Source organism: Medicago sativa, chromosome 8 (assembly GCF_051527215.1).
Source record: "Medicago sativa cultivar Bolivia chromosome 8, Bolivia_mono, whole genome shotgun sequence".
NCBI lineage: Eukaryota > Viridiplantae > Streptophyta > Magnoliopsida > Fabales > Fabaceae > Medicago > Medicago sativa.
The window spans coordinates 15,655,877-15,727,965 of record NC_140756.1 but is presented as its reverse complement, the minus strand read 5'-3'; the positions used below and the strand labels follow the sequence as shown (position 1 = coordinate 15,727,965).

At 32.1% G+C, this 72,089-nt stretch overlaps 4 protein-coding genes and 1 long non-coding RNA gene across 5 annotated transcripts; 4 read left to right on the top strand and 1 right to left on the bottom strand.

Moving 5' to 3' along the window:
* Positions 1–15,837: 15,837 nt before the first annotated feature.
* LOC146897313 (uncharacterized) lies at positions 15,838–17,214 on the bottom strand. The gene is made up of 2 exons (XR_015023038.1): positions 16,161–17,214; positions 15,838–15,967 (listed from the first exon to the last, which is right to left on the bottom strand). It is a non-coding gene; the product is annotated as an uncharacterized LOC146897313 (long non-coding RNA).
* Positions 17,215–27,679: 10,465 nt separating this feature from the next.
* LOC146897312 (SNAP25 homologous protein SNAP33-like) lies at positions 27,680–29,781 on the top strand. The gene is made up of 5 exons (XM_085736404.1): positions 27,680–27,919; positions 28,115–28,208; positions 29,045–29,175; positions 29,431–29,528; positions 29,682–29,781. Exons 1-5 carry the CDS (start codon positions 27,680–27,682, stop codon positions 29,779–29,781), a joined length of 663 nt encoding a protein of 220 aa, XP_085592530.1.
* Positions 29,782–43,807: 14,026 nt separating this feature from the next.
* LOC146897311 (potassium transporter 5-like) lies at positions 43,808–49,520 on the top strand. Its single transcript, XM_085732781.1, has 9 exons — positions 43,808–44,017; positions 44,975–45,197; positions 45,352–45,588; positions 46,000–46,041; positions 46,168–46,428; positions 46,603–46,655; positions 47,276–47,390; positions 47,508–47,762; positions 48,356–49,520. Exons 1-9 carry the CDS (start codon positions 43,856–43,858, stop codon positions 49,306–49,308), a joined length of 2,301 nt encoding a protein of 766 aa, XP_085588907.1. The 5' UTR covers positions 43,808–43,855; the 3' UTR covers positions 49,309–49,520.
* A 6,861-nt stretch (positions 49,521–56,381) lies between these two features.
* Positions 56,382–65,098, top strand: SEC22 (Synaptobrevin family protein). Its single transcript, XM_085732026.1, has 6 exons — positions 56,382–56,521; positions 57,076–57,329; positions 58,017–58,177; positions 58,270–58,416; positions 61,562–61,638; positions 64,527–65,098. Exons 2-6 carry the CDS (start codon positions 57,142–57,144, stop codon positions 64,608–64,610), a joined length of 657 nt encoding a protein of 218 aa, XP_085588152.1. The 5' UTR covers positions 56,382–56,521; positions 57,076–57,141; the 3' UTR covers positions 64,611–65,098.
* Positions 65,099–67,002: 1,904 nt separating this feature from the next.
* LOC146897309 (uncharacterized) lies at positions 67,003–71,098 on the top strand. Its single transcript, XM_085734869.1, has 9 exons — positions 67,003–67,342; positions 67,423–67,535; positions 68,466–68,580; positions 68,658–68,719; positions 69,107–69,158; positions 69,351–69,462; positions 69,909–70,007; positions 70,095–70,222; positions 70,340–71,098. Exons 1-9 carry the CDS (start codon positions 67,170–67,172, stop codon positions 70,902–70,904), a joined length of 1,419 nt encoding a protein of 472 aa, XP_085590995.1. The 5' UTR covers positions 67,003–67,169; the 3' UTR covers positions 70,905–71,098.
* The last annotated feature ends 991 nt before the right edge of the window (positions 71,099–72,089 follow it).

The following is a 72,089-nucleotide window of genomic DNA, read 5'->3' as shown; positions in this document are numbered from 1 at the left end:
CTCTTTTGTGTATTATGACTCTTTACTATGTAATTGGAACTGTGATTTTTCTTTATAATTATCTTTATAAGTTTTAACAACAATCTGCTAGGTAAATAACATTACATGTGAATCTTGACCAAATTATCCCTATTGCTGTAGCATGAACCGTGAAGCTTGATCATGTGCGTGGTGTGCCCACATTGTGAGGGTCTTTGCGGATATTCCTAGTTACTATTCCAATAGTATCAAGACCTCGGAGGAGGACGTGAAAGATGAATGGAAATGGAAAATCATAGAGTTTGTGTTGGGTATCAGAATAGCAATATTCGCAACTAAAATAAAGTTGAAACTGTTTAATGTATTATTGTGTATATTTCTCTCTATGCAGAATGCATTATGAATACATAGTAGACTGTGATTTATATAGCAGTGGTTACTATTCTATTTATAGGTTCAAGAGAAACTTATTCTCTTCCATACAATTCCTACGGTAAAAACTCTACCACCATTTATTTAGTAAAAGCCTTTTATGGTGTTGACCATTTCCATAACTTACATGTGACTTTACATCTTCACAATCTCCCACTTAAAGTCACTTTTGTGAACTTTCGATCATGCCGTAGGAGGATCGACACCATGTAAATTTGTCAGTATTGATTGACTTTGTCATAACATCTGCTAAATTGTCTTTGGTGTGAATTTTCTGCATATCAACACTCCCTTTTTCTACCACTTCTCGAACAAAATGGTATTGAACATCTATGTGTTTTGTTCTCGAATTAAAGACTGGATTCCTTGCAATGTGCAATGCACTCTGACTGTCACAATACACAACAATTTGTTGTTGACTGTGCCCGAGTTCTTCCATTAGTCTTTGTATCCAAATAGCTTCCTTGCAAGCTTGCGTAGCTGCCATATATTCATCTTCTGTAGTAGATAGAGCTACAACAGATTGTAATTTTGACAACCAACTCACTGCTCCTCCTGCAAGTGTGAACACATAACCAGTAGTAGATCTTCTTTTATCAAGATCACCTGCAAAATCTGAATCAACATAACCTTTGACAATAAATTCCAATCCTCTGAAACATAATGAAACATCTAAGGTTCCTTTTATATATCTCAGGATTCTTTTAACAGCATCCCAGTGCTCTTTACCAGGATCTGCCATAAATCGACTAACCGCTCCCACTGCTTGTGCAATGTCTGGTCTTGTACATATCATGGCATACATAAGGCTTCCCACCGCTGATGCATAGGGTACTCGAGACATTTCCATCCTCTCCGCTTCATTGCTAGGATTCATACTTGAGGATAATTTATAATTGATAGGAAGTGGGGTAGATATTGGCTTACAGTCTTGCATGTTGAAGCGCCGCAAAACTTTTCGTAAATAATTTCTTTGAGAAAGCCAAATATTCCTATCTTTTCTATCTCGGTGAATTTGCATCCCTAAAATCTTGTTTGCTGGCCCCAAGTCCTTCATATCGAACTCCCTAGCCAATTGTGCCTTTAATTCTTGGACTTGATCTTTGTTGGGTCCTACCACCAACATGTCATCCACATACAACAACAAAATGATAAAATCATTATTACCAAACCTATTGTAGTATGTACAATGGTCTGAATTAAGTCTGTTGTATCCAAGGCTAACTATGAAAGAATCAAATCTCTTGTACCAACATCTAGGCGCCTGTTTTAGACCGTACAGAGATTTGGTCAACCTACAAACCAAGTTTTCCTTTCTGTGTTCTTCAAAACCTTCTGGTTGGAGCATATATATTTCTTCTTCAAGCTCTCCATGAAGAAAAGCAGTTTTTACATCTAATTGTTCAAGATGTAAATCAAACGCAGCACACATATCCAAAACTATTCTGATGGTAGTGAGTCTAACAACTGGGGAGAATATTTCATTGAAATCTATACCTTCTTTCTGAGCATACCCTTTAACCACCAATCTTGCACGATATCGTTCTACTTGATCATTACTATCTCGTTTGATCTTGTATACCCATTTGTTCCCGATGGCTTTCCGACCCTTGGAAAGTTGAACAAGTTCCCAAGTTTTGTTTCTATGTAAGGCTTCCATTTCTTCATGCATTGTTGCCATCCACAGAGAAACATCTGAGCTTCTTTCAGCCTCCTGAAAGGTTGATGGTTCCCCTTCTTCTGTTAAAAGACAATATGCATCATGAGTTGTCATTACATAGTCTGAATGCCAGGCTGGTGTTATAATCTGACGTGATGATCGTCGAATGTTTGTATTGTTGGACTCATCTGGTGCTTGTTCATCTGGTTCTACTTCAGAATAATCATCTTCTTTAGACTTCATTTCTATCTCCACTGCAGTCGTTTCTTTGGCAGTGTTGTCATGTTTCTGATAACTTTGCAATTCATTTTCTGCAAAGACTACATCTCTGCTAACAACAAGATTGTGAGCAGTGGGATCCCACAAGCGATACCTCTTCACGTTGTCAGCATAACCCAAGAATATACATTTTCTAGACTTTGGATCTAGTTTTGTTCTTTCTTGGGAGTTGTACATTGCGTACACAGTACATCCGAACACATGTAAGGAAGAATAATCAGGTGGCTTTCCGTTCCAAATCTCCATTGGTGTTTTCAAACCAATTGCAGTTGATGGAGATCGATTGATCACGTAACAGGCAGTTTTCACAGCTTCTGCCCAGAAAGACTTAGCCACTCCTGCTGTTCTCAACATGGCTCTTGTTCTATCTAGGAGAGTTATATTCATTCGCTCTGCTACACCATTCTGTTGAGGCGTATGTGGAACTGTGAATTGTCTTGTAATACCCTCATATTTGCAGAATGTTAGAAAGTCCCCATCTACATATTCTCCTCCATTGTCTGTTCTTAAGTACTTTATTCTTTTACCAGTTTCAAGTTCCACTTGTGCTTTAAATTCCTTGAATACTGTAAACACATTTGACTTCTTCTTGATTGGGTACACCCATAATCTCCTAGAGTGGTCATCAATAAATGACACAAAATATTTTGCTCCTCCCATGGATATTTGTGGTGACTCCCACACATCAGAATGTATCAAGTCAAGTATGTATTTGCTTCTAGTAGTTACTCTGGAAAACTTCAATCTATGTTGCTTGCTTGTCACACAGTGCTCACAGAAAGACAAATTCACTGTCTTGAGCCCGGGTAGAAGATTTTTTTCCGCAAGAGCTTTCAAACCACGTTCTGACATATGGCCTAGTTTGTAATGCCACATCATTGTCATTTCTTCTTGGCTCGCTACAGCAGTCAATGCATTAGCATCTTGCAATGTATCCCCCACAAGCATGTATAGATTATTTGTGAGCTTCTCTGCTTTCATCACCATGAGGTTTCCCTTTACTACTTTTAAGTTTCCACCTTCAGTGTGGATCTTGCACCCGAGGTCATCCAATTGCCCAATAGACAATAAATTCTTCTTCAAGTCCTTTACGTGACGTACCCCTTGTATTTTGCGAATAGTACCATCATGTGTCTTTATTTTGATAGTACCAATCCCAAGAACTTCTAAAGTGTGATCATTGCCCATGAATACAGATCCTTCCGAGATAGGTTCATAGGTGCAGAACCAATCCTTGCGTGGAGTCATATGCCATGTGGCGCCTGAATCCACTATCCAACCATCATTGAGCGCATTTCCACCTTTAGAACTAATTGCTGCTCCGCTATACAAGATTTCTCCATCATCTGAGGTACTTGCAACACAACCTTGAGAGGTTGACGCTTCTGATGTCTTCTCTCCATTCCTTCTGTTGTTCCAACACTCCCTCTTATAATGCCCTCTCATACCACAACTGTAGCATTTGAAATTCTTCCTTCTCTGAGATTTTGATCTACCACGATCTTGACTCCCACTAGATCCTCGCTCCGTTGATCTGCCTCTCGCCATCACTAAAGCCTCTGCTTGCTTTTCTATCCTTTCTTCCTTATTCTTGCGTCTAGATTCTTCTTCAATAATTGCACCAGCAACATCATCAAAATGAAGAGAGTCAGCAATATTGTTATTTGTAATATTGATGATGAGTTGATCATATGAATCAGGTAAACTCTGAAGTAGAAGTTATGCACGTTCATTTTCAGCTATTGTGAAATCTGAGGCTGTGAGCTGAGCAAATAGTGTATTCATGGTATTTATGTGATTTGTTATTGATATGGATTCATTCATTCGGAGAGTGTAGAGCCTCCTTTTTAAGAAAATTCTTGTGTGAAGTGACTTGACCTCGTACAATTTAACAAGAGCATCCCAGATCTCCTTTGCAGACTTTTTCTCTGCGATACTTGACAATACCGAATCTGCCATTGCTAAGTGCAAATTGGCAACAGCGTTGTCATCCATCTCTTTCCACTTTTGATCAGTGATATCTGCAGGTCTACCATCAATTGCATCTAGGCAATTGTCTTTTCTTAGAACCGCCCTTATCTTTAATTTCCACAGTGAGAAATTACTCCCATTAAACTTCTCAATCTTAAATTTTGTTGCCATGGTTTTGAACCGGAATACACTATTTCACCGTGAATAGTATAGTATACGTAAGCAATATTGTATGTATTACCGTATACTTGAACAAATCTAGTACACGTTAACAATCATTACAAAAGTATACAACCACACGTGAGAATAGTAACCGTGAACAATAATCGCAGCGGATTAGTGATAACGAACCAAGTGCTCTGATACCACTGTTGGGTATCAGAATAGCAATATTCGCAACTAAAATAAAGTTGAAACTGTTTAATGTATTATTGTGTATATTTCTCTCTATGCAGATTGCATTATGAATACATAGTAGACTGTGATTTATATAGCAGTGGTTACTATTCTATTTATAGGTTCAAGAGAAACTTATTCTCTTCCATACAATTCCTACGGTAAAAACTCTACCACCATTTATTTAGTAAAAGCCTTTTATGGTGTTGACCATTTCCATAACTTACATGTGACTTTACATCTTCACAGTTTGTGTAACACCCTCCTTTTTATTTAATTATTTTTATTAAGTTAGAGTTTATTTATGTGATTTATTTAAATATGTTATATGTTGGTATTTACTAGTATAATATATATGTTATTTGGTGTAGAAATATATTTGTTAAATTGGTGTAGAGATATATTTAATTTAGAAATAAAATAAGATTCAAAAAATAAAATAAATATACGAGGTGTTAGTATTTTATTATGTGACATTATTCTATTATTTATTAGAACATGAGAATTATTAGTGTAAGTAGAATTGGAGGTTAGAATAGAAAGAAGAATAAGCTATTGGGCCTAAATAGATTTAGGAAGAGTGATTAGTATTATAAATAAGGTAGCTTAGGTTAGAAATAGTTTTTTTTTTACGTTAAACCGCTTTTTGGAGAAAGAGGAGAAAGAGGAGAACTCAGAGAGAGAACCCTAGGAACGAAGAACGCTGCTTTTGATTTCAGAAAAAACAATCTAAGGTAAGGGTGAGACTATCTTTCACTAATATTAGGTCTGTGAATATTATATTGCATCTAACATGTTTTAGGATGAGTTGTGAGATTATGAGAAATTAGGGTTGTATAATAATATGGGTAGTGATGGGTGTTGTTTCTATAATAATTTGTTGCTGCAATTATATGTTTGATTTTAGTTTCTGAGTTGTGATGTGTTCATGTTTGATTTATTGATAATATTTGTTTTGAATGAGTCCTAATCTTTATTTAAGGCTTTTGGTTTATTTACCCAATTTTTATGAACTACTGTATTCATAAACAATTTGGCTTTTGTTTATTTTATTTTATAAAATGAGGTAAACCCGTTTTCAACCTATGTATATACACACAAGAAGCATTCGATATTAAGTTTTGTCTTAATGCTCTAGTTTTTCCACACGTGAAGCCGGTAACTTCTGTTTTCTTGATTTTGTGCTTTTGCAAATTAACATGTTGATGATGAATTCCATTTTGGTAAAGCCAAGAACGTCCTTTTTAATTTGTTTGGTTATTATAATATGAGCAGCAATTTAGTCCTTCTATTATTTTGTATAGGTAGCAAATTATAGTTGAAAGTCGTATTACTGTTCTTCGAATCATACCTTGCATCAATTATTTTAATGGTTCTTTTTTTGGGTTGTTCACTATATATGCAATTATTTACGGTCCTAGCTATTGATATTAAAATTAAGAAAAATGAGTGTCCATAAATCTACATGTACAGTGAAGAATTGAAATTATGTTAGTTACAATCATATACTATAGATTCAGGGTGATTTTTATAGAGACCATTGTTACAATGAAAATTATTTCTATTATTTTTAAGATGTGTGATTTAAAGATGTGCTATATAAAGATGTGCTATTTTAAGATGTGTGCTTTTAAGATGTGATATTTGACATTGTGTAATTGATGAGTTATTTATCGAAGAATAATAGATGAATTATTTTAAGATGTAAGTGTCGGTCTAAGTCAAGAAGTTATAAGATGTTCATGAAGTTGTCTAAGTTGTTGCATTTAGAGTTGTGTCGTTGCATAGTCAGTGATGGGGGCTTAATGCCTGACAGGTCCCTTATGACCTTAGCGATGGGGGCTTAATGCCCGACAGGTCCAAATATGACCTTAGCGATGGGGGCTTAATGCCCGACAGGTCCAAATATGACCTTAGCGAAGGGGGCTTAATGCCCTGGTGGTACCACATGCATGTTGAAGATGTCTAAGATGATTTAAGATGATTCGAGAAGTAGAAGTTGCATAGTCGAGTCGAAGTTGTTAAGATGTTAAGATGTCAAGTTGTTAAGATGTCAAGTTGATAAGTTATTAATGAAGTGCTATGATGAATGAAGACGAATGATTATATTTGATGTTAGATGTTGATGCTTATAAATAATGTTTGATGAAATGTGGTGACGTTTGTGATTAATATCGATGCTATGTGATGATTGTTGGTGACTATTATTTGATGTTATATGATGATGTTAAGATTAGTAAGTGATGATATATGAAGTTGTTTATAATTAGTATTATGATAGTTTTATGACCGATATAAGAAGATTAATGATATTAGTTAAAGAAGTTAAGTTGTTAGATATAATTAATGAATTATATGATGTATATGTTGTTTAATGTAGTTTATGAGTTACCTGCTTAATATTATTGTTTGAGAAATCTCACCCCTTCTGCGTATATGTTGCCTCGACCGTGGGTAATGTGCAGGTAATAAAGACTAGCTGTGTTCGTGAGTAGACACCTCACATCGTGTCTAGGATGCTCTGATACGTAACGGGATGGGGATTTTAATATTATTTTCTGTTCCTTTACGTATTGCTTTTGAAGTTTAAGAATTATTTTTGAACTAAGATTTATGAGACTTTTATGATGAGGCCTTCATGCCAAAGACTATTTTTAGAATTGATAAATTCCGCTACAAAGTATTAATTAATTGTTGATTGAATTTTGAAGGATAGATATTAATTTATTCCATTTATGATTTTTAAGAAATGTGACATTCCGTTTTGTGATGAAAAACTCTGATAATTGTTATGAAATTTTTACGTTGGGAAAACGGGGTGTTACAATTGGTATCAGAGCAGGTCGGTCCGTCCGGCCAAGTAGATGAGTCGTGTGTCGTGTCGTCATGTTTTCTAGTTAGTAGTTATGTTTTATTATGCGATCATGTTTAACTGACTAACTTAGATGTTTTTTTTTTTTTTTTTTTGTGTTTTGTTTGAAGAAGCAATAACTAAATTTATTTTCTCTTATGCTTTGAATTTCGAGGACGAAATTCTTTAAAGTTGGGGAGAGTTGTAACACCCTCCTTTTTATTTAATTATTTTTATTAAGTTAGAGTTTATTTATGTGATTTATTTAAATATGTTATATGTTGGTATTTACTAGTATAATATATATGTTATTTGGTGTAGAAATATATTTGTTAAATTGGTGTAGAGATATATTTAATTTAGAAATAAAATAAGATTCAAAAAATAAAATAAATATACGAGGTGTTAGTATTTTATTATGTGACATTATTCTATTATTTATTAGAACATGAGAATTATTAGTGTAAGTAGAATTGGAGGTTAGAATAGAAAGAAGAATAAGCTATTGGGCCTAAATAGATTTAGGAAGAGTGATTAGTATTATAAATAAGGTAGCTTAGGTTAGAAATAGTTTTTTTTTTACGTTAAACCGCTTTTTGGAGAAAGAGGAGAAAGAGGAGAACTCAGAGAGAGAACCCTAGGAACGAAGAACGCTGCTTTTGATTTCAGAAAAAACAATCTAAGGTAAGGGTGAGACTATCTTTCACTAATATTAGGTCTGTGAATATTATATTGCATCTAACATGTTTTAGGATGAGTTGTGAGATTATGAGAAATTAGGGTTGTATAATAATATGGGTAGTGATGGGTGTTGTTTCTATAATAATTTGTTGCTGCAATTATATGTTTGATTTTAGTTTCTGAGTTGTGATGTGTTCATGTTTGATTTATTGATAATATTTGTTTTGAATGAGTCCTAATCTTTATTTAAGGCTTTTGGTTTATTTACCCAATTTTTATGAACTACTGTATTCATAAACAATTTGGCTTTTGTTTATTTTATTTTATAAAATGAGGTAAACCCGTTTTCAACCTATGTATATACACACAAGAAGCATTCGATATTAAGTTTTGTCTTAATGCTCTAGTTTTTCCACACGTGAAGCCGGTAACTTCTGTTTTCTTGATTTTGTGCTTTTGCAAATTAACATGTTGATGATGAATTCCATTTTGGTAAAGCCAAGAACGTCCTTTTTAATTTGTTTGGTTATTATAATATGAGCAGCAATTTAGTCCTTCTATTATTTTGTATAGGTAGCAAATTATAGTTGAAAGTCGTATTACTGTTCTTCGAATCATACCTTGCATCAATTATTTTAATGGTTCTTTTTTTGGGTTGTTCACTATATATGCAATTATTTACGGTCCTAGCTATTGATATTAAAATTAAGAAAAATGAGTGTCCATAAATCTACATGTACAGTGAAGAATTGAAATTATGTTAGTTACAATCATATACTATAGATTCAGGGTGATTTTTATAGAGACCATTGTTACAATGAAAATTATTTCTATTATTTTTAAGATGTGTGATTTAAAGATGTGCTATATAAAGATGTGCTATTTTAAGATGTGTGCTTTTAAGATGTGATATTTGACATTGTGTAATTGATGAGTTATTTATCGAAGAATAATAGATGAATTATTTTAAGATGTAAGTGTCGGTCTAAGTCAAGAAGTTATAAGATGTTCATGAAGTTGTCTAAGTTGTTGCATTTAGAGTTGTGTCGTTGCATAGTCAGTGATGGGGGCTTAATGCCTGACAGGTCCCTTATGACCTTAGCGATGGGGGCTTAATGCCCGACAGGTCCAAATATGACCTTAGCGATGGGGGCTTAATGCCCGACAGGTCCAAATATGACCTTAGCGAAGGGGGCTTAATGCCCTGGTGGTACCACATGCATGTTGAAGATGTCTAAGATGATTTAAGATGATTCGAGAAGTAGAAGTTGCATAGTCGAGTCGAAGTTGTTAAGATGTTAAGATGTCAAGTTGTTAAGATGTCAAGTTGATAAGTTATTAATGAAGTGCTATGATGAATGAAGACGAATGATTATATTTGATGTTAGATGTTGATGCTTATAAATAATGTTTGATGAAATGTGGTGACGTTTGTGATTAATATCGATGCTATGTGATGATTGTTGGTGACTATTATTTGATGTTATATGATGATGTTAAGATTAGTAAGTGATGATATATGAAGTTGTTTATAATTAGTATTATGATAGTTTTATGACCGATATAAGAAGATTAATGATATTAGTTAAAGAAGTTAAGTTGTTAGATATAATTAATGAATTATATGATGTATATGTTGTTTAATGTAGTTTATGAGTTACCTGCTTAATATTATTGTTTGAGAAATCTCACCCCTTCTGCGTATATGTTGCCTCGACCGTGGGTAATGTGCAGGTAATAAAGACTAGCTGTGTTCGTGAGTAGACACCTCACATCGTGTCTAGGATGCTCTGATACGTAACGGGATGGGGATTTTAATATTATTTTCTGTTCCTTTACGTATTGCTTTTGAAGTTTAAGAATTATTTTTGAACTAAGATTTATGAGACTTTTATGATGAGGCCTTCATGCCAAAGACTATTTTTAGAATTGATAAATTCCGCTACAAAGTATTAATTAATTGTTGATTGAATTTTGAAGGATAGATATTAATTTATTCCATTTATGATTTTTAAGAAATGTGACATTCCGTTTTGTGATGAAAAACTCTGATAATTGTTATGAAATTTTTACGTTGGGAAAACGGGGTGTTACAGTTTGTACCACCAACAGTGACATTAGAAGTCCAGAGCTACATGCATATCATGTACAGAATAAGCATGTTGGATATGTAACAAGACTTTCTCTAATAATCACGTAAATTGTTTTTATGGAATCACTGATATTAAAATATTTAACAGTTTGTATATAAAATAAAAAGGAACTAAGCCTAACATTCATTAGTACTAAATAAAAGATAAAATGTCCCACATCGAAAGCATGATGTTATTCTATACCTGCAGCTAATAGCGTAGTCACACTTTCTTTCAAAGCAAACTAGTCCCACATCAAAAACTTTGTTAAATATACAGAGTAAGTTGGTTATATAAGAACACCACATGACTTTAAAGTTTGATAAACAACTAGCACGTCAGGGAGCTGAGAACTTATAAGGGGGCTTGAGATCCTGAGAGTAAACAAATTAGGTAATACATACCTTTATTTTTTTCAAATTTGGGATGCAACCTCACTTATAACTTCTCAAACGCCCAATTTTGTTTACTCTATCTCTTTCTCTTCGAGTCACTGACTCTCTAAAAAGCACAACCCTTTACAATGACATTAAAACCTAGGTGGGCTATGGTCCACTTCATCCAAAAAAAAAAGATTAATTTGTTGAGTGAATAGGTAAAAAAATTTTGAAATTGTAACTTTCGTCAACACTCAACTTTTAAGAAACTTCAAAAACTTCTCTAAAATTGTTAAACATTAGTCAATTATCCCCTTCTGTCTATTTTGGCAGTTAAACCATGTAACGTGACAGTTAACTAGACACGTGACATCTCTATGTGGACAGAAACGTTATGCCATGTCATAGACTCGGGGTAATTGACCATTTTGTTTGCTTTTTTCTGTTTTGTTTAAAACATGTGTGATTATAAAAATAGGCAAATAACCCCCCTCAAATTTAAAACTTATTTGCTAATTGAATTAAATCTTATGCACAAATAAACTTGTAAAAGATTTTTAATTAAAGTTAGAATGAGAATGAAATCAGATAATATCTGCAAGTAAATGACAGCTCTCAATTTGACAATCAAATAGAGTATAACTGGACTTGTGTTAGTAATCAGCTTATAAGGATGCATATATTTTTCCTGTGTATAGGGTAACTTAGATGCCGATTCAATGCCTAAAGTAGAGCACTAATTAGTTTGACAGTAAACATTGATCTAGTATGTTGAAATTAATCTTCAAACAATAAGATCTCAAATAGAGTCTTCAAAATCTAGGCATAAAGAACACACCCAAGTCAGATAATGTCAACACTCAACACAGCAAAATCATAATGTCATTGATAGCATATTGAATTTAAAACTTTTGCAAACTGGGGTTTCTTTTTGCGTATTTGATTGCCTATTGGAAACAGTGCAATTCCAATAAATATAATAAACTAAGCAAACAATTTGATATTATACTAATTCAATGTTGAACAAGGGAAGGGCCGGCCCCAAGGTTTACAGTGACTCCTATCAGAAATAATAGGATTGAATAGATGTAGATTAGCTTCATAGGAGAAGTATGATTGACAGGAAGAAACATAGGGAAAACCCTTAGAATTCATTATGAGTTGTATTGAAAAAGATTAATGAATGAGTACATGGTTGGTCCTTTTATAGACCTCAATTACCCTAACTACTTGTAACTAACTATAGTTCTCTATAACTAACATTTAACCAACTCTAACTACCTTAACTAACTCTAGTTATCTCAACAACTCCCAATTTGAAATTAGGTTCAAAACATTCAATCACTTAACACAAAGTAATTAACCAAATCACTAATTATCATATATCAAATTGTAAATTGTGGAAATTAAAGAGAAAGGAAGAGAAAACATCAGGGTTTATAGTGACCCCCAATCGTCCTCGCTATGGGGTACAAGTATAAGAAATTATAAGGTCTTCCACTATTATGTTGTTGAAATTACAGAGTCAATCACAAAGATTCCATCAATTTACGAATCCAATTGATTCTAAATCTTCTATGCTAAGTAATCACTCCAAAGCCTCCAATGATTCTAAATCTTCTATGCTAAGTAGATTTAAACACTATGTATTTGAAGAGTGAATTGTAGATCAGTAGATTCAATGATTCTTAAGTTTTTAACTGTTAAGTACTATAAGTGATTCGTGACGTGCCTCGGTCAATGATTCTATCCATGGAGTTTTTGGATGAGCAATTTGGTCTGTGGTGCTAATGAATAATTGAAGAGTGTGATGAAAACTACAACTCCAGAAGAAACTGATTTGAAGCATGCCAAGTTCATGCAATAGCTGCAAAAACTATTTGAGAAGGCAGAGCTTATCAAATTGATTAAGCAAGTTGGATACGTAACAAGACTTTCCCTAATAATCATGTAAATTGTTTTTTTTAAGGAATAACTGATATTAAAAAATTTAACAGTTAGTATAAAATAAAAAGGAACTAATCCCAACATCCATTAGTACTAAATAAAAGATAAAATGTCCCACACTTGGAAGCATGTTATTCTATACCTGCAGGTAATAGCGTAGTCTTACTTTCTTTTAAAGCAAACTAGTCCCACATCGAAAACTTTGTTAAATATATGGAGAGTATGTTAGTTATATAAGACCAGCACATGACTGTAAATATGGAGAAACAACTAACACATACATGTATTTAGGTATGGGGTTGAGAACTTATGTTTGGGTTTTACGTCATCCAATTTGAGAGTAAACAAATAAGGTAATACCTTCCTTTGTTTCAAAGTTGTTGATGTAACCTTAGACATAACTTCTGAAATGCCCAATTTTGTTTTCTTCCAAGTCATTTATGACCTAGCTGGCCACGGTCCACCTCATCCCAAAAAAAAGTTTTATTTTTTTATAGTAAAATGAAAAAAATACTAAAATAACATTGCCTTTTAAAAAAAATTAAAAAAAATCAACTTTGTAGACGCAAAGAGTTTTTGGAATAGGTTTGGCTCACATTTGATACTATACAACTCCATATATAGGCTTAATTGCACTTTTGGCCCCTTATCTTTCCAAAACTTGCGGTTACAGCCCCCTAACTAATTTAAATACAAAACAGCCCCCTAAGTATTGAATCTTTGGCAGTTTTGGCCCCCCAAGGCCAAAAAAAAATTTTAAAAAATGACACGTGGCACCTCATTTAGGGTGCCACGTCAGCGTTGGGGGCCAAAACTGCCAAAGAATCAATACTTAGGGGGCTGTTTTGTATTTAAATTAGTTAGGGGGCTGTAACCGCAAGTTTTGGAAAGATAGGGGGCCAAAAGTGCAATTAAGCCTATATATAATTATAAATTTTTTGTAAGTACAACTCATGATGTAATATGTAAAAGTTGAGGTTCAAATCTTATATTCCTCACTTTTTCACATATGTGTGAGTCTAGTCAATAAGAAGAAGAAGTGACCACTTCCTCTCTATGTCCAAAAACTTGTGAACACATACATTTTCAACAAGTCTCCAACCTACATGCTGCAGTAATGGGATCTTGATAATAATTATGGGATCTTGATAAAAAAAAAAAAAAGTGACCTCTCTATATGTCACATTTTTTCCTCTTCTGAGTATTTTAAAGAAAACTATTTTAATTTTTTTGACGATCAACTTTGTACGTATTATTCTTTCAAAGAAAAATAAACTTGGTACGTAATATAACAGAAATGATATTTGTACAGTCATTTTGTGACAACGTTTAAACAACCCCCTCTCTCTTAATCACATTATGTTCTTACTTTTTTCTCTTCATTTTCCTCTACTTATTGTGTTTGACCAATAAAAAAATATAAGAAAAAAATTATTACAAAAATTATCACCAAATGGTTGTACAAATATTATTATTCCATAACAAAAAAAAACTTTATACTTAATGTTTATTACAACGTAAATTTTGTGTTTTATATATAATAGTTTATTTTGGTGGTCCACCTAAACTATTTTTTCTGACTCCGCCGCTGGTTCTTTAGATGAAGAAAAGTATTCCCCCTATTCTCTTAGTTTGTTTAGTTGTAGATTTCTCCTGTTTACATTTGCAGATACTTAGGGTAAGGGTTTGTGGTTGTTCTTGGCCGAGTTAAGCATCGGTGAGCAAATAAAGTTGTGATTCGCAATGCTGCGGTTATTAACAAAATTAGGTAAGTGCTACCTTGCTGATGTTTATAAACCAAATATATACTTAGAACTAATGCTTATAAAGTAATCATTAGTGATAATATATAGACCTTGGTTAGGGAAGAATTTTTGGTTGCTGGGGATGCAGGATTTTGATAATAATTAGAAATGTGAGCTACACAATTATTTATGATATAGACCTACAAGAACTAGTCCTTGCACCCGTGCTGCCACACGGGTCATACAAATTGCATATGTGTAAATCCTAAAAGCAAATTTTAATAGTAAGTATCAAACCTTGAAAGTACATCTTAGTGATCACACCTCTCTCTGTTGTTATGGATAAAATATGAAAATAAAACTGTATTAGTCTAAGAAAATAATGTGTTCTCTATGTATAATCTTATATGCTGTATGTGTGGGATATATGAACTTCTTTTTGAGAAAACATATCAACCAATTTACGGACCTTCCTTAAAAAAAACCAATTTATGGACCGAAAATGTATACCCAAACACAAAAAATAAGGAAAGGAAAGTAAAAGGAGAACCACATCACCTTAACAAAGCACAAAAGCATAAATGATCATGGTAGCAGAGTTGGGCAATCATGCATATATAAGATAAGTTGGGGCAAGATTTTATTGAAAAAATTAAAACGTTCATTTTTAGAGTTTCCAATCTAATGAATGGAACTTTTTTTGGATATCATAATCATTTTAATCTTCTTATCATGTTAGGACTGACTTTTCCTAAATTTTCTGACAATTTGATTAGTGTATACGTTTTTTTATTTATTTTATGTGGACATATGGATTTAATTATTTAATAATTGTAGCATACATATTTTTCTTTGAGGTATATAGTACTAACTGTCAAGTAAGTCTTTGTTTTCTCCTTTCATTTTGTGTGACATGCAAAATGGGAAGTTCCTTTTTTTTTTCAATAGTGGAGGAAACTATTCAATTTGATAATTAATTAATTCTTTAATTCTTCAAAGATAATTGGAAAGTCAAGTTGTTAATTAATAGTGTAAATTTTTTTTAGATGTACAAATTCAAAGATATATAAATATATAGAAGATAGAGAGATAGATGTGTAACTTGGATCATATCCTTTAACCTTCTCTATATATTGTTTTTAGAGGCACTATTCTTTATTCATCTCAATTTTATCTATCTTTATCTTAATTACACATACACAATGTTTATCTCTATCATTATACGTGGAGTAATATGTTTATTATTATTTTTATACGAAAAAATGGTAGACACTTGTCTTCACCTTTATAAAAAAACAGTATTATTTATAAATACACCCCTTATTTATATTACCAATTTGTATTAATTAATAGTCAAAAAATAAAGAGTAAAAAAGAGAAGAAAAACTATAACACCAAATTGAAGAGGAATCATCCAATAGTTTCATGGAGAAAGTGACAATAAACAACCATTTTTAATAAGCTTCTTCCTCACCATCAATGATGCAACAAAATAAAAAATAGAAGCATCATTTATCCTAATTCACAAAAAAAATCAAAAATCCACATACACATTAAGGAATAAAAAAATATATAAAAGAAAGTTCGAAAAATAGACTAATAAACATTTGAAGCTTAACTATTTGATCAATCTAAGAGTAACTTGACTCCCTATCAATTATCATATCATAGAAACCAGTTAATAATCAAGAGATAAGAGAAAAATTGTACCTACACTAATGAATAAATCGTCATATAATTAATACCAAGAAATATTGAAAAATGGATTCAAATCCAAATCCAACACCAAAACTCACTGGTTTCTAGCTTTCATCTTTTGCAGCGAATCAAGACTACTACCACCACATAGTATTATTAGAATTGTGAATATTGTTATTTCCTTTCATATTTGAAGCTCTATGTCTCCTCATGTAGCCACCTAAAGCTTGTCCTATTGCAAACTCCAATCCACAAATAGAACACTCTTGTTTTAGACTTTGATAATCAAAAGATGAAGAGTAAAAGTGAGTGGAAAAACAACAATACAAAATTGAAGATAAACTATCCAATTGTTACTTGAAAGTGATGATGAACAAAACCCAAAATATGATGCACAAAATCACATATTTATACACAATGTTTTCAATGTAGAAACTAAAAATATTGAGATCATATTAGTGGTTGTATATATAATGAGTGAGTGTATGGTCATAATTAAAAAATGAGTTACGGAATAAAAAAAAAGCAGTTCAAAGGTTGTGATAGAAATGAATCCATCCATCCATAATCCATAATAAACATGTAAAGAATGTGTGAAGGAGGTATAACGTAAAATGAAACAAAAAGCATAACGTCAAATTAAAAGTTAATTGTGCCTTGTATTACTTGACCTTGTGTATTCTTTTTAATTGTTGATATCAACTGATAATAACATCATGCTCAATATATTACTCCAAGTCTAGACACTCACCGATAGTCTTTTCCTCCCTCTCTGCTTCCAATATTTCATTGAAAGGCATAAAATCGAAATGATTTAAAGGAATGGTACTTGCATCAATTTTAAAGAACTTTGTCCTGTCTATAAGGTTTAGCTTGAACTTATGTTGGGTAACCTGATACTTAGGATCATTTTTAGTCACCAAAACATTCTCAATGTCGTATGCAGATCCCTTTTCCACGTTTGACCTTATCTTTGGCACCAAATGTTTTTTAGCAGATGCTTGTATCTTTCCAAGCTGTTTTTTTAAATTAAACAAAGGTGAAATATAACACAACCTGAGCCAAATATAATTTTCAAAATATAAGACCACATTATATAATTTCAAAAACCAACCTTGTCATCAAGCAATAGCATGTGAATAGAGTTATCCTCATTTGGGTTGTTGAACTCAGACACGGTCCAAACATGGACGACACGAACTCGAAGTTTGATGTTGATCTTTCCAGCAACAATGGCGGCAACAGGAGTGATGAATGGAGCCATGGTGATATCAAGCACACGAAGGAAGAGTTTCACCTAGAACTTTGATTTCAATGTTTAGTGAATAATAGAGTGATGATCCATGGTCCATATATACACCAGAATTTGTGGTATCTCATTAAAATCCCACTATCAGTTTTTTTTTCCAGTTTTGGGCGCAGCCTTGCCATGAATGAGAAACGGTTTTCATACAAAATTGATATTCCATCAAAATTGAGAGTGAAAAGTCTCCATAATTAGATATAACAGCACTTACATCAACTGATATTCCATCAAAATTGAGAGTGAAAAGTTCCAATAATTAGAATTAGCAATAGTTATAGCAATTGATATTCCATCAAAATAACTGCCAAGTCCATTGATATCTTTTCAATCAATCATATTCCAACTCACACAAAATAACATGATTACCCAACTTTTATAAATAACATTAAAATTAATTTTTTTGTTAAACACCAAAAATAAACTTTCATGAACAAAAATTCACTTTTATTAAACTTTCAAAATCCACTTTTATATCATATGGGAGAAATAATTATTTTAATTAAAAACCAACATTCTTTAACAGAAGACAATATATAATGCTAGGGCAAATGGTCCCAGCCCTATCCATCATACATGCACAATATATTAAGATTTTTTTGTTAAACACCAAAAATAAACTTTCATCAACTAAAATCCACTTTTATTAAACTTTCAAAATCCATTTTAATTAAAAACCAACATTTTTTAAGAGAAGACAATTTCCACATATACCAACCGACCCTCATTTTTGTTTTCATTTGCTAAATAACTATATACTTTACAGTAGTAATGTTTTTTTGGTGTAGACTCTATAGTAATAATGTGCCAAAATTTTCCTAGATATCGATTATTAAAATTCATAGGCCTTGGTAGTAATAGTTTATCTTCCATGAATTCAAGAATCCATAAGGTTAACAATACCAGCTTTTATTATATGTATGCCAATTGATATACTGTCCAAACTTTAAAATGTTATATAAAGCTTTTTCACAAAGTGCACTATAAACAAAAGTGCTTATGTTATGGGTGAATTTTAGTAACACAACCTTTGGCACTGTTAACAAAACATTATTGATGTAGGAAACTAAAATATAATTAAACATCTTTTTCTATTTACACATGCAGAAACTAAAAATATGTTTTGAATGAATTTAAGCTTCCAAAATTGCTGATGCCAAATGATATTAATTCATTGTTGGTTTGTTCATGATATGCTATTCATTCATTTCAATCATAATGTATTAGTGGAAGCGATATTATAACACCAAAATAGCTACTGGTCAAGTGGTTAAAGTGCTTGGATGGAGGCTATGGGAGGCTATGGGTTGTGAGTTCAACTCGTAGAGACTTTTTTCAGAAAGATTTTTTAAACCTCTCAAAAAAGGCAAGATTAGGTTTAGGTTTAGGGTTTCACATTGAGCATGCATTGTGAACCTTAGTATTATATATTAAGATTAGTATATTACTAGGTGTTCCTACTAATGGGGAAGTAAGGCATGATAATAGGAAAAATCAAAGTCTAATGGTCAAAGCAACCTGACATGTAGTTTATAAATCATGAATTAAAGCACATGACAAAAGGACCAATTTATGTTAACTTTTGAAATAAAATAAAACCATAAAATTACAACAATCAGCACCACTCATCACTACACTTAATGTGTGATAATGATGCAGCAGATTTGAAGAATAGATCATTGAAATCATATGCCTGTAACCGGACAGCCTCCATCTCGCAACCTAGTACCCGGACAGTCTCCATGATACATAAGACTCATATTGTGACTTCTCTTACAACTTACTTTTGCTTCTTTGCGTCTTAATCTTAAAAATAAACTTGTGGCAACAATATAATATAAATTAGTATAAATTAGTATCAATATAAATTAGTATGATGCATAAGACTCACATCTCTAAATTAGTATGATACATAAACATGTGACTTCACTTTACCATATCAACCGGTTTAGTCTAGTTTCCAATCAAACAAACACTTTTGCATGAGAAGATCAATGACTAAAGAGTAATCATGTTGGTTGTAACTTACATTGAAACCAAGCTAAATGGGTAGAAATTGAAAAGAAAAAAAACAGCCAAAATTTCAGCTATCCTTCGCAATAATAAACCTACTTGCAAAATATTTGAAACACAGTATGTAACCCAAAGATACTATCTATAATCTGTCACTTCTCTTTGTAAACCCATACATTAATATCCTTGCTACAGTTAGATCATCATAGGAAGACAAATTTCTCTAAAAAAATCAGAGTAATTATAATAGTATGTGTGCTTTTAGGCAGTCATAACCGCAGTTTATCATCTGATAGTCTATGTTCAACAATCTTTCCTTCATTCAAGCAACAATATAAGTAATAAAACAAATTCAAAAGGAAGAAAAAATAGCATTAAAGAAATATAGGACCGACTCCATAAAATTATTATAAAGATGTTTTTCATCTTTTTCTTCCTTTAGTTTGGGTTCATCATGTATGATATCAAGATCATACACCAAAAAAGAGAGAAAGCTAATTATATCAGAGAAGCTAATCTTACATCTAAGTTGAATCCAAAAGTATAGAATTTAATAAAGATGATACACCAAAAACTAATTAAATACCTAGATGTTAAACCAAGCCCTTCAAATACCTTCCATGCCTGTTGATTGGTTGATTAAAAGAGAGAAGCAAGTGGAGTTTCATGGCAGAAGGAAACCCGTTTTATTATGAGGGGAAGAAAAAGGAAGAATATGAAGATTAAAAGGTAGAGATGCTGTAAGATTGGAACAACCGCTTAACCATTTTTTCATTTCCAAAATTTAGTAGTATATTACCTTTATGGAAAATAGCATAAATAAATGCAATACAAAGTATCTCAACTCAAGTATTACATTTTTGATGCAGCTCATAAAATGAGGACGGTGCACCATTTTTTTTATTGGAATTCAAATTGGCAAAGACTTTGGAGGGAAATATTTTAGGGTTAACAATTTTAGTAATTAATGCATCACAATTAGAGGGAAAATTCTAGGTTTAGGTGTTGCATGACCTAATAAGCTTTAAGAATAAGTGATGATATAAAATACTTAATATTAATGAATGAGAAAAATTGAGGCCTAAGTTGTATTACTTGAAAAAACATATCGTCCAATAATTTAAGCAAAACTATGTGTTAAAGTTCAAATACTATAGTATATAAGATAAACTATATATTTATGATAATGATTATCTCTATTGACCATAATAATGAATTAATGATCACATTGAAAACTTATTAAGATAAATTTACACATTTCACTTTCAATATTCCTTTGCTACAGATAACAATTGGCCTTCACAATTTGTTACAGACCGCACAAACAAGAAACTTTAATTTGAAACATGCAATTGAAAGTTGTGTGTACAAATTGAAAGGTTTATGTGTACAAAGGATCATGTCATTTTCATTATCAGTGAAAGTAAACTCTCCATTTGTTTTGTGAACGTAGCTCTCTCTTCTTTAATGTCAAACAATTTTCTCAACTTCATCTTTGAGTTTATCATAACCACTAAAGAGAAATGAAGTTCCATAGGTTAAAAATTGAGTGAATCACCGATTTAGTCCTTGAATTTTAAATTTCTCAACCATGTTAATCATGACAGACAATTTCATAAACTACACTAATCAATCCAAAATAGTAACTAATTAATATGATAAAAAATTTTGAAATAAACTACATTAATCAAAGGACTTTGCTTTAGGGCTATCTCCAGCATCATAGTAACAAGTTATTATCCAAGTACCAACATAAAAGAAGATTAGTAGGAAGAGATTAGCCCCTTAAATAGATCTCAACATCTGAAAATAAGTTTCCATTTAAGGGGTTAATATAATTACACAAAAAAGTAAATGGAAAGTACAACTTTATAGAGACTTCACAAACGGTGCCTACAAAAAAAGTTATACTTCAAAAAGTTGTACTTTCCATTTGTTTTTTGTGTAATTATATTATATTAACCTAAAAAAGAAGCAACAAAAATATCAAATTAGTGGTGTGAATATTAAGGAATGAAATTGATAAATAATCAAATTTAAAAAACAAGAATTGAATCACCAAAGTGACGCAGCAGAGTTACATTTTAGAGGACGTGAAATTTTTTAACTCAACGCAAAAACATAAAAGCATAAGCTTTGATTTAAATATATTATAAATCATTATTCAATCAAATTGAAGGGAAATGGAAAATCGTGATAGAGTTAGTGCCACCAACAGTGACATTTGATGTCCAGAGCTACAGGCATATCATGTACAGAAACAAAGTTCCGTATTTTCACATTAAAATATGACCAATTAATTCTGTTGTAAGGTGAGTGTTACTAAAAACACATAAATGTAGTAGTGAAAGATTTGAATACATAAAGAGTTTCAACAATCATTAAAAACTAGAAACACAGAATAGGTGCAACTAGAACATCAAAACAATGTTGATCAATCTCAGTCCACTGCATTTGTTTATTCCATAAAAAAATGTTATTCTATACCTGCAGCTAATTAATAGGGTAGTCACACTTTCTTTCAAAGCAAACTAGTCTCACATCGAAAACTTTGTTAAATATATAGAGAGTAAGTTAGCTATATAAGACCAGCACATGACTTTAAAGTTTGAGAAACAACTAACACATAGTACATGTACTAAGGTATGGGGCTGAGAACTTATGTCCAGGGTTAATCTCTACAAATTTGAGAGTAAACAAATTAGGTAATGTCTTCCTTTGTTTCAAACTTGTGTGGATGGTAGCCTTGGATTTAACTTCTGAAATGCCCAATTTTGTTTTCTTCTAGAGTCATTCAGTCACTGACTTATGACATTATTACCTAGTTGGACCACGGTCCACCTCATCCAAAAAAAAAAAGGTTTGTTTTTTATAGTAAAAAAAATACTAAAATAGCATTGCCTTTTAAAAATAAGGAAAATGCTAACAAGTGCCCTTAGGGCATTGTTTAAGCATTCAAAAGTAGTAACTTTTGCATTGGAAATTGTGTAGTTAAGACTTTTATACTTGTTTGACTTGTATTTTCAAGACAATATTTCCTTTTGTGGGTTCTTTAAACAATGCTCTTAGGACACTTGTTAGCAAGACCCTAAAAATAAGGGTCTTGTTAACGAGTGCCCCCGGGGCACTCTTTAAGCATCCTAAAATTAGTAATTATTCTTTTGAAAAGTTAACTGTTACAATTTCCAATACATTCAGTATACAACTTTTCATTAAAAACTTGCTATTTAAAGTGCTTAAAGAGTGCCCCGGAGCACTCTTTAACATTTCCCTAAAAATAATTACGTGTTAAAAGTTACATTTTTTCCTCTTCTCTAGTATTTCAAATCATTGAGTATTTCAAAGAGATTTTTTTTTTTAAATTTTTTATGATCAACTTTGAAATAGGTTTCCGCCAAAAACTTAATTATCACATTTGATATTATACAACTCCATATATATAATACTGTATTAAAATACAATTATAAATTTTAATAAATTAGTTGGTAGCTAAAAAGATGTGATATACAAAAATTGGGGTTTAAGCTTTAGATTCATCACTTCTCCACACATGTGTGAGTTTAGCCACTAAACGACTTTAAAAAAAAGAAATAAAAAAAAGAAGAAGTAACCACTTACTATATGTCCCAATACTTGTTAACACATACATTTTCAACAAGTCTCCAACCTACATGCTGCAGCAATGGGATCTTGATAAAAATAAAAAGTGACCTCTCTATATGTCACATTTTTTCCTCTTCTGAGTATTTTAAAAAAGTAATCATTAGTGATAATATAGACCTTGGTTAGCGAAGAATTTTCGGTTGATGGGGATGCAGGATTGTGATAATTAGGGGTGTAAGTGGTTCGGACAAAACCAACGAAACCGAAAGTCCAAACCGAACCAAACCGAAAAAATATCCGACCTTGCTTGGTTTGGTTTGAAACCAATCTGATCCAATCAAAACCGATCTAGTTTGGTTTGGTTCATGGTTTTTTATTTCGAGATCCGTGAAACTGATGAACCAATCCGATGATAACCATACTCCTTATTTTACTAATATTATCTTACCTTACACAAATTTATGGTTAGGCTCAAAGTTAAAGTCCAACATAAAATACTTCTTAATCCATTCACTTTCTCTCATCATCATCTTCATCTCATCAGTCAAACTCTTTCATTTCTACTAAAAAGGAAACCCTAGCCGTCAACCACACCAAACTCATTGTTCATCACCACCGGCCACCGCTGAGATCGTTCATCTCTTAGTTAGTTTTATCATGTTTATGTCATTGATTTATACTAATTATATTTCATTGTTTTCTATGTTCATTTTCTATGTCATTGATTTATACACGCTATATGTCATTGTTTAGTGAAGATTAGAAAAAGCCATTCAAAAAAGAAAGCATTGCGATTTGCGATTATCTTAGAACTAGAAAAATGAAATAAAACTAAAAAGAACACCATAAAATTTTGATCGCGTGTGATGTGTATCGATAAAAATTGAAATAAAATTATAAAATATATATGCCACTTTTTATTTGCATGCATAACTTTTTATTTGTTGGTTCAAAAATAATTTTATAAGTTTTAGAGATTTAAAAATATTAGAGATTAACTAGTCAATTCCAAACTTATTTTAATTTTGATCTGTTTTGCTTCAATTGGTTAGTGTTCTTACTAAGTTTATTAGTTATAAAAAGTTGTTTGAAAAATAGAGAACATGAAAAAACAAAATATGAAATACAATTATACAAAGTTCTATGAAATATTTTGTGAGAATATGAATTTTTTAAATTGTATTTTTAAACAAACCGATCAACCGAACCAATCCAAACCAAACCAAACCGATTAATTTGGTTCGGTTTCTTTTTTGAAAAACAGTGAAAACCGAACCAATCCAAACCGATGAAGGTTTCATCGGTTCGGACATTTTTTTGAGTGAAAACCAATCCAAACCGAACCGTTAGACCCCCAGTGATAATAATTAGAAATGTGAGATACATTATTATTTATGATATAAGACCTACTAGTATTAGTAGTATATTATGATATGATATAAAATACTTAATATTAAGAATGAAAAATATTGAGGCCTAAGCTGTCTTACTTGAAAAAACATATCGTCCAATAATTTAAGCAAAACTATGTGTTAGAGTTCAAATAGTATATAAGATTTTTTTTTGAGCAAAAAATAGTATATAAGATAAACTATATATTTATGATAATCATTATCTCCATTGACCATAATAATGATCACATGGAAAACTTATTAAGATAAATTTACTCGTTTCACTTTCAATATTCCTTTGCTACAGATAACAATTGCCCTTCACAATTTGTTACATACCACACAAACAAGAAACTTTAATTGAACATGATCAAGGTCGAAGTTTTTGAACAAGTGACTTTTGAGTTCAGAGACAATATCAAGCAGTGATGGATCCTACTTATGATGGCATTGCAAGAGAGAGTTTTTGAATGGCCTAATTCAAAAGCTGAAACCATTCTTATCGTGTCACAATTTTTCCATCGTTGAACGTCTAAATGCACTTTGTGCATTGACGATGCGTAAAGGAATATAATGCTCTTGCCCAATTATAATTATATCATTGTTGAGTTATTTTAGCATCAACCAGAACCTTTGTTGTCTTCTAGTTTTCCGTTTCTTACACTTTTGATTTGTAATTTTTGATCAATATTGTTAAATGGTGACATTATGTCCACGTGAGCTTAACTTAATTGGTAAGGACAATGCATAATATATGCAAGGTCTGGGGTTTGAATCTCGGACACCACAAAAAAAAAAAAAAAAATTAGCGACATTATAACATTGCAAAATTTGAACAAATCGTTATATTTTCAAATATTTATCGCATTAAGAAAATATATAGTTTTTTTGTTACTACATTAATTTTTTAATTTATTTCCAAAATTTACTTTAAGAAATTTTTTCATTTAAAAGTATACTTTTCACCTTTGTTTTCACTTATATCTAACTATTAAATAATCATCTTTGTACCCAAAAAAAAATCATCTCATTTTATTTTCTTCTACGTTTTATCCTCTATCTATTTTCACTCATCCACCTGGAGAATAAGGGACAACACTTTTTATTTTTATTTTTTTATCTATGAATACAAATCATGAATTTATGAGTGGTGTACTTGTAATTGGACCGGTCAAAAGGATAAAATCAAGCCTAATATATTGTTATTATCTCATCACACATTGAATTAAAATATAATTTGATACAATCATCCTATCATGACCATCTATCATACCCTAAAATAGTTTTAGAATCTATTTGGTGGTCATATAGGATATAGAGCATGATAAGGATACGATTGAGGCTAGAGTTTGAGGAGGTATTCTTCCATGGTTACAAGACCAAATCAATAGTATTTGGACACACATACATAAAAAGATGGTTCTTAAAATATTCAATCGTTTTTTTATCAATTTCCTCTTTACTATTAAAAAAATATTTCTTTATGTGTGTGTGACCAAACACTTTTTATTTGGTCATGTGACCATATTAGAATTTCTCGAGTTTGAGAAGGTTACAAACAACATTATTAGGAGTGACCAACACATAATTACAGAATTCTCTAAAAAAAGAGCACATAATTACAGAATTAATTGTTTCTCGGAAAAAGGTTCCATCAGCTCCGATCGTCGGAAAGGAAGATCCAACAGTGTGAAGGACCGAAATGAATTTTCACCTTAAAAGAAATGGACTTGATTTTTTTTTTTAATAAACTTGAAAATAAATGTTATATTTTTTTAAAATGCACTCATACTCGTCTGTTTTTTAATTGTGTTAATGTGAGTAAATTATGAGTAATATTTTTATTTTGTGTAATTTTAGATTTTATTTAACTATTTAATTAGTTATTTGCTTTAGATGTAAGGGGTTTATTTAGGTTGTCTTATTATGTAGAGTTCATTTGTTTGTTAAAAAAAAAAGGCAATTACGTAGTTCATTTGAGCTTATTTACTAATATAAGTGCTTATAATTTTTTTTTTTAAGAAAGGTGCTTATAAAATTGTTTGACATAAAAAAATCATGAAAGGTGCTTATAAAATTGTTTGGCATAAAAAATCATAAGAGCTTATTTTGGGCGATCCAAGATTCCTTTGCAACTTGCTCTCTCTCTCTCTCTCTCTCTCTCTCTCTCTCTTGCAATAGAAACACGAAACTCGCGATTTGTGTTTTCTCTTCATTCTCTCTAGTAGGCATGTCAAGAAAATCCAAACCCGAACCCACCTCGAAATTAAATGGACTGGGTGCGGGAAAATCTCAAATTCATGGGGGCATGATGGGGAAGGTGATACCCGCCCCCGTCCCATATTTACATTTGAATCCGGATCCTCCCCTTTCTATAACCTCTACATCAACCTCTTAACCCATGCATATAGGCTGTCAGATAAAACCAATGGTGGTTATGGAAAAGCAATTAAAGTGGTGAGACAAAAAAAAAATCTGAAAATATAAAAAGAAACAATATAACATGATCTTTCACATTTAATGTTCTCGCAAATTTGGTTATTTCCACATATATAAAGAGATTATTGTATTTGATTTGGATTTTCTTTTTTAAAAAGAAAAAGTTTCATGAAATTATGATTGTCGTCACCCAAAATCAACCTAACCAAAACATAACCTATATATATATATATATATATATATATATATATATATATATATATATATATATATATATATATATATATAAAATACAGACATGTGGAATAAAAAATGGCTCTCGATATATTGCATCCAATGCAATAACGAGGCCATTACTAGAAGCTTGTAAAATAAAATAAAATAAATATGCAATAATGCAAATATTCATGCTTTGGAACATGATTTGTATCATAGGGTGGTTTTAATTCTACCTTTTTCAGCTTGCACTCTCCCCCTTAATTAATGTGGAAATAGCCAAATTTGCATGCAGGAATAATAAATGTGAAAGATTATGTGTTATATATATTGTTTCTTTTTATATTTTCATATTTTTTTTTTTTTTAATTATCTCACCACTTTAATTCTTTTCCATATCCACCACTGAATTTATCCACCACCGGATTCAGTTACTTGTTGCGTAAGAAAGAAAAAAACCTAATATACTTGTTGTGACTGTTGTGCTTCCACCTTAACGATCACGGCACCGCACTGCACCGCGGTTCCGCACTTCTTGAGTGAGAATGTCTTCAAAAAGAGTGATAATGTTAAATTCAAAGAATCTCCGTGAATCTGGTGGATTTGAGAATAAATCTCTACAGGAGTTGGAGGATTATGCTGTTCACAAGGTCGAGGAGACCACGAAATCGGTCCAGAATTGTTTAAAGATAGCGGAGAACATAAGAGAGAATGCTACCACGACATTTGTCACCCTTCATCAACAGGGTGAGCAAATTACTAGGACTCACCAAGTCGCGGCTGACATTGATCGACATTTAAGTCGGGTATAATCTTCTTAATATACATTTGTTCAAGTGTTTCTATATGGTGCTTTCTTCATGTTGCTTTACCTATGTGAAAAATATTATGTTGCTCTTCATAGCACTTTTGTGATGAAACCCTAATAAGTATTTTAAACAATAGCTTCTCTTATAAGTTGAAATTAGCTTTTGCATATCTATTTTTTCACATGCTTCCAGGGAGAAAAGCTTTTGAGAAGTCTCGGTGGCCTCTTCTCCAAAACTTGGAAACCAAAGAAGACACGTAAAATTACAGGCACAGTAATTTTTGGAGGTTGGTAATTTCTCTGCATGTGTTTTCTTTTCTAATTTATTTCGGGTTGTATCATATATGCCTAATGTGGTTATATTATGTAGATGATTAGTTGATGTTGTAAAACATGACTTAGAATAAAATAAATTAGGAAACAAGTGAAACTTATTGAATTTGGCTTCCGACACAACTCTACTAACATCTTTGGATAATTTATATTAAACTTGTTGATTCTTCCACCATATATCTTTGGATAATTTACAAAAGTAGTATGAGACGTGCTCTGTAAGGATTTTCTGCGTAATATACTATAATCTCCTAGGATTTAACAGACTATTCTCGATGACCGAGTATAGAACTAGCAAGAACAATTTTAATATCGAGAAGATGTAACCCAGAAAACAGTTGGAAGTGAGGGGCAGGTTTGTGTTTGTTGTGTTGTGATTTTTTCTCAATCTTATATTACCACTAGTATGGCAATAGAACAAAAATTGGAATTTAAAATAAAATAAAATGCTCCAATAAAATCAAGATGAAAAGTTAAGTGTCATACAAGTGGGAAGAAAATCAGTTTCTAGTTCAGTCAATCAATTTTATTATGTTTCTACTTTTTACAAGAGAGCAATTATGATCCTTTGATATCAAGGTGTTCAATTTTTGGATTTGCATGTTATACTTTTTGTAATCTCCAATTTTTTTACTTATGATAATCATGTCATCATTGATTATGAATTTATATACTTTTCTATACATATTTATGATAAATGTTATTGATCCCAAATATTTAAATTTCTTGATTCGTCCATAGGCACAATATATTTAAAACTTTTGAAATATATATTTATAATTTACAACAGATGACGCAGTAAGAAGAAAAGTAAGCCACTTAAAACAAAGAGAGAAGTTGGGATTGCCTTCTGCATCCAAAGGGCAGTCCAGGTTGCGGACTCCACCTCAGGAACCAACAGGTGCACTTGAAAAAGTCGAGGTTCGTATCAGCTATCAACTCAATTAAAGATTAAACTGTTGTATAAAGCTTGTTGAACTTGACAAAACTTTAGCTTCTTAATTTCTGATATGAATCTCAATAACCTTTGTTGGTTACTTGTGTACTAAGTTTCAACTTTATTGATCAGATCACTAGTTTGCCACCATTTATAATATTGCAAACTCTCTTCGTCTTTCATTTGTGATGTTCCTCTTTACCTTGCACAATATTTAATGTTAAAATGTCCTCAAATAGTTTGAAAAAGGGAAGCAAGATGATGCACTGTCAAATTTAAGTGATCTATTGGGAGAGGTAAAAGACATGGCTGTTCACATGGGATCAGAAATTGAGAGGTTAGTCAATTGCATTCTATTTATTGTTTTATTTTATCTTAAACAAACAACAATGTGATGGTTGATTTGGCATCTGCATCATCAACCCTTTGAGAAGGACTTTACCTGTTCTAAGGTTTTAATATTTAATAGTTATTTTGGTAAATGTTGCAGGCAGAACAAAGCTTTGAGTCATTTCGACGATGATGTTGATGAGTTGAATTTCCGATTAAAAGGTGCTAATCGACGTGCCAGTCGTTTACTTGGAAAATAAGATTGATTTTTTCAACTTTTAATCATTGTTTTTCCATATTGTAATTGATCCATCATTTGGGTTAAAACCATCTCTAGTTTACACTAACAGAATTTGCCCTAGATTAAACTGAAATGCTAACTTGCGCGATATATATGTCGTGCAAATCTCACGAATGAGTTGGCTACACTCTTGAATTATATATCCTTTATATTTACTCATGATGTTGGTCACATAGGAGGTTTCTATCATGAAACAAAATTTGGAAATGGTGACAATTGGTGCAGATTTTTATATTTTGTAGATTTCAATTTTATTTTATTTTATTTACCTTTTATCCTCAAACAAAGTTAGGTGGAAAAAGGACTTGAATAGAATGCATACATGTAATGGAATGAAAGAATTAGTCTCACACGACTATCTTGTGTTTGATCGGCTAAAAGATAAGGGACAGAATATTGACAAGGGAAATGCTTAAGTAGTCTCACGAAGCCATCACGATAGGTATATTGAGTAACTTAGCACCACTACTAGCATGTTTTCCACCAAATTCGGGATTAAAATCAAAGAAACTGTTTTTCCATTTAACCACTTTGTGTAAATTAGCTATATATCATTCGCTATATATAGCATAACTCTATTGACAACTTCAATTGTAACATGTTAGGGGTAGGACAAATGTAAGGTACCACTTTTGGTGGTACCTACAAGAAAGGAGAAATTATCTAAAAGGACTAAAAATAACAACTACACTATTCTAACAAACTAATTCTTCATTCATTCATTTGATAAATGGTTACAATGATCAAACACTTATTTATAACCTTGATATTCTAATGACTCATCACAAAGGATCTCTCTAGATCCTTCTAGAAAGCATGACTCATCACCTAATATAACTTGGACTTATACTATTCTAATGGGCCTATCATGGATCATTACATTCCATTGGTCTTGCACAAACACTTTGTCCTCAAGGTGGTAATTGAAAAGCTCATAATACTCATTCTTGTAAATTCAATTCCACTCCATTTAGACTTTGATGCTTAACATATTTAACCCATGACATTCCTCCATTCTTGAAGTAGCATCTTGTCCCTCAAGGTGTATTATTTCAACAAAAAGCACAATATTATGCTGCCGCACATAATTCAATCCAGAGTATAAAAATAAAATTTGTTGCAGCAATAATAACCAAAATCAACTTGAAACATTTGGTCCTGTACCAGTAACTTTCAGACTTTTTATAACCCACTTGGGCTTGCTATCCATTAAAAGACCCGGCCCATCTATTTTCCTTAGGCCCACTGAGTATCCGAACAAACAAAGCCCACATTCATATCCATTTGTTACTCGAGGTTCCAAGGCACCACCATGGCCATCCAGAAGCTGCACGGCGCCACTCACCGGAAACAAACTTGTCACCGGAGAGATGAAAGGTGATGAGCTGCACTCGTGTTGCAACCTCGATTCACTCCAAACCTTAAACTTTCCTCTATCCCATAGAAGCCACAAAAGAGAAAATGATAGAGTGAAAATTGGTGGCGGTGACGTTGCGACGAAGAAGTGAAAATGAAGATGATGAGACCCTAATTGAAAGAAGACTGTTACGCGTCTGAACTTGTTGATTTTGAAAGGGAAGCACACAGCGGATGATCGGGTGGTAACAGTGAACGTTCCTCCAGGATCGAAAATGAAGGTGATGTCGGAATCGTCGAAAACGAAGATGCTGGATTTTTGGATTTGGGAATGACGGCGCTCGGCGGAGAAAGCACTGAATGTGATTCCGCCGGGGTCAAAGATGTGAATGTGAAAATCAGAGAGATTGAAGAAGAAACGCGAGTGTTGAGAATGCGTATTCGCCATGGTGACGCCGCACAGAACCTTCATCTCCGTTGAAGGTGTGGTGGTTGCAGAGAAGAAAGTTTTTAGAACCTCAATGGCATCTCGTTTCTGCTCCTCAACGAAACCTGACTCAGGATTCGAAATGGCGTCGAGATTTAGAACGCGCTTAGTTTCTTCCTCGCCTACTTGAGAAATTGACTTGACGGTGAAGCTGAAATCACCTTCATCAACCACAAGCACAGATGGCTGTTCATTCTTGTTGATTTCTGAAACTGAAATTTGGATTTCAGAAGCAAACTCATTTGCGGGAATGATTTTATTGCAGGATTGTACGAGAAGTGGTAGTGGAACCTCCGGTGGTGAAATAGGAGTTGGAGTTTGCTCTTCAATCACTTTCGTGACGGGATCCGAGATTCGCTTCTTTTCTTCCTTTTCGACTTCACAAACGGAATTGACGATGTGGGTGGTGTTGAATGGTGTTGGTTCAGCTGTGTAGGTGGTGTGTTGGGTATGGTTGAGTGAAGGAGATGGTTGCTGCTGTAAGGGTTTGTGCGTGACATGGGTGTTGTTAGGAGTTGTGAAGCTTTTGTTGAGTGTTGAAATGTCAGAAGCGAGTTTGGAAATGGCATGGTTGAGGGCTTGCTGGCTTTGTAACATTTGTTGAAGAAGGAAGTCAGTGGTGGTGGTGGAATTGAGAGGCTGAGTTGGTTGTTGTTTGAAACAGAAAGGGGGTTCGGATTTGAGAGTGGAGTATTGAGGGTTGATGTAGTTGGAGTTAGGGGATGTGAGTGATGACGTAAATGTGGGAGATGAATATGGGTAGTGTTGGTAAAGGCCATGATTAAACAAGTTTGTGGTGGAATTGGTGATTGGTGGGTGTGAAGCCCAGTATTGAGCTGTTGCAGACTGAAAGGTGGGAATGGAAGGTGGTGTGTGATGTTTGAAGGGTTGAGGATTTAACAAGGTATGAACATTGACGAGTGTAGGATCATGAAAGTTGTGATTGTAGTAATGGAAGGAAGGAGAATCCATAGCAATGAAAGCACCAATGTAAGGTACCACTTTTGGTGGTACCTACAAGAAAGGATAAATTATCTAAAAAGGACTAAAAATAACAACTACACTATTCTAACAAACTAATTCTTCATTCATTCATTTGATAAATGGTTACAATGATCAAACACTTATTTATAACCTTGATATTCTAATGACTCATCACAAAGGATCTCTCTAGATCCTTCTAGAAAGCATGACTCATCACCTAATATAACTTGGACTTATACTATTCTAATGGGCCTATCATGAATCATTACAACAAACTATGGGGCAATGGACATGATAAAAATTGAATTTGTGTCCTTCACTAAATCAAATCACAATTTTTTATCTTAAGTAAAAGTTGTATAAAATAACAGAATAGCTTTTAGTCCACCAAGCATCATATATGACAAAAAATATTTATAATTTGTGAAGAAACAATTAAGTATGATATTCCCAAACAACCTGACTCCTCGACAAGGTCTTGTGGTATGATAAGATTTAGGGAGATGTATTGGATTAGGATTCTATGGGATTTTAAAAGACTTTTTAATTATGAAAAAGTCTTGTGGTATTCAATCAAGACTTTTTGCAACTTTAAAAAAGTCTTGTGGTATTCAATCAAGACTCTTTGTCATTTTAAAAAAGTCTTGAGGTATTCAATCAAGACTTTTTATCACTTAAAAAAAGTCTCATGGTATTCAAAATCATTCAAATTTCGAAGGATTGTTTAATAAATTGGATTTTGATGGATTTTGTAGTGTAATTTTAACAAGAAAAAGTCTTTCATGAAAAGATGAGATTTCTTGGGATTGTTTTTCATTTAAAAGTTATTATCTCTTTCTTCGCCCTTCTCCCTTCTCTCTCTCCCCCTCCCCCCTCTCTCCTTTCTCTCTTCGTCTCTCTATCTCTCCATTCTCTCTCTCTCTCTCTCTCTCTCTCTCTCTCCCTCCTCTCTTCTTTCTCTCTCACCTCTCTTAGAAAAACTCAAACGACTTCTCTAATTTCAAACACAAAATGAGGGCTGACACAATATTTTTTTTTTGAAAGATTTGTAAGGGCTGTCATAATTTTAAATATGTACAATTGAATTTTGTGGGAATAACATTTTTAACAAATAAAAAATGTGTATGGAGAATAATGTGTTAAGAGTGTTTTTTAGTCCCTTAAAATCTTATAAAATCCATAAAATCCTTAAAATTTTAAAATCAATAGGAAAAGAATTTTTTATTGGTTTTATTTTTCTTTATTCAAATGCTAGAATTTATTTGTTCATTATTTTTATCATTCACGCTTGTAAGTTTGTTCTTTTTTCCCCTAAAATTCATTGAATCCTTTAAAATTTTAAAATCCCATAAAATCCTTAAAAGTCAGTGTGATAAATCCATTAAAATCTTGAGTGTATAAAGTCTTTTACATAAAAAGTCTTTTAAAATCTCACAGAATCAATACAATCTCACACAGTCTTTTAAAATCTTAAAGACTTTTTTTATTAAAATAGTCTTTTAAAATCCTAATCCAATACACCCCCCTTAAGCACAACAGAACTATCACGACATCACCCTCTTCGCCACCCTTTCCATGGATTGTGATTTATGACTCAGGTATTTGAAATATTAGTATGAATTAATTATATTAATAATTTAATTTCTTTTGAAGAATATAAATTTTTTAATTAGAAATCAAATTATTATTTTACTAATTTTTCTAAAAGTTACTTTTTTTTGACAAATTCTAAAAGTTACTTGATCACGTTTTAGAAATTCAGAAATGATAAACAAACACAAAAAAACAAACACAAATACGACACCAATACCGTATTCCACTGTTCACTGATACTTTTTATTTTATTTTTTTCCTTTCTCACTCACCCTCTTCCTCTTCTTTGTTGCTCTCTCTCATCTTCCTCTACTCTATCTCTCGTCGGCAGCCTCTCTCTCACCGTCGTCGTTCTCCGGCGCTGTGAAGGAGACGACCCATATGTCGTTATTGAACGAATCATTATGGGAGAAGGTCCAGGGTCCGAGTCCGACCTGAATAATGAAGAACCAATAAATTCCGATCCCAATTGCTCCGGCGGTGTGAAAGTGATGCAAAAGGGTTCAGATCTGAAAGGCATTGGATATTTGGCCGAAAAACGAGAGAAGAAATTTTGGGTGGTGGTCGGAGTCAAAAACAGGAAGAAGTGGGAGAAGAACGGTGAGGAAGAAATTTTGGTGGTGGTGGAAGAAGAATTGAGGGGTTGCAGGAAATTCCGGTGGTGGTGGTGGAAGAAGAATTGAGGGGTCGCAGAGAACAGGGAAGGAGAGAAGGATGGGAATGGAATGGAATGACAAAATTGTCCCTATGTTTTAAAGTCAAAATTACTTATTTGTCCATGGTGTCTAGTATTTGTCAAAAAACTTGTGTTCAGATATCATTTCTGTTAGAAATTATCTTTTTTATGGGTCACGTATTAATCGTAAAGAATCAAAATGAACAAAGAATATAACTATAATTGAAGTTTGTCAAAATAAAAGTATGTACTCTAAAATAAAAAATAACACCATAAAAAAACTATAACTAGTGAGGGAAAAAAGCTATAACTTGGAGTTTTTATTGTGATAAGTATATAAAGTTCAAATTTTTAAATGATAGGAACACAATATTCCTAAAATTCCTATATCTATAAGTCAAAAAAATAAACTTAGAGCTATGAAGGATTTGGAGATATATTTTTAGGTGTATATTTTTTCAAGTTAATAATTTCAAAATGAAATTTTCTAAATCTTTCATAAAATAAAAGTAAGCTTTGCTAATGAATATTTTCTATTCATTTTTAATTTATTTTTTATATAAGATAAATATCATGATTATATTCTTTTTAGCCCACTAATTATTAATATGTTATTTTAAAAAAATAATTTTTAGCACACTTTATGTTGATAGCAAGATAACATTGTTAAGAAATTATAGTATTTTTTTCCACAAAAACTTAAATTGAAGTTAAGGGAGAATTAGTGACCATCAAAGAACTGAAGGAGAATTAATGTGAGGGGGAGGTTTGGAAGAACTCAATAAGTGCTACGCTACACTCTAACAAATGCTTTCTTCTCTCTCTTTTTTCTTTCATGGATTTATGATTTGCAGGTGGGAGACAGTGTATTATAGGTTATTTGTTGTGAGTCTCACTCACTTCCATTTTCATCACTCAAATTTTTCAAAAAATTTCACATTTTTATTTTGTTTCTTTTACTATTTTAAGCAAATCGAAGATGGCATTACTTGTATAATATGGGAAATGATAGATACAGTGACAAAATTTAACAAGAAAATTTCAAGACAATGTATTTACTAACATATCTTTCTTTAATTACACACCATTACCTCCCTTGATTTCCGTCAAATAACAAATTTAATTGGTTGAGACATTTTCTTGATAAATTCTTGATAAAAACTCTCTGGATAAATAACAATGCTTATTTAATATTGGTGATATTAGAGTGGATTCATACGAATTTATTCACCATGCATTTGTTTGTTTATACGAACAAAGTCTTGGTTTCAGATTGAGTCAATCAAGTTAACAATTATACGTTGCAAATTTAGATACAATTTGTGATGTTACAAAATTACCACAATCTTTACACTTATCTTCTTTCTCCTCTTAAAATTATTTTTATTTTTTGTTCCAAAAAACACATAAGGGTTAAAAGAAGTCCATGTATAAAATGATTAGAATGAAACATATATAATTTTATTTTTTGTTGGTAATTAAGTTTTTTTTTTTATCAAAAGAGATGGTGGCCAAGGAATTAAATAAAGCTAAATAAACAAAGGCTAATGTTAACTTGTGCCCTCAAGGCACAAGTTAAGAAGTAAAAATAGAAATGTTTTGTTGTAATTAATGTATTTGAATTTAACTTTTTGACTTTTAACTAATTGAATGCACAAAATTTAAGAAACAATTTCTACTTTTGGGTTGCTTAACATGTGTCCTAAGGGCACAAGTTAACATCACCCATAAACAAATAGCCTAAATCAATAAAGGGACTATAAGATGGTGGCCAAGGGACTAAATAAAGGCACACCAACCCTATTTACAGGTCATAAATAATGGCACCTGCACTCCTTGGACACTCCATAGAAATAGAGCACAAATTAATTACCACCTTGAAATTCAGCTCTGGGAAACACCAAAGATCGAAGAGAGAAACCCTCCAACCAACTAATACCAAAACCCTAACACAAGCAGCACCAGAATACAGAAGAAGCTCAAGCTATATTATTGTTAACTCTACTGCTATCCTTCAGCAGCTCCATATATGGGAAAGGCTGGTCCAGATGATTCTATTTCTTTGTCAAATGCAATGTGCTTTGTTGGATCGACTGTGATTTCCGTGATTAATGAGGTAATTTCTCTCTTTGTATTTGGAGTGCACATTTTGTATCAAAGAGAAGGTACCATTTTATAATCCCAATGGATGATGGGTGGCATAAACCCTTAAATGAAGGTGTGATTCATTGCAATTGTTATGGCCATTTGGTATGTCTTAATGGCATTGAAGGTGGTTCCAAATTTCTTAGTGGGAGAGAAATCATGGATCTATGGGACCGAATTTGCACCAATCTTAGAGCAAGGTACATTGCAGTTGAAGATGCTTCAAGGAAAAGGTCGATGGATCTTCACTCACTTACTTCATGGAGTTGCTTGTTGGTTTGTTAGGTGGGGTGACAAAACAAAACTGTGTACAATGAAGCTATTGAAACTCTTGATTCATTAGTTGTTAATGATATTGCAAGAGATCTGAGTAAGACAAAGTACCACAAACGTTTCTATAGAGAAAGTCTGAGTTTAAGACTGACTCAATTTTGGATTAATTTTGAATGAAGTTATGTAAAATGACTTTTAGTATCACTTTGTTTAATATCAACAAATTTTCCTTCCTCATTTAAAAAAAAAATAAAAAATCATTTGACACCAAATTGTGACCGTCTAATTCTTTCATTCCAGTTCTCTCGTAAACAATTTTCTAGAACCCTTGTTTGTGCTTCTCATTTAGACTGATTCATATATAATTTTTTATGGTCTATGGAGTTGAAAAAAGTTATTGCTAGAGTTGTCAGAGAAAGTTTATGTTACTTTGTCCTTTCTCATCGTGATATTAATAGTATTAATGTTTCTATCCAATTAGGAACCCCTTTTCTCAACCAAAAAGTCAAATAACCCTTCTTTGAACAGCAACTTGAAATTGAAACAACCCAAAAAAGTAACTTTAAAATTAAGGACTATATAAATCTTGAGAAATGATATTTTGACAACCACTTTTTGACAACTTTTGGACAACTTTCTCTCTCATACTCACATGATGTTGTTATCATCTCTCTTCCTTTTTCTCTCTCCATTGTTTTTGACCAATAAGAAGTGAGAAAAACAAGGTTGTCAACAAAGTTGTCATCAAATGGATGTCAAAATATCATTACTCATAAATCTTTGTCCTTTTCTAGCCTTTTAGACTTATCTATTCTATTAGAGTTTTTATCCCTCTAGAAATATTTCTATGGGCATAAGCCTAAATAAAATCAGTTGAACATATATATACAAATAACAATACAATCCATTTAATTATGTAGAAAATATATATTAACATATGGTTTTTTATTATACTTTTTCAACTTGTGTATGCGTGTCTAAATAAATTATATCGGAGTTGTGACCACGCAAGTGTTTATCATTTGCCTCGGCCTTTTGTTTTAATAAGAAAAATGTTTTGTCAACAATCATAAATCTAATTGACCATATTTGAGAGAGAGAAGAAATAAAGAGTGTGATGTGATATATGAATTATGTGATATAAGAAGAGATATGTAAAGAGAAATTGAGGTGTTGAATAGGCTTATTATAGAAATTTTGGAGCTTTAAATATATGAGTTGTTTTGATAATTATTACCACCATTTTTATGCTTAATAACAAAATATTAGCCATATTCCAAGTAGCATAAAGAATATCTCTGAGACACGTTTAATATCAAATTATCCATTTCAATCTTCATTTGTCTTGTTTAACAAATTTAAAATAATGAATAGAGAGAAAGGTTATTATTATTCTCAAACAAAAATAAAATAAAATAAAGGAGTTTGGAGATGGGGTCCCCATGTGAAATGAGAAGAGAAGTGACTCAAGTAACCAAAAGTGGTGCAACTACTCTTTCTGTTTACCTCGTATAGCTTATTACCAAGTCTAAGTAATGTTGGACCACACCTATATTGAGGAATGAGGAGCTTCAATGAGAAAAAGTTGCAAGGTGGATGAGTTGGTTTTAATTCTGATGAGTTCTTGGTGATTAAGAATTGTGTCACGTCACGCTCTTTGTCTTTGCATTCACTTTGGTTTTTGTTGCATTTCCTTTCTACTTCTGTGTTTTGTAATAATGAATAACTTGTGGCTATCGTTCATAGGTTTCGTGTTACTCATTCCCATGATGATGCTGCGAAGTCTCTTGGCTTGTTACATTTATGGGATTTGCTTATCAGCATTGGCTGTGTTGTTTTTACGTATATGGTGGCCTTCTAGATCAAAAAATACAAGAGTTACTAGGGTTACATGAAAGGAGAGAAGAATCTCAATGTATTACTAGGAGGAATGCATGGTCTATGAGGGAACGTTATATACCAAATCCACAAGTCAATATGTCTTTTGGCATAATTGCACAGATTGTCCTATTTGCATTTGAAGATTAATTCAAGAAAGGAGAGTTGATTCAATTGATTCTCAACCACAAATGAACCTTAAAACATATGAACCTTCATTGATTCTCAACCACAAATTATGTCAAACAAAACTTGGGTTATGGCCTATACAGGTCTTTAAAAAGTCACCATTAGAAAAATATCTAGCTTTGTAAACACGAGTTACAATAGTATCTTGGTCAAACATCCATACTCTAATATTAAATGTGATAATACAACTTGAAGTTCATACTTAAAATAAGTCTTGTAGTAAAAAAGGTCAATGTAACAAAACATGTAATCAATCACTCTAGTTCGATATCCCAGTCAAAACATACCATGAGATTGTACGAGCCTCTTTTGGAGTGTTTGATGCTAGATCCAACACTAAAATATATAACATAACTATATTTATTAACTATAATTCTAAAAAAAAAGGTCAAATGTTGTTACCACCATATGATCCTCTTGCGTTCAAAGGCGAATTAGACTCAATTGTGACGTCAACCAGACAAAATTAAAAAACAAAAATACTTGGTTAAAATGTTTGATGAGTGTAAGTGACACCTAAGTTATCTAAGGCTTTGTTTGGGAGTTTGGAGGGGAAGGAAAGGAAAGGCTTTGAGGGTGCAAAATATGAGGAAAATAGAGAAATTTTTCAAATTTTTTAAAAGAGTAGTTTTTTAAAGAATGATAAATTAATGCATATGATTATTTTATTTTTAATTTTAAAAATATTAACAACATAGATTAAATTTGAAGAATTCTTATTAACTCTCCAAAACCCGCCAAAACCCTCCTCCAATACAATTTTTTAGTTCCTCCAAATGAGGAGGGTTTTGTATTATGAAGAAAAGTTAACCCCCCCCCCCCAAAGCCCTCCTTCCCATTGTGATAGCTTCAATTATTTACAAATGAGAAGGGCTCATAAAGAGAGCTTCAATTATTTACAAAAGAGAAGTGTATAAGAATATAATCCTAATCCTTGATTATTATTGATAAGAATTGTGATATATATACAATTTTTTCTTATTGTGATATAGAAACTAATAATGCCTAATCAATATAATTACATATTGACAAGTCAACTAATAATGTCTAATCAATATACATTAAACATGATTGATTCTAATATTCCCCCGCAGTCGAAGCGGGAGGTGGACGAATGTTGAGGCTGTCGCGGAAATCTTGGTACAATATCAAGGGAAGACCTTTGGTGAAAACATCTGCAATTTGATATCGTGATGGGACGTGCATAACTCAGACTTGGCCATGAGCCACCTTTTCGCGAACGAAATGAATATCCAGCTTAATTTTGTTTTGTTTTTTAATGTTGGACCGGGTTACCAGAGAGATAAATTGCACTGACATTGTCACAATAAACCATGGTGGCTTTGTGAATGGGACAATGTAACTCAAGAAGAAGATTGCGTAGCTAGCATGATTCAGACACCACGTTGGCAACTCCACGGTATTCGGCTTGGCAATAGATCAGAATAAGGTGGGTTGCCGTTTGGATGACAAGGATATCAGGTTATCTTCAAGAAATACACAGTAGCCAAAAGTATAGCGTCTAGTATCAGGGGACCCACCACAATCAGCATCTGTATATGAAATTAGAGAAGTAGTGGATGAAGAGTAAAGATGCAAACCATAGTGGCAAGTACCCTGAATATAGCGCAGGATACGTCTAAGAGCATGCATGTGGTCTTCCCTTGGATTGTGCATAAATAAACATATCTATTGTACTATATATGAGATATCAGGACGAGTGAAAGTGAGAGATTGGAGGGTTCCTGCAAGACTATGATATAGGGATGGATCCGCATACGGATCACTTTTGGTGGCACTCATCTTGGGTTTTGTGTCGATCGGGGTTAGGCATGGTTTGCAAGATGACATACCTGCTCTTGCAAGAATTTCTTTAGCATACTTTTTTTGTGAGGGAAATAACCCTTGTTGGTGTCGAGTCACTGCAATGCCCAAGAAATTGCTCAAAAGTCCCAAACCTTTCATAGCAAACTTGGAACTGAGTAAGGAAATGATAGAATTTTCGCAAACCATCAGACGAGGTTGTGAGATTAATATCATCAACATAAAGTAAAATGTATGTCATATGAGTGTTTTTCTTGTATATGAAAAGAGAGTAATCACACTTACTTTGAGAGAAGCCGATAGATGAGACGTAATCGGCAAAACGCTTATACCAAGCTCGAGGAGCCTGTTTGAGCCCATAAAGTGATTTGCGGAGAAGACATGCATGATGAGGTTTTTCTGGATCTCGAAAGCCTAAAGGTTGATGCATGTAGACTGTTTCTTTTAGTTCACTGTGTAGAAAAGCGTTCTTGATATCCAACTGATGAGCCAAGATCGAGATGTAGTAATACTAAAAACGGTTCGATTGTTGCTGGTTTTACAACAGGACTAAAAGTCTCTCCACAGTCAATGTCAACATGTTGACATACACCATCACCTACAAATCGGACTTTATATCTCTCAAAAGTACCGTCAGATTTTTCTTTATGTTTAAAAATCCACATAGACTGAATAACATTAACATCAAGTGATCATGGTACTAAATTCTCTCATTTTTAATTAGAGTGTTAAATTCATCATCCATAATAGGCTTTTCGATGAAGGTTTTTCGATTTGGGTTTTTATATATTGCGTGAGACAATTCACGACAGCATCACAAATGCTTTGATTTCTCACATCTACATACACTCAATGTTTCCACAACCTTCTGCTTTTTGTCCCAAAAAAAACCGTGGTTCAATTATATAGAGAAAAGCTCTTCCATAATATGGAGTACTATATATTATTATTTTATTAACAATTATTGTAGGTTGCATTGACAAAAAAACAATTAACGTAGGCTTTATTTTCAAAAAAAAAAATTATAGTAAGTTTTACCAATTTTATTGATGCATGCACAAAAAAAGAGAGACATAATTATAGGCCAATTTATACAAAGTGCAGTCATCCGTTATATTTTCGTGAAATATTATTCGCTATATTCGTGGAGTTTTTTTTAGGCTAGATTTTGATAGGGTGTAAGAATTAAACTAATGACTCGATGAACTCTAAGATTCATTTTTTTTCTTCAAGAATGTAAGAATTAAACTAAAAGAATATGCTGATAGTGTGTAAGAATTAAACTAAAAGAATATGTTGATAGTGTGTTAAATTTAAACTATTGACTAAAATAACTCTAGATTCCATTCAAATCAATTAATTGATATTTGAAAGAAAAAAAAAAATCAGATTCAAACCCAACAAAATCAGTCAAATCATAAGAATGAATACGAACTTCACATTATTTTCATTATTAACTACATTTTTTTTTAATTTGCTCAAAAAAAAACTACATTTTTTAAAAGATAATTTATTTGCATTTTTATTATTATTTACTTACACGGTAACGGTGATGGCTTAAATGTATTCATAACAAACGCATAATGTCCTCTTGAGCTTAGCTCAGTTGGTAGGGACAGTGCATAAAATATGTAAGGTCCGGGGTTCGAACCCCGGCCACCACCAAAAAAAAAATAACAAACGTATAATAATCCCTTCAAAATAAAAAAAATATCAAAATAAAAAAAAATAGATAACTCTTCAAAATAAAAAAAATATCAAAATAAAAAAAAATAGATAAATAAATAAAAAAAATAGATAAATAAATAAACAAAACAAACGAGTAATAATGATGATTCAAATGTCTCCGTGAACATAACTCAATTGGTAGGGACACCTAAATAAACAAAACAAATAAACAAAACAAACGAGTAATAATGATGATTCAAATGTCTCCGTGAACATAACTCAATTGGTAGGGACACCATATTATAAATGTAGGGGCGGAGTTCGAACCCCAGATTCCGTTCGAACCCCAGATTCCTGACTTAATCACCTTAAAGGTGAATTTCTAACCACTAAATTACTTGACCATAATAATAGTAGTAGTAGTATTAATAATAATAATAATAATAATAATAATAATAATAATAATAATAATATTAATAATAATAATAATAATAATAATAATAATAATAATAATAATAATAATAATAATAATAATAATAATAATAATAATAAGTCAAAACTTGGTGTAAAAACAAAAAAACAAATGAGTCAAAACATTAATGAGTGTGCTAAAAAAGATATATAATTTGGAAATGATTGTTGTAAATAAAAATAATACATTCTTCCCCTCAAAATAAAATAAAATAAAATAATACATTCTTAACGAGTAAGTATATTTGTCATAAAAATTTATATATTGAAAATAAAATATTATAAATGAAGATCTTGAAAATTGAGTCAACAATTTTTAAAAGGAAATATTGCAATTAATTTTTTAACATAATCATGAATTAAATGATTCATTGTACAGACATATTTAATTCTTGTGATATACTACTATATAAACCCCATGTCATTGTAAAGATAAAAAACAACGTCTCCATTATAAAACATTAAAGAGTGTGTCTCAATCGATCCCCAATGTCTATTGAAGGAGATTGTATAAACATGGAGGAAGTGGAGATAAAAAAGTGGAAGGAGACAATGAACAAGAAGAGCCTCAAAGAGAAAAAGACATCATGGGCTAGCTCACTCAATATTGAGGCTGGAAGAGTTTCCAACATCACTCATCACTCATCCAAGGTTTCTCTACCAATTGTTTTTTCATCTTCTCTTTTTCCTCTCATTGATTTGTCTCTTCCCACACACACATACACAATGAGATAGTTTTGGTTGTATGCAAAGAATATTTAGTTTAAAAATCACTTTTTTTTTAAATTAAACGCTAATCTAATCCATGGAATTGGAAAAATTCACAAAACTTATAATGTCCTGGATATAAACGATTGGTACAAAGATAGATTTAATTTTGGGACTTTAGAGAAAATGTTTCAAGCTTGTATCAATATTAAATTAGGTACACTTAATTTTGGTTAGTATGAGATGAACCATTGTAGTTACTTATAAAAAAACTTAAATTGTGTACACTTAATTATCGTCAAATCCTTTTCATTTTTATTTTACCATCTAATCCTGATTGTGTATGGTACGTGGGTTTTGTATTTGATTATAGCATGCAATATATATATATATATTCTCTTCGATCTCTATTATAAGAAGAAAAAAATTCATTTTTTAGATTTATTGAATAGATATGTATTTAATCTTATATTATAGATAAGATACATCATTTATTCAATGAATCTAAAACGTGAATATTTTATTTTATAATAGAATCCAAAGGGAGTATTTAAGTCATGATGAATCATAAAAGTGTGATTTTGTTTTCTCAAATATATATATATATATATATATATATATATATGGTTTTATCAAGTACAAATGTTTTATGATGAAATGGAGGAAAAAAAATCAGAGAGTAATGGTTGAAAATTTTAAAAGGATTGAAAGGTATTTTTATCAAATGAGGATGTGGCTGTAATTTCATGGGGTGTGAGTAAAATAAATCTTCAAATTAATTAGTTCACATTATCATTTTATTTTTATTAAAAATAATAAATTGTGTTGTACAATAGATGTCATTTTGTCCATTGGATTAGATTTCTAACTACTTGTTTCTTCAATGTTGATTATTAATAGTTGGGATGGATGACTACTCTTTCATTGGCATTTCAAAGCTTAGGAGTTGTATATGGTGATCTCGGAACATCTCCACTTTATGTGCTTGCAAGCACCTTCACAAAGGGTATTGATCACAATGATGACATTCTTGGGGTCTTATCTCTCATATATTACACCATTTTGGTCTTCCCATTTCTCAAATATGTTTGCATTGTACTTAAGGCTAATGACAATGGCAATGGTAAGATAAAACGAGTTGCTCTATTTTCCTTTTCTTAATTATTTTATTGTTTTAACAAATATTTGTATTTGAAATAATTAGATGCTCATGCTTGTTTACTACTACTACATAAGTAAAATAATAGTTAATGAGATTGCTTTGACTTTTTATTTAGGTGGGGCCTTTGCACTATATTCACTACTTTGTAGGCACGTAAATGTGAGTTTGATTCCAAATCAACAACCAGAGGACATGGAGCTTTCTAACTACAAATTAGAAAGACCATCTAGCAACCAAAAGCTGAAGCAAAAGCTTGAAAATAGTCATTTTGTACGTGTTCTTCTTTTATTTATGACTATATTGGGAACCACCATGGTTATAGGTGACGGAGTTTTCACTCCACCAATGTCAGGTTGAGTATTCATTTTCACTTTCTTGTGTTCATTTATATTGTCTACTAAATTTTTCTTGTGTATTGCAATTTATCTTTTTGAGTTAAAAAGCCTTAATTTGGAGGTGAGTTTGCATTAAGAAAAAGAAAATCAATACAAATTAGTCAAATATATACTCCCTCGAGTCTCAAATGTAAGAAACTTTTCACTTTTTTGGTTCATTCAATAAATGATGTATGTGGTCTATAATAAAGACCACATACATCATTTATTGAATGAATCTAAAAAGTGAAAAGTTTCTTACATTTGAGACCGGAGGGAGTATAATTTAAGAAGATTGATCAGTTCTAAATTGTGTAACAAATTGTTATTGACCGTTTTTTCACATTGGATTAATTTGACAAAACTATTTTGTTCAATTGTATGAACAGTTATGTCTGCAGTAAACGGGATCAGTTCTAAATTGGGTCAAGGTATTTAATTTAAGAAGACATCAAATTATTTTTTGTGCTTTTTTGACTCATTTATTTTGTGTTGTAACTTTTATAATATACTAGTGATGATAATAAATATATATGTTGCTTATTTTTCACTTTCAGATTATGTTGTGAGTATCACTATAGCAATATTGGTGATCCTTTTTTGTGCGCAAAGATTTGGTACTGGCAAAGTAGGATTTTCATTTGCTCCGATTATAACCTTGTGGTTCATATTAATCGGAACAACCGGTCTTTATAACGTATTCAAACATGATGTTGGAGTATTACTTGCTATTAATCCAAAATATATTGTTGATTACTTTCACCGCAATGGAAAAAAGGCGTGGATGTCACTTGGTGGAGTATTTTTATGCATCTCAGGTGTTGATAAATTATTTAATTTTTTCTCATTATTATTATAAAATTCATTTTTTGATTAAAAGTTGTAAGGGTTCACCACTGATTATTTTTGGGAGGTCTATATTCAACAAGCCCACGATTTTAATAGTTTTTTTTTTAATTATATTATTTTTTAATTATTCAACATAATTTTAGGTTGTGAGGCCATGTTTGCGGACTTGGGTCACTTCAGTGTTCGAGCCATTCAAGTAAGTATTAATGAAATTAGATTAATTTTGATACTAAGATGCAAAAGCACAAGAATTTAATCATTGGAAAAATTTGTGATCAATTAATTATTACGTAAAAATTAATACAAAAGTAATTTAAATGAACACGGTCAGCCCTTAAAGGGTGCAACAAGACCTACACAACAACATTTAAAATTTTGTGGCCTAATTTTTCAAAAGACGGAGAAAATTGAGTTCTAATGACATACAAAAACTCGCTTAATGTCAACTATCCATATGTAAAAGGTTTATTGATGTTCAGGTTGTCGTTTAGTTTTAAATATGCATACGGTTTTGTCTGTAGGTAAAAGTCAAACAAGAAAAGGATAACTCCTTTTAAATGGATTGTGTTTTGTTTAAATTTATTTACAATTTAAATAGATGATAACTCTTTAAAAAACTTACATTTTTTTTTATCACGGGTCCATTTTTAATATTTGAACGGGGCGTCGAATTTGATTGACCAGCCTTATAAATGAAACATTAATGAATCATGACAAAAGAAAAAGTGTGGTGATTATCTATATAAAATTTTGTATTATGATATTTTACTTTTATTATAATTATACACTTGCACTAATGATGTATATATGTTACAGATTAGCTTTTCTTTTATTACACTTCCGGCAATATTGGCAGCATATAGCGGACAAGCAGCATACCTCCGAAAGTTTCCTCACACTGCGTCAAATATTTTCTATGAATGCATACCAGGTACAAGATTGATTAAATTTTAAAGATTCATCGATACTTATATATACATATCTAAATAATTTTAATTTAATTATCAAACACTTTTTTGGTGTTAATTATCTTGTGATTTCCATGTAGGTCCTTTATATTGGCCAACATTTGTTGCTGCTGTTGTTTCTTCCATCATAGCTAGCCAAGCAATAGTTTCAGCAGCATTTTCCATTGTATCTCAAGCCTTAAGTATGGGTTGTTTCCCAAGGGTTAAGGTTGTGCACACTTCCACTATACATGAAGGCCAGGTTTATATTCCTGAAATCAATTATATGCTCATGGTTGCGTGTATTGTGGTTACAGCTCTATTTAGAACCTCAGAAAAACTTAGTAATGCATATGGTAATTATGTCTCTCTCTCTCTCTCTCTCTCTCTCTCTCTCTCTCACGCACGCACGCACAGAGACACACGCACAACCACATTTATATATATATATATATATATATATATATATATATATATATCCATTATGTGTTCTTTGTATATCTATATATTCTAAAGATTTTTGTTTCCTAACAGACACATGCCAAAATTTTACATTTCTATATATTTTCAGCTACTTTTCCACAAAATTTGTACAATCTTGCACGTGATTGGTTGAAGAAAATGAGGTCAATTGGCCCTTAGAATATTTTTTACCTTAACATGTTTAGTAAAATTTCATTTTGCTCCCACAATATTTTCGAATGTCGGTTAATTCATTTTTAGAGATATTTTAGTACCAATGGAGAAATAAAATAATTGACATTTAACATTTTTAGGAAACGAGTATATGTTCGTAATTTTATTCAAGGATCACTTCAGACATTTACTCTTTTAAAAATTTTATAGACTACTTTATTGTCTCCACACTTTTTTTTGCATCCGCCCTTATTTACTAGTATATGTAAAAGTAACAATATTATGACAATATCAAATTTTATGTTTGATGCAGGGGTTGCAATAGTTTGTGATATGGCCATCACAACGTTCTTGGTTTCCGTTGTTATGTTGATTGTATGGAAGAAAAGCATATGGCAAGTAGCTCTCTTTTGTATGCCATTTGGTTGCATTGAGTTAGTTTATTTATCAGCACAAATGGTAAAATTTACAGAAGGTGGTTTTCTTCCTTTAGTATCTGCAGTCATCTTCACTATGGTAATGGGAACATGGTTTTATGTACAAAAAGAAAGGTACATGTTTGAACTCAAAAACAAAGTTCCCTCTGAGTATTTATTAAAATTGGTGAATGATCTAAACACGAATCGCATGCCTGGAATTGCCGTTTTGTATTCAGAGCTTGTACAAGGAATTCCTCCAATATTCCCACACTTCATTGCCAACATACCATCCATTCATTCAATAGTTCTGTTTGTCTCCATTAAGGCAATTCCAATTACTAGTGTTGCATTGGAAGAGAAGTTTCTATTTCGATACGTGGAGTCAAGGGAATGCAAAATATTTCGTTGCATTGTAAGGCATGGTTATAATGATGTAATTGGAGATTCTATGGAGTTTGAGTCTCAATTGGTGCAACATCTAAAAGAATTTATTACACAAGAAAGTAATTATATGCATGAGCTTGAAATAACAACAGTGTATGAACAAGTGTCTGATAATGAAGAAAAAGATTTATCTTTGCCATGTGCCTCTTTAGATCCAATTCAATCACTGGGTGTGGTTGAAGGAATTGAAAATGAGATAAAGTTTATAGACAAGGCATTGGAAAAAGGTGTGGTGTACATGCTAGGGGAAACAGAGGTGGTGGCAGATCCAAAATCATCAATCTTGAATAAGATTATTGTCAATACATATAACTTTTTGAGAAGAAACTTTCAACAAAGGGACGAGTTGATGGCTATCCCTCGTAAGAGGCTTATCAAGGTTGGAATGACATTTGAAATATGATGCTCAAGAAATGAAGATATATATGAAACTGGTATTTTATTAAGGAATAAATTAGAGTTGTACTTTACATTTTGTTTGCTTGTCGTTAAGCTTATTTTAATATGTAAACTTTGTTTTTTGTTTCTCGTTTTCACAAACACAATACAATTTTTTTTTTAAAGGGAAGCCCCTGATATGGTCTCTAATTATAAGGGTCCACACATGAACCTCTATATTTGACTGTGTCTATCCGGTTGCCTCTCATTGTTTTTTTTTATTTGGTCAGAGCCTTTTTTTGGTTTTATATCGTTAAAAAAATCACTCTTTCCTCCATCGAAGCCATTCTCATCCTCAACCATTTTTTTTGAAAGATTCTCATCCTCAACCATGGTCTGGTGCTTAATAAGGGCTTTTTTAAATTTCTAATAACGTTGCCATATGTGATTAACTATGAACAGTTGAATACTTGAAATGAGTACCTTTTTGTTTCAAAGTTTAGCTGAAAAAGACATGGTTATTGAAGGCATGGGTGGGCGAACCAGAAAATGAAAACTCCAATGAACCCTTTTGGAGGAACTAAAAAACAAAGAACAGCAAATGACACACAAAGGGAAATCTATCACGTGCAAAATTGTACAAATTTTTTCAAAGATGTAATAGAAAATGGATATGGTATATATATCTCACATATTCTATCTATATATTCTAAAGAATATACGTCACATATATGTGACACACACAAACACACGCGCGCGCGCGTCCGTGCGCACGCACACACACATATATATACAAATAGAGAGATAGGGAGGGAGGGAGGGAGGGAGAGAGAGAGAGAGAGAGAGAGAGAGAGAGAGAGAGAGAGAGAATTATTAATTAAAGTTTGCACGTTTAAGCCAAAGTTCCAAGAAGAAAAAAGCAATCGGCTATAAAAAGTCACTTTTTAAGGTCCACCGATGGTCTCATTAAAATGAGGTCCATATTAGGGACTTCCTATATAATATATTCAAAACTAACAATCAAAGCACAAGTAGTGCTAAGAATGAAGAAATGCAAAGTTATCTATTACATAAACAAAATCCAAAAACAACGACACCTCCAAACCAAGAAGAAAATCTAACATTCAAATTACAAGTAAAGTTACTATTAAACATAAGAGTAGTTGACCACTCCATAGATGAAATCATAGAAAAAATATTTAACTTTGGAATTGATCCAAGGCCAAACTAAAAATTTCACCATTTCAAAAAGTAGACAAGTTAAACAATTTTGATTACCAAACACCAAATTATTGTGATGCTTCCAAATTCATCTAATACATGTCAATCAAATCACATGAAAATATTTCTTCACTTTATTTTTATGAGAAACCAAACTACATGACCAAATTGTTATTTCTCATTACACAAATAACTAGATATATAACCCGTGCGTTGCAAGGGTTTGATTAGACATTTTTTTAAAACTTTTTATTAAATATAACTTTTTTTGTAGGTGTGCTGAATTGTGTTTTTGTTTAAAAAATATTTTTAACTTTCTTTTCTTGCCAAATGAATATAGAATATAAGAAGATAGATAGATAACCGATTTTGATTCAGATATTGTGTATTCACCTGTTTATAAAAATCAATTGATGTGTAGTTGAATAGTTTGGGACATAGTTTATTTTACAATATAATGTTTTTAGTCAATATAAAATAGTGGATTACGGTAAAAACTTCTATTAGTTTCCTTTTTTTTTTTTTTTCTGGGATTATTCCTATCTCTCATACTTTTGTTGTTTTCCTTTTATTTTAATATAATTTTAGACTTATGAAAAATAGTGAGTTTTATTTAGATATCATAAAAAAATTATTCTAAATTGAGTCAACGAAATTATTTTATAAAAAATTGAAATAACCCAGTTTAAAAAATTCAAATGGCTCTTTTTTCAGATGTTCCATTCAAACACTTCATAACAACATGGTTTTTTTAGGCCCACTTACAACATTTCACTGAATAAATCATGAGTTTGTTAGAGAGTACACTCAATATCATTATTAATGATAAAAATTAACAAAATTAAGAAAGAATGCTAATTTTTGTATCTTTCTGATGTGTTAAGATGGAAGGATTTGCAGATCGCATTTTCATTGAAATGACGATAAAAAAACACTTAAACAAATAACCTCTAATTCACAGCTTCTTAGAATCGTAACATATTTCCAAATGTAATTTTGCTTAATCAAACCCAACTAAAAAAAATATTCTTTGCAAAAAGATTCTTATGTGCGTTGCACGGGTTTTATTAGAATGTGTTTATATAATATTATTTTTTGTACATCGCTTATTATTTGATTTAATCAATTTGAGAACTATTTAAATTCCTGAATATTATTTATAAAATAGAAGAATTTTAAAAAGTGATTTGAAAGACACGACATAGTTAAACTATATAGATTTGTCTTCAATGATTAAAATTTTAACAACCTTTATACAATTGATTGAAAAATTAAAATCACTATTATAATATTTTATTAAAAAATGTTAATGGGTGTCCTAAAGAAACTATTTAAGAGTTTAAAATAGTAATATTTTGTAAAAATGTACATTCAACCTCTACCTCGTATTAATGAAATATATATATATATATATATATATATATATATATATATATATAAATCCATATAAATTTTATTAATTCAAATATCAACATTTATTCCTAATGAAATTTACACTTTAATTAAAACAAAACAATTAAATGACAAATAAGTCTTACAGTTATTCTTTATTAAAGTAATAATGAAATTTTCCTAAAGAAATGTGAGTAGGCAAACAATTCCATGAGCTGCACTCAAATTTACCATGTTGCTAATTTCAAATTATCAAAATGTGACTATGCCACTCCAATTTCAAGAAGATCAAGAGCATTTCATTAGAATTCGAAGTACATGTTTGCAACTCGTCTACATTCAACCTTAACCTTGTATTTATGAAATATATAAAATCAATATAAATTATATTAAATCGAATCTCATAATATTCCTAATAAAATTTACACCTTAATTAAAAGAAAACAACTAAATGACAAATAAGTCATACAATTATTCCTTAAAATAAAGTAATAATGAAATTTGACTAAAGGAATGTGAGTAGGCAAACAATTCCATGAACTATACCCAAATTTATCATGTTGCTGATTTTAAAGTATCAAAACGTGACTGTCACTCCAATTTCAAGAAGATCAAGAGCACTTCTTTAGAATTCGAAGTAGATGTGTGCTTTTACCATTAGTTACTTGGGCCTCGATGTTAATAACTCTTGGAAGAAATTGTTCAATTAAAAACATAACATGCTCACTTGGAATTTGAAATGAATAAGAAAAATATTCATTTTTTATATGTTTCTCTCCAAGTGTTAAACTAAAAAATAATAATGAACAAAACTTCAATTTCAATGAAAAATTCAACAAAACCCTCCCTTTTCCAAAACTTACATATGTGGATTGAAACAAAGGATAATTAGAGAATACAAAATATTAGAAGGAAATATATATGAAGCTTGAAGAAAAAAATTAAAACTATCAAGACTAAAATGGAAAGGATAACATTAAGTAAGAAAACAAAATGAAGAGCTTTGTAGTAAACTTGTGTGAACGCTCTAAGATTTAGTATAACTGTTAAAATGAGTAGAAAATGAATGTGAGGTAAGTGGTGATTATAAAGGATGAGAGTGAATGTGAAAAATTATGATATTTTATCCTTTTAAATGAATTCAATGAGGTAACTTCTTTATCTGGAATCCTTCAAAAGTGTCCCAATACTAATTTATTAATTTTATTTACTAAAATAATAGTATATGAAATATTTAAAACATATAATATATTTACTTTAATTAAATTTGTGAGTGTGTCAAATAGATACTTGTCAAAAAATTAAATTAAATTTATAGCGCCTAGAAAAGCCACCAAAAAAATTATAAATTCAAGTTTACAATTATTTTTAATGACATCATATTTTTACTTGAATAGGTATCCTCTAACATGAAGAGAGATAATTTAAGGGATAGACAAAACTCACCTCTTAAGCACCCCTTCAAATCTTCCTCACTTTATGAACATGAGCAATCGTTGTTTCGCTTCCTAACATGAAGAAATTTAATTTATGTAAGTTTACTACAAAGAACAAATAAATATCGTGGTAAAAAAATGTAGAAAATGTACCACTTATCTTGCTGACATTGTTGTACAACTTGAATATGCAAGATATGATCTCAGATCAATGTGAATGAAAGTGTCAAGGGGAGGAAAGAGATGAAAGTACATGTATTAAGCTAAAAAAATTAAACACTATTTTTTTTGTGTGCATAGGCTACATTTGCAAGAATATTAAGGGACAATGTATATTGATCACATTGTAAGTAATTGGATTTTGTTTGAATCCTTTTTATTTATTTTTATAGTGTAGGTCACATTTGCAAAAATATGAAAGGACATGTGTAATATTCATCTTGTAAGTAATTAGAGATTGTTTCAATAATTTTTAGGTCCATGCACAATCAATTTTATAAGTTTATTAGTAGATCAAGAAAAAATTTCAACTCACCTAAACTCTTTATTAAAAAAAATGGATGAAAACTAAAGAACATAAAAATAATGAAAGTTTTATCACATATTACGTACCTATCAAAAACAATGAATAGAAAGAAAAGAAATAGGAGATAAATTAACATTCGGTGGTAGAATGTTAGAGTAAATAATGATTAGAATAAGAGTTGTTCTTTCAACAAAATTCTTCTATCTCCAAAACCTGCACATACTATATGAAAAAAAGAATTCCATTGCAGAAAGTGAAAGAGAGAAGTATGAAAATGAAGACTAAAGAAAATGGATGGGTTAGAGAGAGACATGTGCAGTGGCGGAGCCACGTGTGGACTGGGGCAGGCCATGGCCTACCCATTTATTCTGTGAAAAGACTATTATACCCTTGAGGTAATTTTAATATTTCTACTATGCCACTGCTCAACTTTCCCACTTTCATTCTATTTTGTTGCAAGTAGCTAGGGACGAGGAGAATAGAGCTGTTGTTAACTGTTTGTTCTTTATACAAATTATTAAAGTCCTCTATATATGTTCAGGCTATATTTTTAGTGCAGAACAAACCAGAACTATTCTATTTTATTTTTATGTGTACAATAAAATAATGCAACTTGTACAACAATGTTGCCATTGAAAAGAACTCACATGTTATTCTGAGTTTGTTTCCTTATGCAAATACTTTAAGAATTTAATCATCTAGTTGTTATCTTTATTCATTTGTTGACGGGAGTAGAAAAACGAGAAAAGAAAGTTCTATTACAGTATTTTATAAAACAAGAGAAACATGATTTGATCAATTTGAATTACAATGGAACATATTTATACATATAAGTTCATTTGCTTATTGTATCATTTGCTAAAATTTTGTGCAAATCTTTCTCAGTGGCCAATGCTAATGAAGAACAAGATGAAGAGTCAAAAAATCTTCATTTTTTATGAGTTTAATTTTTTGATGAACGAAAGCGAAATGAGTCGCATTGTATATTATAGGATTTATATATTTTAATTTATTTTGATTGCGGCCACCCCATAATTTTTTGTCTGGCTCCGCCACTGGACATGTGAGTAGTTGTTAGTAATCAAAGGAATAAAAACAATCAATAAAAAAAATGTAATTGAAATGGCCTATATAGAGCTCTTGGTTTTTGATATACAAAACAAAAATGATTAGAATAGCAACGAAGAAATTGAACCGGTCATCTCAAAGAGAAATGTAACTTATATATTAATCATGCAACATGTATAAAGTCAATTAATGGAGAGTTAATTTGTAACTTATATGAGAAATGAAAATGAAAAATGGTATGAAAAAAAGAAACATGCATTAGAGCAAGTGTCAATCTTAGAATAAAAGTAAAAAAAGTTGGGAGTTTTGTTAGAAGGACATGTCAGCAAAGTGTAGCTTAAAATACATGTATATAGAGATAGAGATAGAGATAGAGATAGAGATTCTTAGCAGAGATAGAATATACACCCCTGTAAAGAAGATTCTTTAATTTTAAACTCTGGAGACATACGACTATACAAACTAGCTGATGTGGCGCGCTGACTATGTAACAGTAGTTGATGTGGCACTAACACTTCATAAACTTTATTTTTATTTAAAAAAAATTAAATAGATTTGATTCAGAATAATAAACATAATATAATTTTTAATACTATAAACCGAACAATGCATTCAACACTAAATATTTTTCCCGAACCAATAAATCAAATCTACAAAAGAATCGAACACTGACATAGATTTGAGTGAAAAACAGGTTAATTGGTGAGTGCAGTTTGAAGAAATCAAAGTCGATTGAAGCAAGTTGAAGCGAAGAGAGGAAGAACCATGACGTGTGGGATTTGATAATCAAGAGATGGTTTTAGGGATTTGATAGTAAAAGAAACTCATTAAAACAAATCAATGAGTTTGGTTTGCAAACTTTTGAACAATAATTGGTGGTTTTTCTTTGCTTTTTGCTATGGTAGGGATTATGATTTCCCGTTGAAACAAGAATTGGAATGTAAACTCACCTCTTTTTGATTCAATTTTTTTTTTGTTTTAATTTGTTTTTTTCTTTTTACAAAACGTGTTCATCAATATAAAATTAAAATGAAATTATTAAATATTGTTTACTAAAAGGAATGCCACACGAAAATAAAATAAAAAAGAAATTGAAAAGTAAACTCAACATGCTACATAAGCATATTTTTTGTACAGTTATGTGTTTCAGGGTTCAAAATCAAATAATTTTTAAATTGCAGGAGAAATCTCCAACTTCTTTTTTTATAGGGGGCTAAATCAAATCTCACTCAAATAGCAGGGGTAATCATGACTGACTATATTCGTGTAGATAGAAAAACTCTTGTTCCCACTCTTAAGTTTTAAACAACTACCGAAGAGTTCATCTGAATTTAAATTCTCCAAAGAAGTAAATAAATCTTCATGGCCACGTGGCAGCAGTTGATTGGGTGTGATATGTCATGAAAATTTCACGTGGCAATATGTTTTTTAACCAAATAGAAAAAACGCTTACGTGTGTTATTCACTCAAAAAAAAAAAAAAAACAACAAAATCGCAAATCGCAAACGGCAGGAACAAACTGAAATCGCATCGCAAATCTAAACAAAGAGAAGAAACGGCAACACCAGAATCGCAAATCGCAAGCAGGAAGAGAAGTAAGTAATCCTGTTCCTGTATTCTTGTGCTTTTTTATAATGTGAGATGAGATTCGATTCGATTCCTTTTCTCCTGTTCAAATTTCTGAATTTTCAAGTCTGTGATGTGATTTTTGTTCTCGACGTGAAAAGGTCCAAAAACGGTCACGGTGGCTGCTGATACCGTTTTGTAACGGCCGCAATCCCTGTACCGGTCCGTTTTTTTTGAAACCTTTCACATGTGTCGATGTTAGACATTGGATACACCTTCGATCAGAAGTGTTGGTGCAGGGATCAAAATGGTTGTTTACCTAAAAATTATTTTGTAAAATAACAACCCTTGATTTTCTACTTTACACTTAACTCACTTTAGAGGAGCCAAATTCATGGTATGGAGACTGTTTGATGGTAGTGTATATGAGGAATTTTGTCATTAAAATTGACTATGTTTTTACTACATCTGTTAATAACTTGAATGAAAAAAAGTAATTTGGTTTTTGCGTTTTATATTTTGTCTGGGTTTTAACTTTCTGGTCAGATTTGATTTTTGATTGTATTTTGGATTGGTATTGTAGTCTGTGTTTTGGTTTAGTTGCAAGCAAAGTTCAAGATTCTGAAAGGGAGATTGTGTTCCGAGAAAGATGGTTAAGTTGACTATGATTGCCCGTGTTACTGATGGTCTTCCATTGGCTGAAGGAATGGATGATGCTCGCGATCTTCAAGATGGTGAACTTTACAAACAGCAAGTCAAGTCTTTGTTTAAGAATCTATCAAGAGGGCATAATGAGGCATCAAGGATGTCAGTTGAAAGTGGTCCTTATGTTTTTCAGTATCCTTCTCATATATTATGCTTATAATTATTCTGCTGTTATACTATGAGACACATCCAGGTCCTTATGTTTTCAATAATGAGGCATTGTTCTTCAGTTGAAAGTAGTCATGTAAGAATAGTCCCATTGTTCTGCTGTTATACTATGAGACATACCCAGTGTCTGAGTGCAGCAATTATAATGAGTGGGCAATATTTTGTTTGAGAATTTATAACAATATCATATGCAGTATTGAACGATAGGCGATTTTTTAGAATTGTAGAGAATATAGATGTCTACAGTCTGTTGTTACTTTGGGTGATGTTATCTTCCACTAAATGCCGGGCATCAGATTGAAATGCTTGACTGGGAATTACTTTATTTATCGACATGTATATTTTCATTGCTAGTTCTGCAAATCTTAGTGTTTTGAACATTAGAGGAAGCTATGGCCTGTATTCTTTGTTTTGATTGATATCTCCTTTCTCTGTCGAATCACAATTATATTGGTGCTTTTGTATATGGTATCCATGTGAAAAATAGAATACTACATTGTTTTTCAAAAACCTAGCTTCCCAAGCAAGTTGATATTATTTTCATTATCTTGAAATTTTGTGGTCTTATTATATTACAAATTAGTTAGATTTTGTTGCGTTAGTTTTATTTGAAAGAGTTTCATAGCCCAAAATGACCTTAACACAAACAAGTTATATTATAGAAGGACGGGTCTGTTACTTGACAATGTGCGATCGGGCATACCCCAAGAAACTAGCATTTCAGTATCTTGAAGAGCTCAGGAATGAATTTGAGCGTGTTAATGGGTCTCAAATTGAAACTGCTGCCAGACCTTATGCCTTCATTAAGTTTGGTAAATATCAGTTTCTGTACTGTCACATGCCATTTAGCACTCTTCTCTTTTTCCAATGGTGTTTAATTTACCTTTTTTCTTTTGTTTAATAGACGCATTTATACAGAAGACAAAGAAACTTTACCAGGATACCCATACACAGCGTAATATTGCAAAGTTGAATGATGAACTTTATGAAGTCCACCAGATTATGACTCGTAATGTGCAGGAAGTTCTTGGTGTTGGTGAACAGTTGGATCGTAAGTTATTCTCTGTATTTTCGGAATAATTCTAGTTTATGCAATTTAGCTGCTGATTGCTTGATAATTTTGAATATAGTATAGGTCTGTATTGTATATGCATCCACTGCAGTTGGGTTTTCATGATTGCTATATTTCTAATAAATTCATTCATAAGAAATGAAGCATGGGTTGGGATCTGTAAAAGGTTCTTTTTTTTTTTTTTGCTTATATGTACTCTCTGTAAAAATGGCCACCATACATTTGTATTCTTACTTGGTTGGTCTTATAGTAAACCTGGCTTAATTCAGATTTATATCAGACTGACTCATCAAACACTTGGCGTCAAAACTGATAAGGTTGAGTTGACAATGTTCAAGATAACTTCACCTTTTCTGATAAAAGAAGTGCTAACTTTTTCTTTATCAAGTTGCACCTATGGTATTAATTTAAGGGATAATTAATGTGTTAGGTTAAAGGCTAACTGTAACACCCTAACTATTTTGTCTAGAATACTAATTAGAGTGTCAATTTTGATATTGGATAACATAGATAATTAAGTCTGAAATCACAGCAGTTTACATAACTTGAGTACTTGTCTTAATTAAGTACATAGTACTCCCTCCGTCCCAAATTATATGTCACTTTGGCAATATGTCATTTTGGCAATTTCACACAAATTAAGAAATGTAAATATTGTATGGAGAAGAGAAAATGAGTCTAGGAAACATAAATTAAAAGAATTGGAAAAAGATAGAGTAATAAATATTAAGGGCATAATAGGAAAAGAAGCATTAATGTTTCATTGATATTGTAAAATGACTTATAATTTGGGGCAAACGTATTTTGCTAGAATGACATATAATAATTAAGGACTGTGGGAGTACATAATAGGATTTATAACAAGTCATAATGATACAAAATAATAACTATACATATTAGTCAACTTTTTAAGCTTCAAAGTACCTTCTTTTTCCCTTTTTTGGATACTTGTTCATCTGAAAAGAATAATGAACTAAGGGGAATGAGATTACATCTCAGTGAGTTCTTAACTGCACCATAACCACCCTAACCCGATTATCCGGATTCTCTAACTGCCTATTAAACCAATAAATGAAACAGTCATTATTTATTCAACAATTTTACACGGTTGAACACTCAAGAAATTAATTATCTTGCCAATTTTATCTACAGAGCAATCTGTGTGTGAGTGGTCACAATGAGCCCTGCCTGTCCCGATGAAATAACTATCACCGGATACCTGCTCACAATATTTCTTTTTTTTAAGACATGCTCACAATATTTCTTACTCTACACATGTGCACTTTTCACAACATGCGCCTTTTATCATTAATGATAAACATACTTGATCAACATACAACAAAGTCTTGATCTTTATTATACTTTTATGTGTATAACAACATGCTATATTTCATCTAACCATTCATGGTCCTGGTCAACTATGCCTTGAGTTTCAAATTAGAGGGAGCTAATGCTCAATGGGGAAAAGGGTGTCTTTGCAAAACAGAGGATGGACAATTCTGCCCTAGGCGCCTCAAACTTCTGCCGGCACACCTGAGGCATTAGCCTCGCCTGCAATTTTTCTCAACAAAATTTTAACACGTTTAACTTAAACCATAACTGAATTTATCAACAATGATACGTCATAACACTTCTAACTCATGGTTTATCCAAGGCTTTACTACTAATTTCTCAAGCCTAAGGTATCAATTTCATTAATTTCATTTCTACTAGAATTGAGATATTTTAATTCTACATGCATTACAGTTTCTATTGCTCTACTAATTTCATCAACATTCATCCCTTAACTAAATATCAGCTTACTAAGCAAGGTAGTCAAAATTGCGATCCAACTCGTAGGATCATACGATCTTGACACCCTTTGGCATGCTAGAGTATGGTCGGAATCGGGATTTGGTGGGTGCGGTCAGGATCGCTGCGGAAAATCGTAGGAACGGCAGAAACTGCGATTCATTCTGTTGGTTTATCTTCCTTGAAGTTTCGGGTCCCGCGACCCGGTTTCAACAAAAACACTTTTTTTGTTCAGAAACCCGAAAAAAATATCCTGTGACTCCTCCCCAAACTTGCGTAGGATCTCGAGTCTGACTACCTTGTTACCAAGAATTCACCTTAACCACAATAGGGTGAACCTTACCTGGATAAGAACTCACCTTAACCACAATAAGGTGATCCTTGCCTGGATTGAAGATGAAGATGAAAATAGGATTCTTCAAGCCTTGTGGGTTTCAAACTCTATTTTCTTCTACTAGCTCAAATTTAGTCTTTACTCTCTAATTCTCTTCCGATAAGCCTTCTTCTATTAACGGAGGTGAAGTCAAATCTTCAAGAACATCTTACATGCAACTCTGTTTTTGAAGGAATTGGAGAAAATTGCAACTATGAAGGCGAGGTTGTTTGGGTTCGGTGGAGGGTAGGGGAAGAAGAAAAGAATTCTGATTTTCTTCCTTCCGAAATGCTACAATTTGTCTTATATGTTAGCCTTGGAGTTTGGGTTCGGTGGAGGGTAGGGGAAGAAGAAAAGAAAACTAATTTTCTTCCTTCCGAAATGCTACAATTGCCTAGGAAATTTACTGAATTGCCTCTCCTTCACTTAGAAAAATTTGTTAACTACTCTTGAATTTCTAACTAATTACTTCTATGCTACCAAGGCATTGTGACCGAATTTAGATTAATAATGTGGTAATTAATCAATACTTCCCAATACAAATTATTAGGATATCACACTAACAATGCCTTGGACCTTCTTATAATTTGAAAAGGCTGCGGCAGTAAAACAGCAATATAAGTCTGTCCTGCCTAATGTTAAATAGAAGGAACATAAGATGATTCTCCAATAGGGTGTTGATTCTATCTTGACAAGCGACAACATCATCTTCCAATGCATGTGATCTCCCATTCCTATTTTCTTAACCCCCGGGTACATTGTTCAATGTAGATTTTTATCAGAAACTTGTGCTAAAATTTCTTAGTTCCACATTTTCACCTGCATGATCTTGATAGATGGTTTCTTCTTATTTCTACTTCTCATATGGCTTTTATTTCTGTTTGTATGTTGTTATATTTACTGCTTTTACTTCCTTTGTGAAAGTTATCTTATACATATGATTTAAAATCAAATATGCAGAGGTCAGTCAATTGTCCAGTCGCTTATCATCTGAATCCCGCATATATGCTGACAAGGCTAGAGATTTAAATAGACAGGTTAGTCATTTTCAGTTTTGCTGTGGCATGCACATGATATCTACGCCTTCCATTTTCATTTGAACATTGATGCATGTTCATTTAGTTCTGACCTCTGAAGCTATCCTGCTGCAGTTGTAAATTGGTTCGTGCTATATGCTTTTACAAATTAGATAGAAGCATGCTGTGTGTGGAGTGTTTCATAGAGCTTTTATGATTTATGCATTTTTTATTGCCTTTTACCTAATCAATGCTTCACAAATTTGAAACATGACACTTTCTTTACCTTTTGGTTATAGCTCTCAGTAGCTGTGGAATATAAGAGTCTGTTTTTTCAAAATATTATTCATTTGCATTCCCTTTGATTTTTTTTATGTGGCAGTTTCAGTTTGTGTCATGTGGTTATTTTTAGCATATGATTGTCAGTTAGAACTATAACCCGATGGGCTATCATCGAAAGACATTCATTCGATATTTTATGGTCTTTTAATTTATGAAAGTCCTTTAACATTGCATGGACTGCCAATGCTTGCAGATAATATGTAGGTTAATATAGTAGGTTTTCTCAAGGTTTCTAAATGCAGGTCAAAGATTTTTGTTATCACTGTTACTTAAGTTGAATAATTCCATGACATTCCACTTTAGTAAAACGGCAACCTGGTTGTATAAGTTCCAGTCACAATGGTGCCCAAGGAAGGGTTCCATTTTTGATATATTTTAGGCTAAACTAATCCAATGGTCCCTTAACTAATTACCAGTTTTCATTTTGGTCTCATAAGTCTTAAAATCATCATTTTGGTCCCTCAACTTCTGAAACAAATTTCAAAAATGTCATTTCCGTCAAATAAGTAACTGCCGTTTTTTGATTTGATTTTAACCATTCGATTGAATATCCATTGTATCTATAGTGAACCGTCAGCACCTAATTTTTTTCACCATCTTCTCTCTTCTTCTTCCTCGTATCATCATTATCCTTTTCCAGAATTTTTTTCTTCTTCCAAAAACCTAAATCCCTTCTCTATAATTGAAACTTAAATTCACAAATCCAAACTCAGATTCACAAAATCTCAAAAACAAAATCTAGGTTCGGATTTGTGGTGTTTCCGATTCGTCATTCCAGCAAAACTTGAAGAAGTTGGAAAATGGCTTATCCGGTCTATTGTTGAAATCGAAGAAGTTGAAATAAGAATGAATTAGGGGACAGAAAAAAAAAACAGATCTTAAAATGAAAACGGTGAAGAGCGTCATAAAAAAAACCTTCTCTCTTCTCTTCCTCCTTCATTTTCACGACAACAACACAGAACCCCGACAACAACAACCTTAAAATAACCTCCAAACAACAGCATAAAAAAACCACAATTTATAGGGATTTATTAGTTTTCAATATGTTGAATTAACGTTAAATTAACAAATCCAGGATGAAACTAGCTATGTTGAATTAACGGTTTGTTGATTCCTTTATAAATGTTCATGAAGAATTGTTTTCTGCATGAATTCACCTCAATACACACCAACTGCCACGCCTAGCCTGGATTCGAAAAAATGGTGTTGCAATGGTTTATGATGGAGGACCAGAATGAATTTATGAGTTTGTGTTGATAGATCTCAAAAACCAAATTCATGCCATTAATCTGAAAAACCCAAATCCTTTATTGTTGTCATGATGAGGTTTAGTTTGTGCAATTGAATTTCTAGGGAGATTTAATACTAATTGGGGAAAAGAATTCGATGAACAGGAAGGGGAACAATAAGAACTCAACGAACAGTAAGGGGAACAATAAGAACTCACCGAACAGTAAGGAGAAAGATGAGAGATAAAGATTCATTCAATTTATGCTGTTGCTGTTGTGAATGAGAGATAAGGAAATTTTTTTGTGGGTTTAAAATTTTTTTTTTGGGCTGTTTGAATTTTTTTTTTTGGGTTTATTATTAATAGAAATCATGGTGATGATGATGTTGTTGTTATGATGGTTGATGTTTTTAAATTTTTCTAAAAAAATCGATGAAGATGATGATGATGTTGATGAATCTGATGTTGAAGATGATGAAAAAAAGTGGGGAAGAAGATGAAGAAAGGGGAATTAATTAGTTGTTGTTGACTCGCTGTAAGATAAAATACACATGCGTAATCTAATGGTTTTCCTTTTATAAAAAAGATCAAACGGTTTAAATTAAACTAATTAATAGGATCTACGGTGGACCACTCTTTAGGTTGGTCCACCATAGACATTTGGGGGTTAAAGTTAACGGTCAGGATCTTTTTGAATAGCGGAGCAAACGTTGAAGGACCAAATTGATGATTTTAGGACTTATGGGACCAAAATGAAAACTGAGAATTAGTTGAGGGACCATTGGATTAATTTAGCCTATATTTTAATATTAGGGCTACCTGGTTGTTAAAAGCTCCGATCACTGTGGGGTCCAAGGAAGGGACTAGTCCATTTTGGGTCTATTGTAAAAATTAAAACATAGAACCTCTGGAGTAGCATTAAATAGACAGATTAGAACAAAACAGAACAACGTATGAGTTATATTTTATTCTATATTTTGTAAGTGTTAAAGGTATACGGTATTAAGTTCCACTAAAAAGGATGGAATCAAAGAGAACAGAATCGAACAAGCTGTCACATTTTGTTGACTAAATCTCTAATTATTTTGGCTGCCATTTACATTGTGCGAGTCCTTTGTCCTGTTTACCATTTTTCTAATTCCAACGGTATGGGTTTTCAATAGAAGCATGTTAGGATTCTATATTAATGGTAAGGTAAGCCAATAGAAATGATATAACTCTGCCTAGTGTTGGAATGCGATGCATTCTTTTGAAACTTATGTCTTCTGCCTTATATATTTGGGTTGTAGTTGTTGTCAGCATTATGGATATATAACTTAAAATGAAATATTTGCTGCAGGCTCTGATTCGGAAATGGGCCCCTGTTGCTATTGTTTTTGGAGTTGTCTTTGTACTTTTCTGGCTCAAGAACAAAATTTGGTGATCAAGCTTAGCATTTGACTTCCTAAACCTAGACTGTGTGGCCATGGCTTCTTGTCTTCCTCATATACGACTATCAAGATTTGCTCAGTTTTGTGGGAATCAAACCCTACATAAACTAGGTGATGTCTACTTTTTGTGGACAAATTATGAAGAAAAAAACTATCCTGTGTTACTTCTGAAAAAGGCTGGATCCGACTTTCTGGAATAGAAACATTTTACCTTTATATTTAGGAGACAAGACGTGAAAAAACTGGATTCCCTTGGGGATGCATACAGACATTTCTTCTTACTACCCAATTATTTTCAAGATTACTGCGTTAATGAGTTATATATTGGCTCCTCGATATTTTGTTTTTCGGCCTGCATTTTGTATGGTTAGTATAACGAGTTAGTGTGATATGTTTGTTCTTAGCCTGGTAAACCTTTTTCACTTTCGTTTATACGAGTTTACTTGCAATTAATGCAATGATCAAGATCTATGGGATCCAATATCTATCTTCCCTTTTCTTTTCTTACACGTTGACATATTGCTGTTATTTAAACCAGTCATTGCGCATGTATAGTTTGAACCATGCATTCATTATCACTTATCATTGAAGATACACACACACCAACAAAACAAGCCGTTAAGGGAGGAACACATCTTCAAGGATGAAAGTTGTGTGCTTATCTTGCTTAGGAGAGGTTGAAAAGCTATCCCAGTTTTGTGGTATACCTAAACAAGGAGGTAATTTGCAGATATGGCAATCTTCAGTATGTAGAGGAGCAATGTCAGCTGGAAGAAACATGGCTGTTGGGCAAATCTTATACGAACATATAGTTTGATATTGCAGTGGGAGAACAAAATATGGAGAAAACTTGGACACAATTCTACTGATTACCAGTTATAATATAACAACTTCAAAGAATGACCGTGTAAACGTTGCTGTTTGTTCTTGTTAACCTTCGTTTTCTCAAACCTCTGCCATCCAAATTCTGGGCACTGCCAACAACTGCAAGTCAGCTTTCGTCGCTATAGCAGTTGTCTGTTGTCCTATTGCAGTTTCGTACAACTGCAAGTCAGCTTTCGTCGCTATAGCAGTTGTCTGTTGTCCTATTGCAGTTTCGTATTTGTTTGTTAACCTTAGTTTTGCCAAAGAAACGGTTTTCACATTAAGGAGGATGAAATTTAAATTGTTAGTGCATATATACAATTTTTTGGGTTAATTACTTTAGCAAAAACATAAATGATTCCATAAAGCAAAATAAAATAAATATTATTATTAACAGAAAGTTTAACGAGTAAAAAATTATTATTTTTGAATTGTGAAATTTAGCAAACACCAGTTTAACGTTGTTGATTCTTCCTGATGTTCAATTTGGATGAGTTAATTTAGTTTTTTTGTTTTTTTTTTTTTAAATTATTACTATGATTTTGTCAAAAAAAGATTTCAATTAAATACACATAAATAATAATATCTTATCAAATAGATAATTATAAATGCAAGTATTTTATACAATGAAATATGATTAAATGCTTGGATAATTTTTTGTATACAATTGATTCATAGTTATCAAACTATATTATTAATAAAGAGTTTATCATTTTATAAAAATGATTATTGTACGTTAGTTAAAAAAATTGGAAAAAAATCACAAAAAGTGACAATATAAAGTTTCAACTTATGTAAAATTATGTAAACTTTTATTTAAACATAAAAAAAAAATTAGCTTAGGAGATGCACACTCATATAAATTTAGAAAGAACTATATTAAACTCATTGAATCTCATAAATTGGAATCTAGAAGTGTGTTCCTTTTTAAGTCTTAGACGGTGAAATTGATTGTTCATATCAGTCGATCAACAACAACAACAACAACAACCAAGTCTTATCCCACTAAGTGGGGTCGGCTACATGGATCAAATGATGTCATAGTGTTCTATCAAAAATCATATTTGGATCCAACTCATTGACCTCTAAATCCTTTCTAATGGTTTCTCTAATGGTTATCTTAGGTCTTTCTCTACCTCTTTTAACCTGATTCTCCTTCATTTAATCTACTCTTCTAACAACGGCATCTACGAGTCTTCTCTCTACATGTCCAAACCATCTAAGCCTATTTTCTACCAACTTTTCTACTATAGGTGCTACCCCCACTTTCTCTAATGGTGTCATTCCTAATCCTATCTCGTCTAGTCTTACCACTCATCCAGCGCAACATCCTCATCTTCGCTACACTTACTTTACTCTCGTGTTGGCTCTTAACCGCCCAACACTCTGTACCATACAACATTGCTGGTCTGACTGCTGTCCGATAGAACTTTCCTTTCATATCGGTCGATCCTTGATTTAAAAAATTAAAAACTTTAGAGTAAAACTAAAATCATGTGTTAGCATCAGATTCAATCATATATTACATTTTTCTATTTTGTACCAAAAAACATTATAGTCTTGATTTTGTAAAAATAAAGATAGCTCGCTAATTGTGGTGTCTTATTAATTGTTGCTAATTGTGTGCGAAATTCAAACCTTAATTCTACAACGGTCGAAAACTCAAAACTCTGAACCAAATCAATTCAATGGCAGCCAAACAAGATTCACCAATGGAGCTTCACGAAATCATCACCGAATCTGAAGGATCCGATCCATATTCAGAATGCGACGATTCAGAAGAAGATCCCGATTTCGACATGCTTGAAGAAACCCATCGTAGTTTCTCCAATCTCTCAATCAAGAACAAGGCAAAGAAACGGTAATATCAAAATTTCATTGAAACCCATTTATCAAAATTTGATTTTTAAGTCTTATTTGCTGTTGATTTGGTGTTTTCAGCATAGTTGATGATAAGGGTCTGGCTAGTATTGAGATGAATGCACAAGTGTTGGAGATGAATGCACCTTCTCTTGATGATGATGATTTTGAAAAAGTTCAGAAAATAATTAAGGGTTGGTCTCATTTCATTTGATGGTTCTCTCTCTTTTTTGTATTGTAAGGTGGAAGATTTATTAATAGGGTGCTGTTTGGATAAAGCACTAATAGCATAAGTGCTTATCATATAAGTGATTAGGGTCCGTTTGTTACGGATTATAAAAAATTTGATTATGATGCTCAATAATTTAGAGATTAATTTTTCCGAAAAACAGAAGTTGTATTGTGTTTGTTTACCGGAATGTAAATCACTTTTTTAAATAAATCATCCATGAAAAATGATTTTCTGAGAAGCCACTAAGATCGACTTCTCACTTGAAGTAGTTTTTAGATTTTTTTTCTTCAGATTCTCATTTTTTTTTTGAAAATCTGTAACAGATGGATGAAAATTTCTAAAAGTGATTATTTTGTCTTAAAAAAATGATTTTGTCATGAAAAAGGTGTAACAAACGGGCTCTATGTATGAGCTATTTTCTATAACAAAAGATATAATAAAGTCAAATTGATTTTATATAAGGTATAAGCAGTTTTTATAAGCAATCCTCGAGAGCTTATGGATATGTCATAAGTTGTTTTCATAAGTTCTCCCAAATAGTCTCACTAGTGCTTATGCCAGTGGAAAAGGTAAAATAAGTTAATTAAAAAAAAAAAAAACCTAGATATCTATGTATATCCTTATGTGAACAAGCCTTGAGTAGTACTAGTTAGAACCCATTGGGATAAACAACTTAAAACATATAAACATTTTTGCATAAGTTATCGTGGAGAGCTAGTGGAAATAAGCTATAAACCGCTCATGGAAATTTGTTTCCATAAGCTTTCTCAAGCGGTCTCATAAGTGCTTATGCAAGTAGATAAACCTAAAAATTTCAAATACTAAAAGATAGAATATCTTAAAGTAAAGATGTTCAAGGTTTCTCTCATTGTTTATGTTTTGAACTTTGCAGCTGGACTGTTAGAGAAATTGAAAGTGGATGAATGCAAGATGTATTTGAAGAAGAATGGTCTGAGGCTAACTGGGAATAAGGACACACTTATCCAGCGTATAAAGGAGCATCAAGAGTAATTATTTATTTTGCGTAAAAAAAGAGTTGTTTTTCAACAATTGTACTGTTTCTCTGATTATGTGAGTTTTTCAGGATTATAAATGGTGGAGGGGAGAATAAGTACCCGCCTCATAGCTTTGTGTTGAATTGTAAAGGTGATTGTGCTTATAATTTTCTATAATATGTTGGTTTGATATAAAATTTCCAAAGAAAATTATTGCTTTCAGATTAACATGATATATTCTTTATTGAATTCCTTCTGATATATGTTTAAAAGATACATTATTATGTTGTTGCTAACAACACCAGTACTCAAAATCCAGTACCTCCATCCCCTGGTACTTTGTTTTACTAACTTTTGTTTATCATTTTCATATTGGTATGAATTTTGATATGATCTGTTCAAACAATTTTTGTAATGCACATATATCCTCTAGACATGTAATCACAGTCTCTTGTGTTTGTCGGTGCTCTCTTAAAACACTTTAGGCCTTATTTTTTAGTTTTATCTTTCACTATCTGAAAAATTTGGCTTTATGCAGGTGATGCATGCACCGGGGATGTTGTTTTGTTTGAGCAAAATGTGTATGAAATGTAAGCTGTTATTTCTGTTTTTTATTTTTGTCTTAATGGATGATGACATGTCACACTGTCAGAGATCTCAGTGTACTGCATTTCTTACAAGTTTATGATAGCTCAACTCTCACAACATTGTTATCCTAAATGCACATGTGAATGTTGCTGGTTAAAATCTTCAAGTTTCCTTTTCATAATTGGTTTTCTTAGGTTCAACATAGCGTCCAGGAGTGGCGGTGGTCCACCGTGTGGCAAAAGGATTGTTGCAGGCCGCATAGTGAAAGAAAGTTATGGTGCTGCCAAGCAACAGCATACATTTACGGTGAGTTAAAGTTTAGATAGTTTCTCCTAAATAGATTATATTCTTATTCTGTGGTTGTTGTATAAGCTTATGCAACTCAAGCAGAGTTATTTGCAAAAGAGAAATGTGTTACTATTATACGGATATTAATATCAGCCATTGGAGTACCAGGCTTCATAAGCCTCCAATTTATAGAAGGGTCTTTTTTGGTTTATCGCAATACACATTATTTGTATCACATAGCATGGAACACCGCCGACATAGACACGAACACCAAACACAATGACACTAACACGTAGACACCACACCAGTACTAATTTTAGAAAATGATAGTTCCTGTAACCACATATATCGATGTTGGACACTTAATCTAAAGTGTCGATGCTACAACCGCAGTATAATTTTTATTGAGTTATGTTTTAACTATTCGTTTATTCTTATGCGTCTATTATCCTTTTCTGATACAGATTGAAGTGCTGTGGAGCAAGGGAGAAAAGCCTCTCCCTCCCCTTCACCCCTTACTGATTAAGGGTCGAAACCTATATCGGTTGAAGACTTTGAGACAGGTTCCTCATTTGTGCAGCATCGCTTCTTCTGATATCATTGCGTTGTTGTTCATTCAATATTGATTATGTCCTTGGCTTTAATTTTAGAAATGGGAGGATGAAGGGAAAAGGCAAAAACTGTTAATGGAAAAACACTCTCGGGGATCCCTTGCTAGGGCAGACAGGGAAGCAAGGATACAGGAAAAGGAGATAAGAAAATCAATGAAGGAAAATAGGTACTTCATATGATTTTAGATTTAATGTATCTTGTATTGCAAGTTTCTTTCAATATGAATACTCATATGTTTTATGTTTGCAAAATAATGTAATGTACTTGCTATTTGCACATTCAGGATCTCCAAAAAGGATTCAGCAAAGAACCAGTTCCAATCACATTCATCCATTGCAAGGTCACAAAATCAACCTCAAGAAACAACAACTGTATTCATTAATCCAAGAAAAACCGAATTTCCATCCCAACATTCAGCTTTGTCAACACCGGCAATTGTAAATAAACCAGCAGCTGTAACTGAACAGCGCGTTCAGCCTACAGATTCTCGAACTGTCATAATGGGATCAGACCAGCTCAGAAATTCTGGAAAATCATCTTTTATCGCAAACAACTATTATGCTGACTACCATTACAGAGACAACCCAACTAGTACTGCTGAGAGATACAATGCTTTCATTGCTGAGACAAACAGGAGAGCTTCTTACCAAAGGAAGCCTTTGACAAGTGCAAATCACTTTGTTCCGCGTTCGGCAAATGCAAACCACTTTGTTCCGCGTTCGGAAAATGCAAATCACATGCATACATTGATCCCAAACAGAGAAAGCTATCAACAAAAACAGTTTTGTAGACATTTTGCCCGTGGAAGGTGCCATTTTGGAGATAACTGCAAATTCTTACACGGTTGAGAGACTAAGGGATGCATGAAAGCTTTGTAGTGGCATAATGTCATAGATGTTTTGTTATTGAAATTTAAATTTTGATCTATTACACATGTTATTGTGTAAAATTATCCTTTCTCTGGATAGATATTTTGGCATTAAAATTAAATTTTCTTTTCTAAAATTGAAAAGTTAATCTACTGCTTTATCTATTACTATTACACTTGTTATTGTGGTGTTTTCCTATGTGACGGTTGAATTAAAAGTTCATAGTGAATTTCTCGAATCCATTAAATTATTTGATGTTTTATCTACGTTGCACGGGTGCGGGTGCGGGATACGTCATTTCTCAAAAAACAAAGGTACGGATACGTTAGGATAAAAAAAAATCAATTTAAAATAACATAGCATGAGGAAATTATATTGCAAATATAGTATAATCAAGTGAGAAGTGAGAACAAAAGCTTAACAAGGATTGGGTTTTTTATACAATACGAAAAAGGAAGATAAGAATATACATTGCACAGTAAATTAATTGGTTTAACAAGGCTTAAGTGTTAGACTTTTCTACTTCTGCAACTATTGGCAGACAAGAAAAGGTGGACATTAAGTAAGTAGTAACAGTTCCAGAGTCTAGAAATGTTGTTGTGGCTCTTGAAACAAAAAAAAAAACAAAAAAAAAACTATAATTGCTATTAATTCTCATGAAAAGCCTCATTTTCTCAAGAAAAAAAGGGTTATGAGTACCCTGAGAGTACCACCGCCGTACCATAACCGTACCAACATTAAAAAAAATGAAACTGGTGTGTCATGGGTGCGTACTGTACGCGTACCTTACGAGTACCAGTACCCGCGAAGTACCCGGTACGGGTACGCTTTGCAAATTGGAGTACCGATGCTTCAGAGTATTTTATCGTAACAAAACAAATAATGTGATATTTATATTAATGTGTACCATTAAACAATTTTTTTACCTATAATAACCTGATTATTGAAAATTCACCAAATTCAGTGGTTGGATTAGTAAAATTAACTTTCTCCGAACTTGTATAGTGACCAAAGTAAAAGTGAGTTTAAACTATTTGTCACCAGTTATTTTTAAAAATGAATTTAAAATTTAAATCAAAGTTATGTGATTAAAATATTATAATGCTATAACAGACTGTTTTATGGGATTAAAATATTTGTCACAAGGTCAAATGCATAATGTTT

Coding starts and splice junctions, on each gene's coding strand:
- LOC146897312 (XM_085736404.1), top strand. CDS start 27,680: ATGTTAAATTCAAAGAATCTCCGTGAATCTGGTGGATTTGAGAATAAA. Junction 27,920..28,114: donor TTGATCGACATTTAAGTCGG/GTATAATCTTCT, acceptor ACATGCTTCCAG/GGAGAAAAGCTTTTGAGAAG. Junction 29,176..29,430: donor GTGCACTTGAAAAAGTCGAG/GTTCGTATCAGC, acceptor GTCCTCAAATAG/TTTGAAAAAGGGAAGCAAGA.
- LOC146897311 (XM_085732781.1), top strand. CDS start 43,856: ATGTCTATTGAAGGAGATTGTATAAACATGGAGGAAGTGGAGATAAAA. Junction 46,042..46,167: donor CAGTTCTAAATTGGGTCAAG/GTATTTAATTTA, acceptor TTTCACTTTCAG/ATTATGTTGTGAGTATCACT. Junction 46,429..46,602: donor AGTATTTTTATGCATCTCAG/GTGTTGATAAAT, acceptor ACATAATTTTAG/GTTGTGAGGCCATGTTTGCG.
- SEC22 (XM_085732026.1), top strand. CDS start 57,142: ATGGTTAAGTTGACTATGATTGCCCGTGTTACTGATGGTCTTCCATTG. Junction 58,417..61,561: donor TGTTGGTGAACAGTTGGATC/GTAAGTTATTCT, acceptor TCAAATATGCAG/AGGTCAGTCAATTGTCCAGT. Junction 61,639..64,526: donor CTAGAGATTTAAATAGACAG/GTTAGTCATTTT, acceptor TATTTGCTGCAG/GCTCTGATTCGGAAATGGGC.
- LOC146897309 (XM_085734869.1), top strand. CDS start 67,170: ATGGCAGCCAAACAAGATTCACCAATGGAGCTTCACGAAATCATCACC. Junction 68,720..69,106: donor CTTTGTGTTGAATTGTAAAG/GTGATTGTGCTT, acceptor GGCTTTATGCAG/GTGATGCATGCACCGGGGAT. Junction 70,008..70,094: donor GGTTGAAGACTTTGAGACAG/GTTCCTCATTTG, acceptor CTTTAATTTTAG/AAATGGGAGGATGAAGGGAA.